This window comes from Lethenteron reissneri, chromosome 10 (assembly GCF_015708825.2).
Source record: "Lethenteron reissneri isolate LAM-NWPU_2019-01 chromosome 10, ASM1570882v1, whole genome shotgun sequence".
NCBI classification, from domain to species: domain Eukaryota; kingdom Metazoa; phylum Chordata; class Hyperoartia; order Petromyzontiformes; family Petromyzontidae; genus Lethenteron; species Lethenteron reissneri.
In genome coordinates, this window is record NC_083788.1 from 3,823,898 (window position 1) to 3,892,993 (window position 69,096).

The 69,096-nt window shown below is 51.6% G+C and overlaps 1 protein-coding gene across 2 annotated transcripts; it reads left to right on the forward strand.

Annotated features, from left to right (window-relative positions):
• The first annotated feature begins 8,242 nt into the window (after positions 1-8,242).
• Positions 8,243-56,327, forward strand: LOC133340519 (dnaJ homolog subfamily C member 5-like). Of its 2 annotated transcripts, XM_061548819.1 has the most exons (6): positions 8,243-8,446; positions 35,643-35,785; positions 36,367-36,580; positions 46,421-46,577; positions 49,891-49,971; positions 52,679-52,818. In XM_061548819.1, exons 2-5 carry the CDS (start codon positions 35,652-35,654, stop codon positions 49,956-49,958), a joined length of 573 nt encoding a protein of 190 aa, XP_061404803.1. In that variant the 5' UTR covers positions 8,243-8,446; positions 35,643-35,651; the 3' UTR covers positions 49,959-49,971; positions 52,679-52,818. The 2 variants fall into 2 exon arrangements, with proteins under 2 accessions (XP_061404803.1, XP_061404802.1); XM_061548818.1 differs by lacking the exon at positions 49,891-49,971 and having other exon boundaries at positions 52,679-56,327.
• Positions 56,328-69,096: the final 12,769 nt, after the last annotated feature.

Consider the following 69,096-nt stretch of genomic DNA (forward strand, 5'->3'; position numbering starts at 1 on the left):
TTGTGAGTGGTTGAGTGGATGAGTGAGCGAGGTGTGAGCGGGGTGAGTGGTTGAGTGAGCGAGGTTGTGAGTGGTTGAGTGGATGAGTGAGCGAGGTGTGAGCGGGGTGAGTGGTTGAGTGACCGGGGTGAGTGGTTGAGTGAGCGGGGTGAGTGGTTGAGTGAGCGAGGTGAGTGGTTGAGTGAGCGGGGTGAGTGGTTGAGTGACCGGGGTGAGTGGTTGAGTGAGCGGGGTGAGTGGTTGAGTGAGCGAGGTGAGTGGTTGAGTGAGCGAGGTGAGTGGTTGAGTGAGCGGGGTGAGTGGTTGAGTGAGCGAGGTTGTGAGTGGTTGAGTGGATGAGTGAGCGAGGTGTGAGCGGGGTGAGTGGTTGAGTGAGCGAGGTTGTGAGTGGTTGAGTGAGCGGGGTGAGTGGTTGAGCGAGGTTTGGAGTGGGTGAGTGGGTGAGTGAACGAGGTTGTGAGTAGATGAGTGAGTCACGCACCTAGTGGAGGAGGGGGGGGGGGCGGTCAGACATTTGGGGGTTTGAGAAATGTGACGTCACGTAAAAACGCGTAACTTTTAAATGAATATAGACAACACGTTCTACTTAATTAATAGACTTTGTAATAAATGTTTTCTCCTACAACATCAGAGTGCAGCGCCACATTAAATACGCACTACAATGACAACAGTTTCACGCGATTTGAAACACGTTTTATTTTCAAAATGGAAATATGGTTTTTTGGGGGGGGGGGGGCAGAGCTTTGTGACGTCATATTTGAGGGGGGGGGGTCTGACTTTTTGTGACGCCGTGTGACGAAGGGGGGGGGTCAAAAATCGGTGCAATGTTAGTCCGTGTTCAATGTAAGCACAGTAGCACCCCTCTGAACGACTAATACTGGTAGGAACCTCCTGGTTACACCAGCCCACAGGGGATTATTGTGTCCGTCCGTCGTGCATCCAAAAATGGGAGGGGTTGGGCTGGGTGGAGAGGGGAGGGTGGGGAGAGGCTGGGTGGGGAGGGTGGGGAGGGGCTGGGTGGGGAGGGGCTGGGAGGGGTGGGGCTGGCTGGAGAGGGGAGGGTGGGGAGGGGCTGGCTGGGGAGGGTGGGGAGGGGCTGGGTGGGGGGGTGGGAGGGGTGGGGCTGGGGTGGGGAGGGTGGTGCTAGGTGGGGAGGGGCTGGGTGGTGGGTGGGAGGGAGGGGCTGGGTGGGGAGGGGTGGGGCTGGATGGGGTGTGGGAGGGGTGGGGCTGGGTGGGGAGGGGCTGGTCACCCCGTGGTGCCCTTATAAAACTCAACGTTTCACCTACTCACGCCGGCTTGTGCCCGCCCTCACAGTCGGGCATGTTTGCGGAATACACCACGCCGCCGTTGACCCTGCAGGCCATTGACCGAGCAACCCAACGTTCCTACCAGCTCCCTCCGCAGCAGCAATGTGTTTGGTTCCACGAAACCGGTCGTTCAGTGATTTGGTCGTTAAGCGAGTATAATAAATGCACGTTAAAGGCTTAGTTGGTTCCGATAGCATCGAACGTGACCCCTTTTTCACCCAAAAAAAGGTACTTTACAATATTTATAAACAATAGATATGAATACATAAAGATACAATATTATGAACATAATATTCAAAGAAACACGGTTGATCAACGCATTACTGAATGTTTACCTACAACAGCCCGTCGAATGGTCGGTAAGTGAACACATTGGGCTCTATGGAGGCACTACACTACTTTAGACTACACTATACAGTGAGGGAAATAAGTATTTGATCCCCTGCTGATTTTGTACGTTTGCCCACTGACAAAGAAATGATCAGTCTATAATTTTAATGGTAGGTTTATTTGAACAGTGAGAGACAGAATAACAACAAAAAAATCCAGAAAAACGCATATCAAAAATGTTATAAATTGATTTGCATTTTAATGAGGGAAATAAGTATTTGACCCCTCTGCAAAACATGACTTAGTACTTGGTGGCAAAACCCTTGTTGGCAATCACAGAGGTCAGACGTTTCTTGTAGTTGGCTACCAGGTTTGCACACATCTCAGGAAGGATTTTGTCCCACTCCTCTTTGCAGATCTCTCCAAGTCATTAGTGTTTATGGGCAGTGTTAGTCTATGGGCAGTGTTAGTCTATGGGCAATGTTAGTCTATGGGCAGTGTTAGTCTATGGGCAATGTTAGTCTATGGGCAATGTTAGTCTATGGGCAGTGTTAGTCTATGGGCAATGTTAGTCTATGGGCAATGTTAGTCTATGGGCAGTGTTAGTCTATGGGCAATGTTAGTTTATGGGCAATGTTAGTCTATGGGCAGTGTTAGTCTATGGGTAGTGTTAGTTTATGGGCAGTGTGAGTCTATGGGCAGTGTTAGTCTATGGGCAGTGTTAGTCTATGGGCATTGTTAGTCTATGGGCAGTGTTGAGGCTATGGGCAGTGTTGAGTCTATGGGTAGTGTTGAGTCTATGGGCAGTGTTAGTCTATGGGCAGTGTTGAGTCTATGGGTAGTGTTAGTTTATGGGCAGTGTGAGTCTATGGGCAGTGTTAGTCTATGGGCAGTGCTAGTCTATGGGCAGTGTTAGTCTATGGGCAGTGTTAGTTTATGGGCAGTGTTAGTCTATGGGCAGTGTTAGTCTATGGGCAGTGTTAGTTTATGGGCAGTGTTGAGTCTATGGGCAGTGTTAGTCTATGGGCAGTGTTAGTCTATGGGCAATGTTAGTCTATGGGCAATGTTAGTCTATGGGCAATGTTAGTCTATGGGCAATGTTAGTCTATGAGCAGTGTTAGTCTATGAGCAGTGTTAGTCTATCAGCAGTGTTAGTCTATGGGCAATGTTAGTCTATGGGCAATGTTAGTCTATGAGCAATGTTAGTCTATGAGCAGTGTTAGTCTATGGGCAGTGTTAGTCTATGAGCAGTGTTAGTCTATGGGCAGTGTTAGTCTATGGGCAATGTTAGTCTATGGGCAATGTTAGTCTATGGGCAATGTTAGTCTATGGGCAATGTTAGTCTATGGGCAATGTTAGTCTATGAGCAGTGTTAGTCTATGGGCAGTGTTAGTTTATGGGCAGTGTTGAGTCTATGGGTAGTGTTAGTCTATGGGCAGTGTTGAGTCTATGGGCAGTGTTAGTCTATGGGCAGTGTTAGTCTATGGGCAGTGTTAGTTTATGGGCAGTGTTGAGTCTATGGGTAGTGTTAGTTTATGGGCAGTGTTGAGTCTATGGGCATTGTTAGTCTATGGGCAGTGTTAGTCTATGGGCAGTGTTAGTCTATGGGCAGTGTTAGTCTATGGGCAGTGTTAGTCTATGGGCAGTGTTAGTCTATGGGCAGTGTTGAGTCTATGGGCAGTGTTAATCTATGGGCAATGTTAGTCTATGGGCAGTGTTAGTCTATGGGCAGTGTTAGTCTATGGACAGTGTTAGTCTATGGGCAGTGTTAGTCTATGGGCAGTGTTAGTCAGTGGGCAGTGTTAGTCTATGGGCAGTGTTAGTCTATGGGCAGTGTTCGTAGCGAAGTTGAACACAAAAGCGGTGAACAGGTTCATGGGAGCCGGCACGCGGTGCTTTGCACCAACACAGCACGGGACGCACAACGGCCGATAAGGAGACACCAGACTGAAGTTCAACTCGCAGACTTCCACATTCCCCACCGTGACACGAACCGGGTCCTTTATGAGGAACTGCAGCGGCCAAGCAGGCTGGCGCCTGGCCAGTGGTTGGATGGGAGTCCACCATGCAAGTCGTTCTTCTATTGCGACTACGACTAACCGCTGCCATGGTTACTGGTTCGCGTGAACTTCACCCATCGATTCCTGCTTCTTTGCGTCCACACTGTTGGTCGCAACACAGCCCACTCGCTCACACCCGACTCACTCAACCACTCACCCCCTACTCACCCCGCTCACTCACCCACTCACCCACTCACACCCGACTCACCCACTCAACCACTCACACCCCGCTCACTCACCCACTCACCCACTCACACCCGACTCACTCACCCACTCAACCACTCACCCACTCACCCCGCTCACTCAACCACTCACCCACCCACATCCTACTCACTCAACCACTCACCCCCTACTCACCCCGCTCACTCACCCACTCACCCACTCACACCCGACTCACTCACCCACTCAACCACTCACACCCCACTCACTCAACCACTCACCCACTCACCCCGCTCACTCAACCACTCACCCACTCACAGCCGACTCACTCACCCACTCAACCACTCACAGCCGACTCACTCACCCACTCAACCACTCATTCACTCACCCCGCTCACTCAACCACTCCCTACTCACTCACCCACTCAACCACTCACCCACGCTCACTCAACCACTCACCCACCCACACCCTACTCACCCACTCAACCACTCACCCTGCTCACTCAACCACTCACCCACTCACACCCTACTCACTCACCCACTCACAACCTCGTTCACTCAACCACTCACCCACTCACACCCTACTCACCCACTCTCCCACCCCATACCTCGCTCACTCAACCACTCACCCACTCCAAACCTCGCTCACTCAACCACTCACCCACTCCAAACCTCGCTCGCTCAACCACTCACCCACTCCATACCTCGCTCACTCACCCACTGACCCACTCACCCCGCTCACTCAACCAGTCACCCACTCACACCCTACTCACTCACCCACTCACCCACTCACCCACTCACAACCTCGTTCACTCAACCACTTACCCACTCACACCCTACTCACTCACCCACTCAACCACTCACAACCTCGTTCACTCAACCACTCACCCACTCACACCCTACTCACCCACTCACCCACTCCATACCTCGCTCACTCAACCACTCACCCACTCCAAACCTCGCTCACTCAACCACTCACCCACTCCAAACCTCGCTCACTCAACCACTCACCCACTCCATACCTCGCTCACTCATCCACTCACCCACTCACCCCGCTCACTCAACCACTCACCCACTCACACCCTACTCACTCAACCACTCACATACTCCAAACCTCGCTCACTCAACCACTCACCCACTCACACCGCTCACTCAACCACTCACCCACTCACACCCTACTCACTCATCCACTCAACCACTCACAACCTCGTTCACTCAACCACTCACCCACTCACACCCTACTCACCCACTCACCCACTCCAAACCTCGCTCACTCAACCACTCACCCACTCCAAACCTCGCTCACTCAACCACTCACCCACTCCATACCTCGCTCACTCACCCACTCACCCACTCACCCCGCTCACTCAACCACTCACCCACTCACACCCTACTCACTCACCCACTCACCCACTCAACCACTCACACACTCACTCAACCACTCACCCACTCAACCACTCACCCACTCACACGCCACTCACCCACCACTCACCCACCCACTCAACCACTCACACACTCACCCACTTACCCACTCAACCACTCACCCACTCACACGCCACTCACCCACCACTCACCCACCCACTCAACCACTCAACCACTCAACCACCCATCCACTCAACCACTGACCCACCCACTCACACGCCACTCACCCACTCAACCACTCAACCACTCACACGCCACTCACACCCCGCTCACTGCGCATTCACTCACCCCGCTCACTCATCCACTCACCGTCCATGAATTCACCCCCCCCCCCCCCCCCCCCACTCGCTCACCCACTCAACTACTCACTCACCCACTCACCACACTGCCTGTCACCTCGCGTCTCTCTCTCACGTCTTCACTCGCACCGTCACACTCTGGAATCTCCTCCCAAATGTTACAACAACAACAACAATCACCTCGCTGCTCAATTCAAAACACGCGTCGCACCGACCCACACGTGACGACTTTGTTCGTGGTGCTGCTTGTTGCTGGCCGCTTGACGTGAGCAGCCGTGAACGTCACGGACCTGGTGGGGGGGGAGGGGGGGGGTCAGACATTTGTGACGATGTGTGACGAGGGGGCGGGTGGGGGGGAGAAATGTGACGTCACATCAAAATGCGCAACTTTACATGAATATAGACAACACGTTCTACTTGTATTCTTAGGTTTTTTCGGTAAAGTCACGTAGCTAAAACATTAAAATTAAAAAAAGTAAAATAAAATAAAAATCACGACGTTTCGGAGGCAACACAAGTCTCCGTCATCAGGTGGGACCGTCACAGCCAGATTAGCTGCATCAAGTGAGGCAATGATTCAAGATGTAATCCCTTAAAAGCGAGTTGAGGGGGGAGGAGAGGGGGGGGGAGCTCATCAGAATGTAGTAGCCAATGAATGGAACGTAGATTTGTAATAAATGTTTTCTCCTACAACATCAGAGTTGCAGCGCCACATTAAATACGCACTACAATGACAATAGTTTACAGCGATTTGAAGCATGTTTTATATTTTGGGGGGGGGGGGGGCAGAGCTTTGTGACGTCATATGTGAGGGGGGGGGTCTGATTTTTTGTGACGCCGTGTGACGAAGGGGGGGGGTCAAAAATCGTCCCAAATCGCGTGACGTCATTTATGGACGGCCCCTTATAGGCTCTGCCATGCATTTGTTGTGCGGAGGTCGTGCAGCAAAATAAACCGTTGTACTGCACCTCTATGCCCCCCTCAATTTCTGCCTTCGCCAGAATCTGCATATTTATACTCGAGAAGGGAATCCGATGATCTGCAAAGCTCTTTAACGCGGATGTCCTGTGGGGACACGGGGTCACGATGTTACGACAAACAGCGCACAAACACGATAGCAGTGCAAAGTATCGAGAGGAATTTCGATTTAAAGCTTCTTTCGTGACTGCAGGGATTCATCTTCTTGGTTCTTTCGCTAAAGTCACGTAGAAGGGAAGTAATAAAATAATAAAAGTAAAACATTTTTATGTTTCGATTTAAAGCTTTGGTGACTGCAGGGATTCATCTTCTTGGTTCTTTCGCTAAAGTTACGTAGAAGGGAAATAATAAAATAATAAAAATAACACATTTTTATGTTTCGATTGAAAGCTTTCGTGACTGCAGGGATTCATCTTCTTGGTTCTTTCGGTAAAGTCATCACGTAGAATTGAAATAATAAAATAATAAAAATAAAACACAATAAAATACAATTCTCACGACGTTTCGGCCACAACGCAAGCAGCCGTCCTCAGGTGGAGAGCAGATCTGTCGAGTAGACAGAGTCTGAATGACAAGCCCCAGGCTTGGAGCGACTATTTAAGCTGGGATGGAAGGGGGCAGAGCGCCTTAACAAAATAATTTGCATATCAAGAGGAATTTAGCATATTTATGGGAAATGCAGGTATGTGATTAGTGCTACTTGTGAAATGCGTAGGAGGTGGGCGGGGGGGTTTCAAAGTCATATTATGCCCGTGCATTATGCAGGATCAGCAGCATCAAAGGGAGGGGGAAGGGGGGTAGCATTAACAAAGGGAAGGAGTGTTAATAGTATGTAGCTGCAGTAACTAAACAACCACGTTTTATTTTATTATGTTTTATTTTTAATATTTTATTACTTCCCTTCTACGTGACTTTACCGAAAGAACCAAGAAGATATGTAGAGGAAGTTAAGCAAATCGCAAATAAATCGAAATAAAACTAACTTAATTTTACCTCCTAAATAAGTATTCCGATTCGTGTTCTGAGCTATTAGCTTTTTTTCCAGAAGCGATTTGGCCACAAATGACAGCTTAAGGGTCCGTCCATAAATGACGTCACGCGATTTTGGATGATTTTTGACCCCTCCCCTCTCTTCGTCACACGACGTCACAAAAAGTCAGACCCCCCCCTCACATATGACGTCACAAACCTCTGCCCCCCCCCCCCCCCAAAAAAAAAAAAAATTTCCATTTTAAAAATAAAACATGCTTCAAATCGCTTTAAACTGTTGCCATTGTAGTGCGTATTTATGATGTGCTATAACAATTATAAAGTTTCGATTTAAAGCTTTCGTGCCTATTTCTAGCGGCCATCTAATCTCGACCCGCAGACCGGCGTGGTGACGTATGGCCACGTTGCGCGATGACGTCACAATTACTTACGCGATGACGTCACAATTACTTACGCGATGACGTAGACACACGTGACGGTGACGTCAGGAACCGCCGAGTTAAGAATCCCGCCAAACCCACCCAACAACGCGGTGACGTCACCGCGCGCGAATTTGTTACGTGATTGCGTCACCACGCACGTCTACCGCCGCCGCGCGACACACCCCCCCACCCCACAACGCGTAGCACGCACTCTACGTGATGACGTCACGAGCCAACGGCGGCGTGCGTCGTGATGTCATCACGCCTAGCCCCGCCCACCTCGTCAAGAGCGAGAGGGCGAGTTGAGCCGGGGCCATCGCGTTCGCCGCAGCGCAGAGCAATGGCGAATCGAGCGGACTAACCGAGGCGAGGGAGAGGGGGAAACCCTCGGCGGCGAACGACGCAGACAGCCCGCGAGTGACCGCCGCACGCACGAGGGGAGGCCGCGGTCATCGCCGCTCGCTCGCCGCGTTCAGGGTGAGTCCGCGCGGGGTTGCGGCCTAGCGCGTTCGGTCGGGGTGGGAGTGCGACCGGTCCTCGGATAGCGGCGCGGGCCGGGTTCGAGGCGTCCTGGCCCGGCGGTGGACCCGGAAGAAGGCGGGCGGCCGGGGTGCGGTGTCCGGTAAAGTCAAAAAACAGTCAACGCGGTTTGTGTGTCTGCGTTGTCGCTTTTACTCCGTCCAGTGTCGTAACTCGCTCGGTTACCCCGCGTCTCGCTCAATCGGGCCTCTGTCCACCCACCCACCCCACCACCACCACCACCCCCGTGTGTCACTTTCACACACGGGGCTCTCTCCATCCGTGCGTCTCCCCTTCACCACCCGCGCCTCTTATCGTGCCAATCCACCGTCATTTACCGTGTCTCCCGCCCCATGTTTGTCCCTCAACCTTGAAGCCGTGTGCAGGTTTAATCCTCTTGGCTTTGCCTCGATAAGCCGCCTTATTATCCCGTCATTACGGGGCTTCAAGGCTAAATTTACCCCCCCCCCCTCTCCTCTCTCCCTCCTGGCCTCCATCTCTCTGTCTCTCTCTTCTTCACTCCTTCTTCACTCCTTCTTCACTCCTCTGCCTCTCTCCATCCCGAGCTCTCTCCCCACCTCCACTCTCTCATTCATTCCCAACGTCGCTCCATCCCCATGACATTTCCTGTTTCACTCGCTCTCCTCTCCCCACGATTCCCACCCTCACTCTGCCCCGGCGGGTCTTCACTGCAAGGCCCGCGGTCCACTGGCCTTTAGTGCGACTCCCGACAATACACACAGAGTGAAAACATCCCCCCCCTCCTCCTCCTCCTCCTCCCCATCGCGTTGTCTAACCTCTAACCCCAATGGTCTCGGGTGTATGGCGACACTCACACACTGATGTCTCTGCACCAGAGGTGTGGACTCGAGTCATGTGACTTGGACTCGAGTCAGACTCGAGTCATGAATTTGATGACTTCAGACTCGACTTGGACTTGCATAACAATGACTTTGTCCCACCTCTGAGGTGTGGACTCGAGTCATGTGACTTGGACTCGAGTCAGACTCGAGTCATGAATTTGATGACTTCAGACTCGACTTGGACTTGCATAACAATGACTTTGTCCCACCTCTGAGGTGTGGACTCGAGTCATGTGACTTGGACTCGAGTCAGACTCGAGTCATGAATTTGATGACTTCAGACTCGACTTGGACTTGCATAACAATGACTTTGTCCCACCTCTGAGGTGTGGACTCGAGTCATGTGACTTGGACTCGAGTCAGACTCGAGTCATGAATTTGATGACTTCAGACTCGACTTGGACTTGCATAACAATGACTTTGTCCCACCTCTGCTCTGCACCCCCCCTCTGAAAATTCGTGAAGAACACTGCTCTATTCCACTCTTCCTTACTCACATCCTCCAATCCATCTCGTGCCGTCACCCACTGCCTCCCCCCCCGCCCTCACTGCTCAGAGGAACTGAAAGCAGAACCCGGGTCGAACTTGTAAAACTATATATTTTTTTAGCCAGGTAAGACCAACTGAACTATGTAGGTTATTTTTCTGAAGCGAATTGGTCACAGGTGATAGCTCAACGCAGTGGCTAAGCACGTGGAAAAGTACAGCAGCTAAATGCTCTAAGCTAATTCTTTTAAATGTGGAGGGAAACCGGAGGACCTGGAGAAAATCCACGTGACCACGGAGAGAGAGACACACCTCGAACTCTATATAGCAGGCGTCATGGTCCGGATCGTACCCACGACCTCCTGTAGACCAGGCGAGGTAGTTAACATCTCCTAGCCACCGTGATGATGATGATGATGAGAGACACGCAAACTCCAAATACACAGCAGCAGGCGTCAGGGTCTGGATCGAACCCACGACCTCCTGTGTACCAGGCGAGGTAGTTAACATCTCCTAGCCACCGTGATGATGATGATGAGAGAGAGACACGCATACTTCAAATATACAGCAGGCGTCAGGTTCGTGATCGTACCCACGACCTCCTTGCATACCGGGCGAGGTAGTTAACATATCCTAGCCACCGTGGTGATGATGAGAGAGAGACACGCAAACTTAAAATATACAGCAGGCGTCAGGGTTGGGATCGTACCCACGACATCTTGTGTACCAGGCGAGGTAGTTAACATCTCCTAGTTACCGTGATGATGATGATGAGAGAGAGACACGCATACTTCAAATATACAGCAGGCGTCAGGTTCGTGATCGTACCCACGACCTCCTTGCATACCAGGCGAGGTAGTTAACGTCCCCTACCCACCTTGGTGCCCAAACTTTGGCCGAGGGCCAGCCAGGTGGGTGTCTGCCCCCCCCCCCAGCCACGTGAGGGCGACCCGAAAGGAGAAGTTGCGAAATCTCCGAGATGGTGATGGGGTCAGACGCGCGTGTCCACGTGTACCTGTGCGTACCGAAGCCCACAGTCACTTTACTTACCTACACAGACTTCCCCCCCACCTCTCCCCTCTCATCTCACTCCACTCCCCTCCACGCACTCTCCTGCCTCTCCCCTCTAATCTCACTCTACTCCCCTCCACGCACTCTCCTGCCTCTCCCCTCTAATCTCACTCTACTCCCATCCATGCACTCTCCTGCCTCTCCCCTCTCATCTCACTCTACTCCCCTCCACGCACTCTCCTACCTCTCCCCTCTCATCTCACTCTACTCCCATCCATGCACTCTCCTGCCTCTCTCCTCTCATCTCACTCTACTCCCCTCCACGCACTCTCCTGCCTCTCCCCTCTAATCTCACTCTACTCCCCTCCATACACTCTCCTACCCCTCTCATCTCACTCTACTCCCCTCCACGTACTCTCCTGCCTCTCCCCTCTCATCTCACTCTACTCCCCTCCATGCACTCTCCTACCTCTCCCCTCTCATCTCACTCTACTCCCATCCATGCACTCTCCTGCCTCTCCCCTCTCATCTCACTCTACTCCCCTCCACGCACTCTCCTACCTCTCCCCTCTCATCTCACTCTACTCCCATCCATGCACTCTCCTGCCTCTCTCCTCTCATCTCACTCTACTCCCCTCCACGCACTCTCCTGCCTCTCCCCTCTAATCTCACTCTACTCCCCTCCATACACTCTCCTACCCCTCTCATCTCACTCTACTCCCCTCCACGCACTCTCCTACCTCTCCCCTCTCATCTCACTCTACTCCCGTCCACGCACTCTCCTACCTCTCCCCTCTCATCTCACTCTACTCCCCTCCACGCACTCTCCTACCTCTCCCCTCTCATCTCACTCTACTCCCCTCCATACACTCTCCTACCCCTCTCATCTCACTCTACTCCCCTCCACGCACTCTCCTACCTCTCCCCTCATCTCACTCTACTCCCCTCCACGCACTCTCCTGCCTCTCCCCTCTCATCTCACTCTACTCCCCTCCATACACTCTCCTACCCCTCTCATCTCACTCTACTCCCCTCCACGCACTCTCCTACCTCTCCCCTCTCATCTCACTCTACTCCCCTCCATGCACTCTCCTACCTGCTTCTCATCTCACGCTACTCTCCACACCACACTCTCTTGCTCCAGCAACCAAGGCTTTGTCTCTAAACCCCCAGTCAACCAGCGCTCAGTGGGAAGTCCCTCTGGTCTGAAAATCCCTTACCCACTGTGTGTGCTATCGACTTTCCTAGTCTACTCTGCCCGTGACTGGCCACTTCCCTCTCCTATAGATAAAGATCCCCCGTATAGCCTTCAACAGGCTGTGAGGGCAAGTTTTTGTTAGCGAGCAGCACAGACGAAGGCCGGCACGGCACACGAGGGGGTGGGTGGCCAACATCACGCCCGGCCGCATTTGTCTCCCCAGTGGCGATGTTCTCATTTTTGTGTGTATGCATATTGAACTTCTTTCGCACCGTACTTAGCCGACCGTGCTCATCGGAGTTGTGGCTGACCCGACCTTGGGGAGGCCCAGGACCGGATCGGATAGTTAGAATCGTCACTGGTGTTTGGCCGTGAGCGGGAATCGAATTCGGGGTCGCTGTGTTCGTAGCGCAGTGTAGCGCTACACCGCCTGCGTCACGTAGAGACCTACACACCAGGGACGTGCGGTCAGGGGAGGCAGGTGAGGCAAGAGCCTCACCTGTCATACTCCAATGAAAATAGTTGTTACGAAAAGTAAAAAAAAGAACAATCAAATCAAATAAATATTACGATTTTTGCACTCATCTGTGTTTCAATGTCATTTCTGTACGATTCCAATAATTTTTTATCGTCAAAATCGCCAAATTTGCAGAGCTCCGCTGCAAATACAGGAAGAGACGAGAGGTGAGGCAGCGACGAGCTCAGCCTCCCCTCTGATTGCGCAACCCCTCAGTAACTGGATGGAGCGCGGGCAATAAGCGCGTGCCTGTTACTATCTCAGTATGTCACCAATGTAATGTTTGTAGACCCCTTCATCTCATGTCCTCGCCTTCCATACTCCAGGTAACTTTTGTCACGTGTGTGTATAAAGATATTGAGGCTCGCTGGTCTCGTCGTGAAACTGCAATGAAAAAGCACCAGGGGAGGCAGCTATCACATCTGCCTCACCTGAGGGGGATGTGTCTAACACGCCCCCCTCGGTGAGGACACGCCCCCCTCGGTGAGGACACGCCCCCCTCGGTGAGGATACGCCCCCCTCGGTGTGTAAATCTGGCTGTGATACCAGCTAATGCCTCCCCAGCCATTGACCTCACCACACGTCACTGGTAAATGAAACATGCCAGACAGTTACCAGTTCAGCACACCGATTGTGTTGGAGAGAAAACCCACTCCCAAGTGACCCCCATACCTACGACCCAATTGGTTCCTGGACAGACGGTCGCGGCTGTCCCAAGTTGAGCCCTTATTTCCCATCGGCGCAATGTTAAACATTGGGGGTCTGTTCCTGGAAACCCATTTGCATACCATAAAAATACCGTTATTGACCACGAAAATAAATGAAAATAACCCGAACAATTGTAACTTAACGTAACTCACTTGATGCAGCAAATCTGGCTGTGACGGTCCCACCTGATGACGGAGACTTGTGTTGCCTCGGAAACGTCGTGATTTTTATTTGATTTTTTATTAATTTCATTTATTACCTACGTGACTTTACCGAAAGAACTTAGAGTATGAATCCTTGCAGTCACGAAAGCTTCAAATCTAGAACTTAACGTAACATTTACAAACATTTATCAAGAAAAAACAAACACATTTGAAAATTCTTAAGCACTTTCCTGCACGCGCACCACATTTCCTCTTCTCAGACGCGGTAGCGAAAGGCGAAAACATTTCTAAATTTGAAGAAAAATGTACCAAAGAAGTGACGAGCGTTGCGCGAGAGAAGCTGCGTTCGTTCCCGGCGAAGCTTCAGCCTGTGGGGCGATGCTGTAAACACGCGCATGCCGCGGAAGAGCAAAGCTGAGTGTTCGCATGACGATGCGCAGATTCCGTCGCTAATCGACTCTGGGGTCGTAGACACAAGTTTTGGTCGTTACTGTGGGGGACTTATTTACTATAAGAAAGGTCGGAAAAGCGGGGGGTGCAAGTCGTAAGTCACGGGTCACCTGTACAACGTTCACAATTCCAGTACCGTGACATCTCGCCGGTAATTGCAGCGGTAACGGCAACTACCACCAGCATTGTCAGGCGACAGCCAGAGTTGTGGAGAAACCCTCTTCCTGTTTCGGTCTTAAATCGAGGGATGAATGTGACGTCGTCACCTGTGAGCTGATCAGATGCGAAGACCAGAGGGGGTTTGGTGTTATTGTATTCATATAAATTATAAGGGATTTCGATTATTGGTTTGGTTATTGACATAGTCTTCGGTGAAGTCACGTACGTCACCTTAACGAAAGAACCAAAGAGTATGGATCCTTGCAGTCACGAAAGCTTCAAATCTAGAATGTGTTATTGACAGTTAACAAACATTATGTATGTACATTCTGCCGTTTGAGTCCAAAACATCGCACGCACTACTTGTTTAATTTTTGCGTGTAAAGTTTGTTTTCCCCCCAGCACCGCACCTCCGATTCGTACGGTTGGCTACGTACGGTGCGAAAGAAGTTGAACATGCATACAACACGCCTTGTGATTTAAAGCTTTCGTGACTGCAGGGATTCATCTTATTGGTTCTTTCGGTAAAGTCACGTAGAAGGGAAGCAATAAAATAATAAAAATAAAACATAATAAAATAAAATAATTCTCACGACGTTTCGGCTACAACGCAAGCAGCCGTCTTCAGGTGAAGACGGCTGCTTGCGTTGTAGCCGAAACGTAGTGAGAATTATTTTATTTCATTATGTTTTATTTTTATTATTTTATTGCTTCCCTTCTACGTGACTTTACCGAAAGAACCTAGAAGATGAACGCCTTGTGATGTCGCCGTTCGCACTTGTATTTCCTGTTTAGCCTTGACACGTGTCGCCTGTGCGTACTCTGTTGAGTGCTGACTCACCAGTGTGCTTTGCTGTTGGCTCGGGGACTTTCAGGTGCGGTTTGTATTCGCAGACGTGTTCGTGTACGCACACAATCGGGGGGGAGGGTTGTGTGTCTGTATGCAGCGGTGGTACCTCGGTATGAGTCGTTAGTTCGTTCCGGATGGTAGGACTCGTACCGAAAATGATATTTTACATGCCATATTATACATTCATGGGGTTGTATAAAATAATTTAGACGCTATGAAAATGCATAAATAAATTAAAATAAATTGAAATTCAAAATTAAAATTTAACATCACCATACCTTGCTGAGAGGAGTTGAAATGACAAAAACACGTGAGAATTCACAGTTCTAGCAAGGGTCATGCACTGAACGAGATCTACAGGCAGACTGAGGAGCGTGACTTTGTTTCAGTCGTGAACGGGGGTCTACGCGGGTAAGCGGTGACTCGTCACCACCCACACAAGTTCTAGCAAGCGCATCGTATCCCTAGCAAGCGCGTCGTATCCCAAGCAAGATGTCGTATCCCAAGCAAGACGTCGTATCCCAAGCAAGGCGTCGTATCCCAAGCAAGACGTCGTATCCCAAGCAAGACGTCGTATCCCAAGACATTTTCTCTCTCGTCAAAACACGACGTGTACCTAATTCGTTGTATTCCAAAGCGGTCGTCTACTGAGGTGTGACTGTGTCGAACTTCTTTCGCGCCCTACGTAGCCAGCCGTGTTCATTGGAGGTGCGTGGGGGGGGGGGTGTGACAACAAACGGTAACACAAAAAGCTGTTCATTCTCGATTTGAAGTGTTCGTGACTGCAAGGATCCATATTCTTGGTTCTTTCGGTAAAGTCACGTAGGTAAAGAAAAAAAATTAAAGATAAAAAATAAAGTAAAATCACAATTCTTATTTATTTTTAAATCCTTTATATTAAGTTCACTTGCTTGCTTGCTTTCGGTCGTTTTTTAACCCACTTCCCGTGATCCAATCGAGCTGACATTTTGCACACAGACTCGTTGTGCGTATCAATTTATTTTCGTGAAATTTGTTTCCAAAATTTTACACTTTTAAGGAAAAAAAGAATTATATTTAATTACCAATATGCTTAATGGTGGCAGGCAATCATCTGACCCATTGGTGGCAGCCATCTCAAGCCAGAGGATGAGAGGACTCTAGCCGCCACGCATATAAAGGGTTTCTAGTGAAAAACTTTGTTTTTACGGGTTAATTTTTTAAATCTTTTTTCTTTCTACGTCACTTTACCGAAAGAACCAAGCATATGCAACAAGCAGTTCTCAATGAATGTGTTTTGTCAATCTCGATCAGTGGTTCTTGACCTGGGGTGCACTCGCCCTCTGGAGGGGCGAGATGCCCTTTCTGGGGAGTGCGAGACGCGGCCAGATTTGTTTTAGAAAGTAAATAAATAATCGAAGCACAGATTGAGCACGCGCACGTTAACTTCCAACTTTCCTCGTTTCAACAAACCCTCTGCGTTTATTACGATTGAGAACCAAAGGGGTGCAAGGCTGCGGCAAAGGCTAAGAACCACTGATGTAGATCGTTTAAAAGTCGTGCGGCTCCCAGCGGCTTCCGAATATCGGAATGAAGAACGTTCCAGACGGCCGCAGAAAGTGCGCGATGCAGTGGCCGTCTTTGTTCACGTACACGCGAGGAGTTAATAAAATAATAATAAGTATAATCAGTAAAAACAAAGTTTTTCACTCTAAATCCTTTATATGCATGGCGGCTAGAGTCATCTCGTCCTCTGGCTTGAGATGGCTGCCACCTATGGGTCAGATGATTGTCTGCCAGTATTAAGCAATTGGTGATTAAATATTTAATTTGTTTTCCCTAAACAGTAAATTTTTTTCACGAACATTAATTGTCTCGCACAATGAGTCTGTGTGCAAAATGTCAGCTGGATTGGATCACGGGAAGTGGGTTAAAAAACGACCGAAAGATTTGCACGGTCGTAAGCAAGCAAGCAAGCACGCAAGCAAGCAAGCGAACTTAATATAAAGGATTTAAAAATAAAACATAATGAAATAATTCTCACGACGTTTTGGCCACAACGCAAGCAGCCGTCCTCAGGTGAAGAACAGGGCTGTCGAGAAGACAGTCTTTCAGACTTTATGATGTTTTATTTTAATTATTTTCTTATTTCCATTCTACGTGACTTTACCGAAAGAACCAAGAAGATGAATCCCTGCAGTCACGAAAGCTTTTAATCGAAATTTAACGTGAGGAGTTGTTTTGTGGCGTGTGCGTGCCGTGTGTATGCACGCTTATTAGTATGTGCGCATGCGCGGGGTCTGTGCGGCCACGCGTGTTACGACGTGTGTGCGCGCGTGTGGTCCGTGTACACGTATTAGTACGTGTGCGCACTCGTGTGGTATGTGCCTACGCGTGTATTTCTACTTGCATATTATTATGGGTACGCGCGTATAGTACGTGTGCTCGCATGCGTATTGCTACGTGCTCGCACGCGTATTGGTACGCGCGCGCAACTGGTGTTTGCCCAAATTCCTCGTTCTCTTGGTGCCCTGGTACCATTTCCCGACTGACCTTCAGCCTCTGCTCAGTCAGAGTGCTCGCGCCAGGGCAATCCTTAACTCGTGACGGAGGGCCGGTCAAAGGGTTCACTTTCTTGCGTACGACCGCACAGGTGATATAATAATAGCTATTTCAACTTCTATCGCGCCTCCCGTTACACGGTATTCACTCGCTCTGGAAGAGGGAAACGGATTGGTGCCACCGATTGCCCAAACTCTGCGGTCCTATATGTATATAAAGGTGCGTTATTGGCCTTTTGAATGAGTGTTTTAAACCATTTTTTAAATTAGCTGTTTCAATTTCACTCGGTAAGGCCCACGGACCCGTGCCACAATTGACAGCTCAACTGGGGAAGTGGCTTGTCGCGTGGACATTTCTAGCCGCCACGTGCTCTTAAAACGCGCGTTGTTGATTCTGAAAAGCGGAGGTGGGAAAAACCGTAAGACCCGGAGAAAAATCCAGTCGGGGTGTTCGTACGTGGGGGTGTTCGTACGTGGGGGTGTTCGTAAGTGGGGGTGTTCGTAAGGCAAGGACTACCTGCATTCAGAGGGTCTCATGGTTCAGTGGGTGGGGCTGTCTAAGGAGGGAGGGGGTGGCTTGCGATATCACGACCACGTGTCCCTCATGGGCCTCCCAGAGATGTGCTGGCTCTTATGTGCAAGTGTGCTACATTCTGCATTCGAATGTTTGTACACGTGAATGTAAACTTGAGTGCGTGTGTGAGGGTGGTGAGCGGTAGTGTAGTGGTTAGTGCGCTGCGCTACGAACCCGGCAACCCGAGTTCGATTCCCGCTCAAGGCCAACACTAGTGACGATCATCTGAACCTGTCCTGGGCCTCCCCTAGGTCGACTCGACTCAAATGAGTACCTGGTGCGGTGTGTACACATCGCCACTGGGGAGACAAAGGCGGCCGGGCGATGTTGCTGGCCACCCACCCCCTCGTGTGCCGTGCCGGCAGCCTTCATAGGTGCTCGCTAACAGCACTTGCCCCTACAGTCTGTTAAGGCTATAATGGGGATATTTGTCTTTGCTTTGTTGCTAACGGCACTGGCCCCCCACAATCTGTTGTTGAAGGCAAATCTTTGTAATTGAGTGCGCACTTCTGTGTGTGTGTGTATATTAGAGTGTGTAAATGAGTGTGTGTGTGTGTGTGTATTAGAGTGTGTAAATGAGTGTGTGTGTGTGTGTATATTAGAGAGTGTAAATGAGTGTGTGTGTGTGTGTATATTAGAGTGCGTAAATGAGCGTGTGTGTGTATTAGAGTGCGTAAATGAGTGTGTGTATATTAGAGTGTGTAAATGAGTGTGTGTGTATTAGAGTGTGTAAATGAGTGTGTGTCTTTGTAGTTGACCGTGTACTCCTGAGTCTACAGTACCTAAGTGGGTACTTGAGAGGGCACGTATCTCCGTTTAAATTGGTCTAAATATTTACATGTACTGGAAAGGTGCACTTGTGTTTGTCAGTTTGATGAGCCGGGTCACTCATGTGAAATGGGACTAAGCTTAAACAATTTTTGTATTTGACCAGGTAAGCCTCCACTGAGCTCTTTCTCAGAAGTGACCTGGCCACAAATGATAGCTCAACGAAGTGGCTTGTCATCGTACAGCTGGAGCCAAGTACTCTAAGCGGGTGATCTTGACTCTCTACGAATGTGGAGGGGAAAACCAGAGGACCCGCAGAAAAATCCACGCCACCACGGGGAGAGAGAGAGATCGACACTGCAAACTACAAATACACAGCAGCAGGCGTCAGGGTCGGGATCGAACCCACGACCTCCTGTAGACCAGGCGAGGTAATTAACATCTCCTAGCCACTGGTGATGATGATGATGAGAGAGACACACAAACTCTAAATATACAGCAGTAGGCATCAGGGTTGGGGTCAGACCCACGACCTCCTGCATACCAGGCGAGGTAGTTAACATCTCCTAGCCACTGGTGATGATGATGATGAGAGAGACACAAACTCTAAATATACAGCAGCAGGCATCAGGGTTGGGGTCAGATCCATGACCTCCTGCATACCAGGCGAGGTAGTTAACATCTCCTAGCCACTGGTGATGATGATGATGAGAGAGACACACAAACACTAAATATACAGCAGCAGGCATCGGGATTGGGGTCAGACCCATGACCTCCTGCATACCAGGCGAGGTAGTTAACATCTCCTAGCCACTGGTGATGATGAGAGAGACACACAAACTCTAAATATACAGCAGTAGGCATCAGGGTTGGGGTCAGACCCATGACCTCCTGCATACCAGGCGAGGTAGTTAACATCTCCTCGCCACTGGTGATGATGAGAGAGACACACAAACTCTAACTATACAGCAGTAGGCATCAGGGTTGGGGTCAGACCCACGACCTCCTGCATACCAGGCGAGGTAGTTAACATCTCCTAGCCACTGGTGATGATGATGATGAGAGAGACACACAAACTCTAAATATACAGCAGCAGGCATCAGGGTTGGGGTCAGACCCATGACCTCCTGCATACCAGGCGAGGTAGTTAACATCTCCTAGCCACTGGTGATGATGATGATGAGAGAGACACACAAACACTAAATATACAGCAGCAGGCATCAGGATTGGGGTCAGACCCATGACCTCCTGCATACCAGGCGAGGTAGTTAACATCTCCTCACCACTGGTGATGATGAGAGAGACACACAAACTCTAACTATACAGCAGCAGGCATCAGGGTTGGGGTCAGACCCATGACCTCCTGCATACCAGGCGAGGTAGTTAACATCTCCTCGCCACTGGTGATGATGAGATAGACACACAAACTCTAAATATACAGCAGCAGGCATCAGGGTTGGGGTCAGACCCATGACCTCCTGCATACCAGGCGAGGTAGTTAACATCTCCTAGCCACTGGTGATGATGAGAGAGACACACAAACTCTAAATATACAGCAGCAGGCATCAGGGTTGGGGTCAGACCCATGACCTCCTGCATACCAGGCGAGGTAGTTAACATCTCCTCGCCACTGGTGATGATGAGAGAGACACACAAACTCTAAATATACAGCAGGCGTCAGGGTTGGGGTTAGACCCATGACCTCCTGCATACCAGGCGAGGTAGTTAACATCTCCTCGCCACTGGTGATGATGAGAGAGACACACAAACTCTAACTATACAGCAGTAGGCATCAGGGTTGGGGTCAGACCCACGACCTCCTGCATACCAGGCGAGGTAGTTAACATCTCCTAGCCACTGGTGATGATGATGATGATGAGAGAGACACACAAACTCTAAATATACAGCAGCAGGCATCAGGGTTGGGGTCAGACCCATGACCTCCTGCATACCAGGCGAGGTAGTTAACATCTCCTAGCCACTGGTGATGATGAGAGAGACACACAAACTCTAAATATACAGCAGTAGGCATCAGGGTTGGGGTCAGACCCATGACCTCCTGCATACCAGGCGAGGTAGTTAACATCTCCTCGCCACTGGTGATGATGAGAGAGACACACAAACTCTAACTATACAGCAGTAGGCATCAGGGTTGGGGTCAGACCCACGACCTCCTGCATACCAGGCGAGGTAGTTAACATCTCCTAGCCACTGGTGATGATGAGAGAGACACACAAACTCTAAATATACAGCAGCAGGCATCAGGATTGGGGTCAGACCCATGACCTCCTGCATACCAGGCGAGGTAGTTAACATCTCCTCACCACTAGTGATGATGAGAGAGACACACAAATTCTAACTATACAGCAGCAGGCATCAGGGTTGGGGTCAGACCCATGACCTCCTGCATACCAGGCGAGGTAGTTAACATCTCCTCGCCACTGGTGATGATGAGATAGACACACAAACTCTAAATATACAGCAGCAGGCATCAGGGTTGGGGTCAGACCCATGACCTCCTGCATACCAGGCGAGGTAGTTAACATCTCCTAGCCACTGGTGATGATGAGAGAGACACACAAACTCTAAATATACAGCAGCAGGCATCAGGGTTGGGGTCAGACCCATGACCTCCTGCATACCAGGCGAGGTAGTTAACATCTCCTCGCCACTGGTGATGATGAGAGAGACACACAAACTCTAAATATACAGCAGGCGTCAGGGTTGGGGTTAGACCCATGACCTCCTGCATACCAGGCGAGGTAGTTAACATCTCCTCGCCACTGGTGATGATGAGAGAGACACACAAACTCTAACTATACAGCAGTAGGCATCAGGGTTGGGGTCAGACCCACGACCTCCTGCATACCAGGCGAGGTAGTTAACATCTCCTAGCCACTGGTGATGATGATGATGATGAGAGAGACACACAAACTCTAAATATACAGCAGCAGGCATCAGGGTTGGGGTCAGACCCATGACCTCCTGCATACCAGGCGAGGTAGTTAACATCTCCTAGCCACTGGTGATGATGAGAGAGACACACAAACTCTAAATATACAGCAGTAGGCATCAGGGTTGGGGTCAGACCCATGACCTCCTGCATACCAGGCGAGGTAGTTAACATCTCCTCGCCACTGGTGATGATGAGAGAGACACACAAACTCTAACTATACAGCAGTAGGCATCAGGGTTGGGGTCAGACCCACGACCTCCTGCATACCAGGCGAGGTAGTTAACATCTCCTAGCCACTGGTGATGATGAGAGAGACACACAAACTCTAAATATACAGCAGCAGGCATCAGGATTGGGGTCAGACCCATGACCTCCTGCATACCAGGCGAGGTAGTTAACATCTCCTCACCACTGGTGATGATGAGAGAGACACACAAACTCTAACTATACAGCAGCAGGCATCAGGGTTGGGGTCAGACCCATGACCTCCTGCATACCAGGCGAGGTAGTTAACATCTCCTCGCCACTGGTGATGATGAGATAGACACACAAACTCTAAATATACAGCAGCAGGCATCAGGGTTGGGGTCAGACCCATGACCTCCTGCATACCAGGCGAGGTAGTTAACATCTCCTAGCCACTGGTGATGATGAGAGAGACACACAAACTCTAAATATACAGCAGCAGGCATCAGGGTTGGGGTCAGACCCATGACCTCCTGCATACCAGGCGAGGTAGTTAACATCTCCTCGCCACTGGTGATGATGAGAGAGACACACAAACTCTAAATATACAGCAGGCGTCAGGGTTGGGGTTAGACCCATGACCTCCTGTATACCAGGCGAGGTAGTTAACATCTCCTCGCCACTGGTGATGATGAGAGAGACACACAAACTCTAACTATACAGCAGTAGGCATCAGGGTTGGGGTCAGACCCACGACCTCCTGCATACCAGGCGAGGTAGTTAACATCTCCTAGCCACTGGTGATGATGATGATGATGAGAGACACACAAACTCTAAATATACAGCAGCAGGCATCAGGGTTGGGGTCAGACCCATGACCTCCTGCATACCAGGCGAGGTAGTTAACATCTCCTAGCCACTGGTGATGATGATGATGAGAGAGACACACAAACACTAAATATACAGCAGCAGGCATCAGGATTGGGGTCAGACCCATGACCTCCTGCATACCAGGCGAGGTAGTTAACATCTCCTAGCCACTGGTGATGATGATGATGATGAGAGAGACACACAAACTCTAAATATACAGCAGCAGGCATCAGGGTTGGGGTCAGACCCATGACCTCCTGCATACCAGGCGAGGTAGTTAACATCTCCTAGCCACTGGTGATGATGAGAGAGACACACAAACTCTAAATATACAGCAGCAGGCATCAGGGTTGGGGTCAGACCCATGACCTCCTGCATACCAGGCGAGGTAGTTAACATCTCCTCGCCACTGGTGATGATGAGAGAGACACACAAACTCTAAATATACAGCAGGCGTCAGGGTTGGGGTTAGACCCATGACCTCCTGCATACCAGGCGAGGTAGTTAACATCTCCTCGCCACTGGTGATGATGAGAGAGACACACAAACTCTAACTATACAGCAGTAGGCATCAGGGTTGGGGTCAGACCCACGACCTCCTGCATACCAGGCGAGGTAGTTAACATCTCCTAGCCACTGGTGATGATGATGATGATGAGAGAGACACACAAACTCTAAATATACAGCAGCAGGCATCAGGGTTGGGGTCAGACCCATGACCTCCTGCATACCAGGCGAGGTAGTTAACATCTCCTAGCCACTGGTGATGATGAGAGAGACACACAAACTCTAAATATACAGCAGTAGGCATCAGGGTTGGGGTCAGACCCATGACCTCCTGCATACCAGGCGAGGTAGTTAACATCTCCTCGCCACTGGTGATGATGAGAGAGACACACAAACTCTAACTATACAGCAGTAGGCATCAGGGTTGGGGTCAGACCCACGACCTCCTGCATACCAGGCGAGGTAGTTAACATCTCCTAGCCACTGGTGATGATGAGAGAGACACACAAACTCTAAATATACAGCAGCAGGCATCAGGATTGGGGTCAGACCCATGACCTCCTGCATACCAGGCGAGGTAGTTAACATCTCCTCACCACTGGTGATGATGAGAGAGACACACAAACTCTAACTATACAGCAGCAGGCATCAGGGTTGGGGTCAGACCCATGACCTCCTGCATACCAGGCGAGGTAGTTAACATCTCCTCGCCACTGGTGATGATGAGATAGACACACAAACTCTAAATATACAGCAGCAGGCATCAGGGTTGGGGTCAGACCCATGACCTCCTGCATACCAGGCGAGGTAGTTAACATCTCCTAGCCACTGGTGATGATGAGAGAGACACACAAACTCTAAATATACAGCAGCAGGCATCAGGGTTGGGGTCAGACCCATGACCTCCTGCATACCAGGCGAGGTAGTTAACATCTCCTCGCCACTGGTGATGATGAGAGAGACACACAAACTCTAAATATACAGCAGGCGTCAGGGTTGGGGTTAGACCCATGACCTCCTGTATACCAGGCGAGGTAGTTAACATCTCCTCGCCACTGGTGATGATGAGAGAGACACACAAACTCTAACTATACAGCAGTAGGCATCAGGGTTGGGGTCAGACCCACGACCTCCTGCATACCAGGCGAGGTAGTTAACATCTCCTAGCCACTGGTGATGATGATGATGATGAGAGAGACACACAAACTCTAAATATACAGCAGCAGGCATCAGGGTTGGGGTCAGACCCATGACCTCCTGCATACCAGGCGAGGTAGTTAACATCTCCTAGCCACTGGTGATGATGATGATGAGAGAGACACACAAACACTAAATATACAGCAGCAGGCATCAGGATTGGGGTCAGACCCATGACCTCCTGCATACCAGGCGAGGTAGTTAACATCTCCTAGCCACTGGTGATGATGATGATGATGAGAGAGACACACAAACTCTAAATATACAGCAGCAGGCATCAGGGTTGGGGTCAGACCCATGACCTCCTGCATACCAGGCGAGGTAGTTAACATCTCCTAGCCACTGGTGATGATGATGATGAGAGAGACACACAAACACTAAATATACAGCAGCAGGCATCAGGGTTGGGGTCAGACCCATGACCTCCTGCATACCAGGCGAGGTAGTTAACATCTCCTAGCCACTGGTGATGATGATGATGAGAGAGACACACAAACACTAAATATACAGCAGCAGGCATCAGGATTGGGGTCAGACCCATGACCTCCTGCATACCAGGCGAGGTAGTTAACATCTCCTAGCCACTGGTGATGATGATGATGATGAGAGAGACACACAAACTCTAAATATACAGCAGCAGGCATCAGGGTTGGGGTCAGACCCATGACCTCCTGCATACCAGGCGAGGTAGTTAACATCTCCTAGCCACTGGTGATGATGAGAGAGACACACAAACTCTAAATATACAGCAGCAGGCATCAGGGTTGGGGTCAGACCCATGACCTCCTGCATACCAGGCGAGGTAGTTAACATCTCCTCGCCACTGGTGATGATGAGAGAGACACACAAACTCTAAATATACAGCAGGCGTCAGGGTTGGGGTTAGACCCATGACCTCCTGCATACCAGGCGAGGTAGTTAACATCTCCTCGCCACTGGTGATGATGAGAGAGACACACAAACTCTAACTATACAGCAGTAGGCATCAGGGTTGGGGTCAGACCCACGACCTCCTGCATACCAGGCGAGGTAGTTAACATCTCCTAGCCACTGGTGATGATGATGATGATGAGAGAGACACACAAACTCTAAATATACAGCAGCAGGCATCAGGGTTGGGGTCAGACCCATGACCTCCTGCATACCAGGCGAGGTAGTTAACATCTCCTAGCCACTGGTGATGATGAGAGAGACACACAAACTCTAAATATACAGCAGTAGGCATCAGGGTTGGGGTCAGACCCATGACCTCCTGCATACCAGGCGAGGTAGTTAACATCTCCTCGCCACTGGTGATGATGAGAGAGACACACAAACTCTAACTATACAGCAGTAGGCATCAGGGTTGGGGTCAGACCCACGACCTCCTGCATACCAGGCGAGGTAGTTAACATCTCCTAGCCACTGGTGATGATGAGAGAGACACACAAACTCTAAATATACAGCAGCAGGCATCAGGATTGGGGTCAGACCCATGACCTCCTGCATACCAGGCGAGGTAGTTAACATCTCCTCACCACTGGTGATGATGAGAGAGACACACAAACTCTAACTATACAGCAGCAGGCATCAGGGTTGGGGTCAGACCCATGACCTCCTGCATACCAGGCGAGGTAGTTAACATCTCCTCGCCACTGGTGATGATGAGATAGACACACAAACTCTAAATATACAGCAGCAGGCATCAGGGTTGGGGTCAGACCCATGACCTCCTGCATACCAGGCGAGGTAGTTAACATCTCCTAGCCACTGGTGATGATGAGAGAGACACACAAACTCTAAATATACAGCAGCAGGCATCAGGGTTGGGGTCAGACCCATGACCTCCTGCATACCAGGCGAGGTAGTTAACATCTCCTCGCCACTGGTGATGATGAGAGAGACACACAAACTCTAAATATACAGCAGGCGTCAGGGTTGGGGTTAGACCCATGACCTCCTGTATACCAGGCGAGGTAGTTAACATCTCCTCGCCACTGGTGATGATGAGAGAGACACACAAACTCTAACTATACAGCAGTAGGCATCAGGGTTGGGGTCAGACCCACGACCTCCTGCATACCAGGCGAGGTAGTTAACATCTCCTAGCCACTGGTGATGATGATGATGATGAGAGAGACACACAAACTCTAAATATACAGCAGCAGGCATCAGGGTTGGGGTCAGACCCATGACCTCCTGCATACCAGGCGAGGTAGTTAACATCTCCTAGCCACTGGTGATGATGATGATGAGAGAGACACACAAACACTAAATATACAGCAGCAGGCATCAGGATTGGGGTCAGACCCATGACCTCCTGCATACCAGGCGAGGTAGTTAACATCTCCTAGCCACTGGTGATGATGATGATGATGAGAGACACACAAACTCTAAATATACAGCAGCAGGCATCAGGGTTGGGGTCAGACCCATGACCTCCTGCATACCAGGCGAGGTAGTTAACATCTCCTAGCCACTGGTGATGATGATGATGAGAGAGACACACAAACACTAAATATACAGCAGCAGGCATCAGGATTGGGGTCAGACCCATGACCTCCTGCATACCAGGCGAGGTAGTTAACATCTCCTAGCCACTGGCGATGATGATGATGATGAGAGAGACACACAAACTCTAAATATACAGCAGCATGCATCAGGGTTGGGGTCAGACCCATGACCTCCTGCATACCAGGCGAGGTAGTTAACATCTCCTAGCCACTGGTGATGATGATGATGAGAGAGACACACAAACACTAAATATACAGCAGCAGGCATCAGGATTGGGGTCAGACCCATGACCTCCTGCATACCAGGCGAGGTAGTTAACATCTCCTAGCCACTGGTGATGATGATGATGATGAGAGAGACACACAAACTCTAAATATACAGCAGCAGGCATCAGGGTTGGGGTCAGACCCATGACCTCCTGCATACCAGGCGAGGTAGTTAACATCTCCTAGCCACTGGTGATGATGAGAGAGACACACAAACTCTAAATATGCAGCAGCAGGCATCAGGGTTGGGGTCAGACCCATGACCTCCTGCATACCAGGCGAGGTAGTTAACATCTCCTCGCCACTGGTGATGATGAGAGAGACACACAAACTCTAAATATACAGCAGGCGTCAGGGTTGGGGTTAGACCCATGACCTCCTGCATACCAGGCGAGGTAGTTAACATCTCCTCGCCACTGGTGATGATGAGAGAGACACACAAACTCTAACTATACAGCAGTAGGCATCAGGGTTGGGGTCAGACCCACGACCTCCTGCATACCAGGCGAGGTAGTTAACATCTCCTAGCCACTGGTGATGATGATGATGATGAGAAAGACACACAAACTCTAAATATACAGCAGCAGGCATCAGGGTTGGGGTCAGACCCATGACCTCCTGCATACCAGGCGAGGTAGTTAACATCTCCTCGCCACTGGTGATGATGAGAGAGACACACAAACTCTAACTATACAGCAGTAGGCATCAGGGTTGGGGTCAGACCCACGACCTCCTGCATACCAGGCGAGGTAGTTAACATCTCCTAGCCACTGGTGATGATGAGAGAGACACACAAACTCTAAATATACAGCAGCAGGCATCAGGGTTGGGGTCAGACCCATGACCTCCTGCATACCAGGCGAGGTAGTTAACATCTCCTAGCCACTGGTGATGATGATGATGAGAGACACACAAACACTAAATATACAGCAGCAGGCATCAGGGTTGAGGTCAGACCCATGACCTCCTGCATACCAGGCGAGGTAGTTAACATCTCCACCACTGGTGATGATGAGAGAGACACACAAACTCTAACTATACAGCAGCAGGCATCAGGGTTGGGGTCAGACCCATGACCTCCTGCATACCAGGCGAGGTAGTTAACATCTCCTCGCCACTGGTGATGATGAGATAGACACACAAACTCTAAATATACAGCAGCAGGCATCAGGGTTGGGGTCAGACCCATGACCTCCTGCATACCAGGCGAGGTAGTTAACATCTCCTAGCCACTGGTGATGATGAGAGAGACACACAAACTCTAAATATACAGCAGCAGGCATCAGGGTTGGGGTCAGACCCATGACCTCCTGCATACCAGGCGAGGTAGTTAACATCTCCTCGCCACTGGTGATGATGAGAGAGACACACAAACTCTAAATATACAGCAGGCGTCAGGGTTGGGGTTAGACCCATGACCTCCTGCATACCAGGCGAGGTAGTTAACATCTCCTCGCCACTGGTGATGATGAGAGAGACACACAAACTCTAACTATACAGCAGTAGGCATCAGGGTTGGGGTCAGACCCACGACCTCCTGCATACCAGGCGAGGTAGTTAACATCTCCTAGCCACTGGTGATGATGATGATGATGAGAGAGACACACAAACTCTAAATATACAGCAGCAGGCATCAGGGTTGGGGTCAGACCCATGACCTCCTGCATACCAGGCGAGGTAGTTAACATCTCCTAGCCACTGGTGATGATGATGATGAGAGAGACACACAAACACTAAATATACAGCAGCAGGCATCAGGATTGGGGTCAGACCCATGACCTCCTGCATACCAGGCGAGGTAGTTAACATCTCCTAGCCACTGGTGATGATGATGATGAGAGAGACACACAAACTCTAAATATACAGCAGCAGGCATCAGGGTTGGGGTCAGACCCATGACCTCCTGCATACCAGGCGAGGTAGTTAACATCTCCTAGCCACTGGTGATGATGATGATGAGAGAGACACACAAACACTAAATATACAGCAGCAGGCATCAGGATTGGGGTCAGACCCATGACCTCCTGCATACCAGGCGAGGTAGTTAACATCTCCTAGCCACTGGCGATGATGATGATGATGAGAGAGACACACAAACTCTAAATATACAGCAGCAGGCATCAGGGTTGGGGTCAGACCCATGACCTCCTGCATACCAGGCGAGGTAGTTAACATCTCCTAGCCACTGGTGATGATGATGATGAGAGAGACACACAAACACTAAATATACAGCAGCAGGCATCAGGATTGGGGTCAGACCCATGACCTCCTGCATACCAGGCGAGGTAGTTAACATCTCCTAGCCACTGGTGATGATGATGATGATGAGAGAGACACACAAACTCTAAATATGCAGCAGCAGGCATCAGGGTTGGGGTCAGACCCATGACCCCCTGCATTCCAGGCGAGGTAGTTAACATCTCCTAGCCACTGGTGATGATGATGATGAGAGAGACACACAAACACTAAATATACAGCAGCAGGCATCAGGATTGGGGTCAGACCCATGACCTCCTGCATACCAGGCGAGGTAGTTAACATCTCCTAGCCACTGGTGATGATGAGAGAGACACACAAACTCTAAATATACAGCAGCAGGCATCAGGGTTGGGGTCAGACCCATGACCTCCTGCATACCAGGCGAGGTAGTTAACATCTCCTCGCCACTGGTGATGATGAGAGAGACACACAAACTCTAAATATACAGCAGGCGTCAGGGTTGGGGTTAGACCCATGACCTCCTGCATACCAGGCGAGGTAGTTAACATCTCCTCGCCACTGGTGATGATGAGAGAGACACACAAACTCTAACTATACAGCAGTAGGCATCAGGGTTGGGGTCAGACCCACGACCTCCTGCATACCAGGCGAGGTAGTTAACATCTCCTAGCCACTGGTGATGATGATGATGATGAGAGAGACACACAAACTCTAAATATACAGCAGCAGGCATCAGGGTTGGGGTCAGACCCATGACCTCCTGCATACCAGGCGAGGTAGTTAACATCTCCTAGCCACTGGTGATGATGATGATGAGAGAGACACACAAACACTAAATATACAGCAGCAGGCATCAGGATTGGGGTCAGACCCATGACCTCCTGCATACCAGGCGAGGTAGTTAACATCTCCTAGCCACTGGGATGATGATGATGAGAGAGACACACAAACTCTAAATATACAGCAGCAGGCATCAGGGTTGGGGTCAGACCCATGACCTCCTGCATACCAGGTGAGGTAGTTAACATCTCCTAGCCACTGGTGATGATGATGATGAGAGAGACACACAAACACTAAATATACAGCAGCAGGCATCAGGATTGGGGTCAGACCCATGACCTCCTGCATACCAGGCGAGGTAGTTAACATCTCCTAGCCACTGGCGATGATGATGATGATGAGAGAGACACACAAACTCTAAATATACAGCAGCAGGCATCAGGGTTGGGGTCAGACCCATGACCTCCTGCATACCAGGCGAGGTAGTTAACATCTCCTAGCCACTGGTGATGATGATGATGAGAGAGACACACAAACACTAAATATACAGCAGCAGGCATCAGGATTGGGGTCAGACCCATGACCTCCTGCATACCAGGCGAGGTAGTTAACATCTCCTAGCCACTGGTGATGATGATGATGATGAGAGAGACACACAAACTCTAAATATGCAGCAGCAGGCATCAGGGTTGGGGTCAGACCCATGACCCCCTGCATACCAGGCGAGGTAGTTAACATCTCCTCGCCACTGGTGATGATGAGAGAGACACACAAACTCTAAATATACAGCAGGCGTCAGGGTTGGGGTTAGACCCATGACCTCCTGCATACCAGGCGAGGTAGTTAACATCTCCTCGCCACTGGTGATGATGAGAGAGACACACAAACTCTAACTATACAGCAGTAGGCATCAGGGTTGGGGTCAGACCCACGACCTCCTGCATACCAGGCGAGGTAGTTAACATCTCCTAGCCACTGGTGATGATGATGATGATGAGAGAGACACACAAACTCTAAATATACAGCAGCAGGCATCAGGGTTGGGGTCAGACCCATGACCTCCTGCATACCAGGCGAGGTAGTTAACATCTCCTAGCCACTGGTGATGATGATGATGAGAGACACACAAACTCTAAATATACAGCAGCAGGCATCAGGGTTGGGGTCAGACCCATGACCTCCTGCATACCAGGCGAGGTAGTTAACATCTCCTAGCCACTGGTAATGATGAGAGAGACACACAAACTCTAAATATAGAGCAGCAGTAATCAGGGTTGGGGTCAGACCCATGACCTCCTGCATACCAGGCGAGGTAGTTAACATCTCCTAGCCACTGGTGATGATGAGAGAGACACAAACTCTAACTATACAGCAGTAGGCATCAGGGTTGGGGTCAAACCCATGACCTCCTGCATACCAGGCGAGGTAGTCAACATCTCCTAGCCACTGGTGATGATGAGAGAGACACACAAACTCTAAATATACAGCAGTAGGCATCAGGGTTGGGGCCAGACCCACGACCTCCTGCATACCAGGCGAGGTAGTTAACATCTCCTAGCCATCGCGATGATGATGATGAGAGAGACACACAAACTCTAAATATACAGCAGGTGTCAGGGTTGGGGTTAGACCCATGACCTCCTGCATACCAGGCGAGGTAGTTAACATCTCCTAGCCACCGTGATGATGATGAGAGAGAGAGAGACACGCAAACTCCAAATATACAGCAGCAGGCGTCAGGGTTGGGGTCAGACCCATGACCTCCTGCATACCAGGCGAGGTAGTTAACATCTCCTAGCCACTGGTGATGACGAGAGAGACACACAAACTCTAAATATACAGCAGTAGGCATCAGGGTTGGGGTCAGACCCATGACCTCCTGCATACCAGGCGAGGTAGTCAACATCTCCTAGCTACCCACCGTGACTCATCCTGGTCTCACTCTTGCGTTCTCTCACCTGGTTCAAGCACTCGTGACGAGTCTACGTGCAACATCATCCAGTTGTTGTTGTTGTTTACGGAACAGCAGCTTTGAGATTCAATTGTCGGGAGAACAGATGAAAGGCAAGTATAGTACACGCAGACGAATGCAAAATCTATGCAAAAAACTGAACACATCCTACAATAATACTTTACGTAAAAATCAAATATATTTCTTAAATTGATGTTAAAACGGGTGACGTTTCAGGCAATGGGCCTTCTTCATAGCCGAGCTATATATAGGGGACCCCACGGGGTTGTCGGCGGTTGTTGTTGTTGACATGCAGCGTGTCGGGGGTTGTTGTCGTTGTTTGTTTGTGCACCACTGGCAACGCAGCGTCGCCAAACGGAGAATGCAATTTGGTGCAATTCGGACGAGCCGCTTGGAAAAAAATAATTATGGTCAGAGTCGACCTAGGCGAGGCCCACCGTTACTGATGGTGAGCGGGAGACCACGCTCTGTATGTTGATGTATGTACGTTAATGTCTGTATGTGGAACTTCTTTTGTGCCGTACGTAGCCAAGCGTGCTAGTAGTATATGGGCAGTGTTGAGTCTATGGGCAGTGTTAGTGTATGGGTAGTGTTGAGTCTATGGGCAGTGTTAGTCTATGGGTAGTGTTAGTCTATGGGTAGTGTTGAGTCTATAGGCAGTGTTAGTCTATGGGTAGTGTTGAGTCTATGGGTAGTGTTGAGTCTATGGGTAGTGTTGAGTCTATGGGTAGTGTTAGTCTATGGGTAGTGTTGAGTCTATGGGTAGTGTTAGTCTATGGGTAGTGTTGAGTCTATGGGTAGTGTTAGTCTATGGGCAGTGTTGAGTCTATGGGTAGTGTTAGTCTATGGGTAGTGTTAGTCTATGGGTAGTGTTAGTCTATGGGCAGTGTTGAGTCTATGGGTAGTGTTAGTCTATGGGCAGTGTTGAGTCTATGGGCAGTGTTGAGTCTATGGGTAGTGTTAGTCTATGGGTAGTGTTAGTCTATGGGCAGTGTTGAGTCTATGGGTAGTGTTGAGTCTATGGGTAGTGTTAGTCTATGGGCAGTGTTGAGTCTATGGGCAGTGTTGAGTCTATGGGTAGTGTTAGTCTATGGGCAGTGTTGAGTCTATGGGTAGTGTTGAGTCTATGTGCAGTGTTGAGTCTATGGGCAGTGTTAGTCTATGGGTAGTGTTGAGTCTATGGGCAGTGTTGGGTCTATGGGCAGTGTTAGTCTATGGGCAGTGTTGAGTCTATGGGCAGTGTTGAGTCTATGGGTAGTGTTGAGTCTATGGGTAGTGTTGAGTCTATGGGCAGTGTTGAGTCTATGGGTAGTGTTAGTCTATGTGCAGTGTTGAGTCTATGGGCAGTGTTGAGTCTATGGGCAGTGTTAGTCTATGGGCAGTGTTAGTCTATGGGCAGTGTTAGTCTATGGGTAGTGTTAGTCTATGGGTAGTGTTGAGACTATGGGCAGTGTTAGTCTATGGGTAGTGTTAGTGTATGGGTAGTGTTAGTCTATGTGTAGTGTTAGTCTATGGGTAGTGTTGAGACTATGGGCAGTGTTAGTCTATGGGTAGTGTTAGTGTATGGGTAGTGTTAGTCTATGGGTAGTGTTGAGACTATGGGCAGTGTTAGTCTATGTGTAGTGTTAGTCTATAGGTAGTGTTGAGTCTATGGGCAGTGTTGAGTCTATGGGTAGTGTTAGTCTATGGGTAGTGTTGAGTCTATGGGCAGTGTTGAGTCTATGGGTAGTGTTAGTCTATGGGTAGTGTTGAGTCTATGGGTAGTGTTGAGTCTATGGGTAGTGTTGAGTCTATGGGTAGTGTTGAGTCTATGGGCAGTGTTGAGTCTATGGGTAGTGTTAGTCTATGGGTAGTGTTGAGTCTATGGGCAGTGTTGAGTCTATGGGCAGTGTTAGTGTATGGGCAGTGTTGAGTCTATGGGTAGTGTTGAGTCTATGTGCAGTGTTGAGTCTATGGGTAGTGTTAGTGTATGGGTAGTGTTGAGTCTATGGGCAGTGTTGAGTCTATGGGTAGTGTTGAGTCTATGGGCAGTGTTGAGTCTATGGGTAGTGTTGAGTCTATGGGCAGTGTTGAGTCTGTGGGCAGTGTTAGTCTATGGGCAGCGTTAGTCTATGGGTAGTGTTAGTCTATGGGCAGTGTTGAGTCTATGGGCAGTGTTAGTCTATGGGTAGTGTTGAGTCTATGGGCAGTGTTAGTCTATGGGCAGTGTTAGTCTATGGGTAGTGTTAGTCTATGGGCAGTGTTGAGTCTATGGGCAGTGTTGAGTCTATGGGTAGTGTTGAGTCTATGGGCAGTGTTAGTCTATGGGCAGTGTTAGTCTATGGGTAGTGTTAGTCTATGGGTAGTGTTAGTCTATGGGCAGTGTTAGTCTATGGGTAGTGTTGAGTCTATGGGTAGTGTTGAGTCTATGGGTAGTGTTGAGTCTATGGGCAGTGTTAGTCTATGGGCAGTGTTAGTCTATGGGCAGTGTTAGTCTATGGGCAGTGTTAGTCTATGGGTAGTGTTGAGTCTATGGGTAGTGTTGAGTCTATGGGTAGTGTTGAGTCTATGGGCAGTGTTAGTCTATGGGCAGTGTTAGTCTATGGGTAGTGTTAGTCTATGGGCAGTGTTGAGTCTATGGGCAGTGTTAGTCTATGGGGAGTGTTGAGTCTATGGGTAGTGTTGAGTCTATGGGCAGTGTTAGTCTATGGGTAGTGTTGAGTCTATGGGTAGTGTTGAGTCTATGGGCACTGTTGAGTCTATGGGCAGTGTTAGTCTATGGGTAGTGTTGAGTCTATGAGCAGTGTTAGTCTATGGGTAGTGTTGAGTCTATGGGTAGTGTTGAGTCTATGGGCAGTGTTAGTCTATGGGCAGTGTTGAGTCTATGGGCAGTGTTGAGTCTATGGGTAGTGTTAGTCTATGGGTAGTGTTGAGTCTATGGGCAGCGTTGAGTCTATGGGCAGTGTTGAGTCTATGGGTAGTGTTGAGTCTATAGGCAGTGTTAGTCTATGGGTAGTGTTGAGTCTATGGGTAGTGTTAGTCTATAGGTAGTGTTGAGTCTATGGGTAGTGTTAGTCTAGCGGCAGTGTTAGTCTATGGGTAGTGTTGAGTCTATGGGCAGTGTTAGTCTTTTTACCAGAGTGTGTGAGGATGAACGGTGGCGCTGTGGTTAGCGCGCCGCTCTCACGAACCCGACAGGGGTCGAGGTTCGAATCCCGCTCACGGCCAACGATCATCTGAACCGGTCCTGGTCCTCCCCTAGGTCCACTCGGCCTCAAAGTAATACCTTCCACGATGTGTAAACGTCGTCGCGAGGCAGACGAAGGCGGCCGGGCGACGTGCTGGCCGCCCACCCCGCCACCTCGTGCGCCGTGCCGGCCTTCGTAGGTGCTACTCGCTAACGGCGCTTGCCTCCGTGTGTGCGTGCGCCGCGCGTGCAGGCTGCGTGCATGGCGGCCCCGCGCGGGGGTCCCCCGGGGGCCGACGGGCGCCAGCGCTCCATGTCCACGTCCGGCGAGAGCCTCTACCTCATGCTGGGCCTGCGCAAGGGCGCCACTCCCGACGACATCAAGAAGGCGTACAGGTGCACGGGGGAGGGGCGGGGGGCCACACGCAACTTGGGGGGACGCGAGGGCAGACACGCCGGGGCACAGCGGGGCATCGGGACACACGGGGACACGGGGCAGGCGCGCGGGGAGACGGGTTACACCGGGACACGTGTATCCCAGCCCAGAGGTCGCAAACGGGTTTTGATTCCTTACCCGTACCCGGCCGCACCAGGGTCGCAATCGGGTACCCGTACCCTACCAGATACCCGGCTACCCGTACCCGGCCGGGTATCGGGTAGGGTACGGGTACCCGATTGCGACCTCTGGGATGAAGCCATGTTGCAGGCGCGGGTGGGTTGATTCTAGGAACTTGAATTGTGAGAAGAGACAAGACGTTGGGAAATGAGTGACAAACGGTGACTCACCAGTGACTCACGGCCTACCCGTACCCGGCCGCACCAGGGTAGCCGGGTATCGGGTAGGGTATAGGTATCGGGTACCCGGGTGCGACCTCTGACCCAGCCACAGCCGCAACCATCCGCCCTGACCGTGCGCCCCCACCCCCCCCTCCTCGCCTCCGACCTCCGCCACCCGACCCCCGCCCGCCCGTTTCCAGGAAGCTGGCGCTGAAGTACCACCCGGACAAGAATCCGGATGACCCCACCGCGTCGGAGAAGTTCCAGGAGATCAACAGCGCCAACTGCATCCTGTCGGACCCCACGAAGAGGAGCGTCTACGATCAATACGGCTCGCTGGGCCTCTACATCGCGGAGCAGTTTGGGGAGGAGAACGTCAACACGTACTTCGTGCTCTCCAGCCCCTGGGTCAAGGTGTGGGCACCGGGGGGGGCGGTGGGGGGGGGGGGGGCAGGGGGGCGGGGCGGGGGGTGGGGCGGCGAGGGGTGATGGCATGCTTGACGGGCGTCAGCGTTGTCCGTCGACCATACCTCGACCATACCTCGACCGCGCTGCTCAGTGGGTTGTCGTGGTCGAGGTGCGGTGGCGTAGGGATCGGCGTGCTGCTCAGGGGTCGGGGTCGGGGTGCGGTGGCGTAGGGATCGGCGTTCTGCTCTGGGGTCGGGGTCGGGGGTCGGGGTGCGGTGGCGTAGGGATCGGCGTGCTGCTCAGGGGTCGGGGGTCGGGGTGCGGTGGCGTAGGGATCGGCGTGCTGCTCAGTGGTCGGGGTCGGGGTGCGGTGGCGTAGGGATCGGCGTGCTGCTCAGGGGTCGGGGTCGGGGGTCGGGGTGCGGTGGCGTAGGGATCGGCGTGCTGCTCAGGGGTCGGGGTCGGGGTGCGGTGGCGTAGGGATCGGCGTGCTGCTCAGGGGTCGGGGTCGGGGTGCGGTGGCGTGCGTATCGGCTGCGCTGCGTTGCGAACCCTGCAGAGCCGGGTTCGATTCCCACTCGCGGCCAACGCCGGTGACGATTATCTGAAATGGTCCTGAGGCCTCCCCTAGGTCGACTCGGCCTCGGATGAGTAGCTGGTGCGGTGTGTCAACGTCGCCACTGAGGAGGCAAGTGCGGCCGGGCGTGGTGTTGGCCACCCACTCCCTCTTTGTTTGGCGAGGGTTTGTTTCGGCGTCTGCGTGATGGTGAGGTTTGACTCGGTGGTGTAAATGGGCCTGAACGCCCCGCAACGCCGTGTTGGGAGTGAACATTTGAACCCTGACTGTGTTCCAGAAGGAATCAAGGAAACGGCCTATTTAATTTCTTTATTGGACTGCCAGACAGACCCCTAGATTAGCAGAGACATGCACAGAGACACGCAGAGACCCAGAGACACGCAGAGACCTGCAGAGACCCAGAGACACGCAGAGACCCAGAGACACGCACAGAGACCTGCAGAGACTCTCAGAGAACCGCAGAGACCCGCAGAGACCCGCAGAGACACGCACAGAGACCTGCAGAGACACGCAGAGACCCATAGACTCAACACTGCCCATAGACTAACACTGCCCATAGACTCAACACTGCCCATAGACTCAACACTGCCCATAGACTAACACTGCCCATAGACTCAACACTGCCCATAGACTCAACACTGCCCATAGACTCAACACTGCCCATAGACTCAACACTGCCCATAGACTCAACACTGCCCATAGACTCAACACTGCCCATAGACTCAACACTGCCCATAGACTAACATTGCCCATAGACTCAACACTGCCCATAGACTCAACACTGCCCATAGACTAACACTACCCATAGACTCAGCACTTCCCATAGACTCAACACTGCCCATAGACTCAGCACTTCCCATAGACTAACACTACCCATAGACTCAACACTACCCATAGACTAACACTACCCATAGACTCAACACTTCCCATAGACTAACACTGCCCATAGACTCAACACTACCCATAGACTCAACACTGCCCATAGACTCAACACTGCCCATAGACTCAACACTACCCATAGACTCAACACTACCCATAGACTAACACTACCCATAGACTAACACTACCCATAGACTAACACTACCCATAGACTAACACTACCCATAGACTAACACTACCCATAGACTAACACTACCCATAGACTAACACTACCCATAGACTCAACACTTCCCATAGACTCAACACTACCCATAGACTAACACTGCCCATAGACTAACACTACCCATAGACTAACACTGCCCATAGACTAGCACTGCCCATAGACTAACACTACCCATAGACTAACACTGCCCATAGACTAACACTACCCATAGACTAACACTACCCATAGACTAACACTACCCATAGACTAACACTGCCCATAGACTAACACTACCCATAGACTAACACTGCCCATAGACTAGCACTGCCCATAGACTAACACTACCCATAGACTAACACTGCCCATAGACTAACACTACCCATAGACTAACACTACCCATAGACTAACACTACCCATAGACTAACACTACCCATAGACTAACACTGCCCATAGACTAACACTACCCATAGACTAACACTGCCCATAGACTAGCACTGCCCATAGACTAACACTACCCATAGACTAACACTGCCCATAGACTAACACTACCCATAGACTAACACTACCCGTAGACTAACACTACCCATAGACTCAACACTTCCCATAGACTCAACACTACCCATAGACTAACACTGCCCATAGACTCAACACTGCCCATAGACTCAACACTGCCCATAGACTCAACACTACCCATAGACTCAACACTACCCATAGACTAACACTACCCATAGACTAACACTACCCATAGACTAACACTACCCATAGACTAACACACTACCCATAGACTAACACTACCCATAGACTAACACTACCCATAGACTCAACACTTCCCATAGACTCAACACTACCCATAGACTAACACTGCCCATAGACTAACACTACCCATAGACTAACACTGCCCATAGACTAGCACTGCCCATAGACTAACACTACCCATAGACTAACACTGCCCATAGACTAACACTACCCATAGACTAACACTACCCATAGACTAACACTACCCATAGACTAACACTACCCATAGACTAACACTACCCATAGACTAACACTACCCATAGACTCAACACTTCCCATAGACTCAACACTGCCCATAGACTAACACTACCCATAGACTAACACTGCCCATAGACTAGCACTGCCCATAGACTAACACTACCCATAGACTAACACTGCCCATAGACTAACACTACCCATAGACTAACACTACCCATAGACTAACACTACCCATAGACTCAACACTTCCCATAGACTCAACACTACCCATAGACTAACACTGCCCATAGACTAACACTACCCATAGACTAACACTGCCCATAGACTAGCACTGCCCATAGACTAACACTACCCATAGACTAACACTGCCCATAGACTAACACTACCCATGGACTCAACACTACCCATAGACTAGCACTGCCCATAGACTAACACTACCCATAGACTAACACTGCCCATAGACTAACACTACCCATAGACTCAACACTGCCCATAGACTCAACACTACCCATAGACTAGCACTGCCCATAGACTAACACTACCCATAGACTAACACTGCCCATAGACTAGCACTGCCCATAGACTAACACTACCCATAGACTAACACTGCCCATAGACTAACACTACCCATAGACTCAACACTACCCATAGACTCAGCACTGCCCATAGACTAACACTACCCATAGACTAACACTGCCCATAGACTAACACTACCCATAGACTCAACACTGCCCATAGACTCAACACTACCCATAGACTAGCACTGCCCATAGACTAACACTACCCATAGACTAACACTGCCCATAGACTAACACTACCCATAGACTAACACTGCCCATAGACTAACACTGCCCATAGACTAACACTACCCATAGACTAACACTGCCCATAGACTCAACACTGCCCATAGACTAACACTGCCCATAGACTAACACTGCCCATAGACTAACACTACCCATAGACTAACACTACCCATAGACTCAACACTACCCATAGACTTAACACTGCCCATAGACTAACACTACCCATAGACTAACACTGCCCATAGACTAACACTGCCCATAGACTAACACTACCCATAGACTAACACTACCCATAGACTCAACACTGCCCATAGACTCAACACTACCCATAGACTAACACTGCCCATAGACTAACACTACCCATAGACTAACACTGCCCATAGACTAACACTGCCCATAGACTAACACTACCCATAGACTAACACTGCCCATAGACTAACACTACCCATAGACTAACACTACCCATAGACTCAACACTGCCCATAGACTCAACACTGCCCATAGACTCAACACTGCACATAGACTCAACACTTCCCATAGACAAACACTGCCCATAGACTCAACACTTCCCATAGACTAACACTGCCCATAGACTAACACTGCCCATAGACTAACACTGCCCATAGACTAACACTACCCATAGACTAACACTGCCCATAGACTAACACTACCCATAGACTCAACACTTCCCATAGACTAACACTGCCCATAGACTCAACACTTCCCATAGACTCAACACTTCCCATAGACTCAACACTTCCCATAGACTCAACACTTCCCATAGACTCAACACTACCCATAGACTCAACACTACCCATAGACTAACACTGTCCATAGACTCAACACTGTCCATAGACTCAACACTGTCCATAGACTCAACACTTCCCATAGACTCAACACTTCCCATAGACTCAACACTGTCCATAGACTCAACACTGTCCATAGACTCAACACTGTCCATAGACTCAACACTGTCCATAGACTAACACTGCCCATAGACTCAACACTGTCCATAGACTAACACTGTCCATAGACTAACACTGCCCATAGACTAACACTGCCCATAGACTAACACTGCCCATAGACTAACACTGCCCATAGACTAACACTGCCCATAAACTCAACACTACCCATAGACTAACACTGCCCATAGACTCAACACTACCCATAGACTAACACTGCCCATAAACTCAACACTACCCATAGACTAACACTGTCCATAGACTCAACACTGTCCATAGACTAACACTGCCCATAGACTAACACTGCCCATAGACTAACACTGCCCATAGACTCAACACTACCCATAGACTCAACACTATCCGTAGACTCAACACTGCCCGTAGACTAACACTGCCCGTAGACTCAACACTACCCATAGACTCAACACTGCCCATAGACTCAACACTTCCCATAGACTCAACACTTCCCATAGACTCAACACTTCCCATAGACTCAACACTTCCCATAGACTAACACTGCCCATAAACTCAACACTACCCATAGACTAACACTGTCCATAGACTCAACACTGTCCATAGACTCAACACTGTCCATAGACTCAACACTGTCCATAGACTCAACACTGTCCATAGACTAACACTGCCCATAGACTCAACACTGTCCATAGACTAACACTGTCCATAGACTAACACTGCCCATAGACTAACACTGCCCATAGACTAACACTGCCCATAGACTAACAAACACTGCCCATAAACTCAACACTACCCATAGACTAACACTGCCCATAGACTCAACACTACCCATAGACTAACACTGCCCATAAACTCAACACTACCCATAGACTAACACTGTCCATAGACTCAACACTGTCCATAGACTAACACTGCCCATAGACTAACACTGCCCATAGACTAACACTGCCCATAGACTCAACACTACCCATAGACTCAACACTGCCCATAGACTAACACTGCCCATAGACTAACACTGCCCATAGACTAACACTGCCCATAGACTAACACTGCCCATAGACTCAACACTACCCATAGACTCAACACTGTCCGTAGACTCAACACTGCCCGTAGACTAACACTGCCCGTAGACTCAACACTACCCATAGACTCAACACTGCCCATAGACTCAACACTTCCCATAGACTCAACACTTCCCATAGACTCAACACTTCCCATAGACTCAACACTTCCCATAGACTAACACTGCCCATAAACTCAACACTACCCATAGACTAACACTGTCCATAGACTCAACACTGTCCATAGACTCAACACTGTCCATAGACTCAACACTGTCCATAGACTCACACTGTCCATAGACTAACACTGCCCATAGACTCAACACTGTCCATAGACTAACACTGTCCATAGACTAACACTGCCCATAGACTAACACTGCCCATAGACTAACACTGCCCATAGACTAACAAACACTGCCCATAAACTCAACACTACCCATAGACTAACACTGCCCATAGACTCAACACTACCCATAGACTAACACTGCCCATAAACTCAACACTACCCATAGACTAAACACTGTCCATAGACTCAACACTGTCCTAGACTAACACTGCCATAGACTAACACTGCCCATAGACTAACACTGCCCATAGACTCAACACTACCCATAGACTCAACACTGCCCATAGACTACACTGCCCATAGACTAACACTGCCCATAGACTAACACTGCCCATAGACTAACACTGCCCATAGACTCAACACTACCCATAGACTAACACTGCCCATAAACTCAACACTACCCATAGACTAACACTGTCCATAGACTCAACACTGTCCATAGACTCAACACTGTCCATAGACTCAACACTGTCCATAGACTCACACTACCCATAGACTAACACTGCCCATAGACTCAACACTGCCCATAGACTAACACTGTCCATAGACTCAACACTGTCCATAGACTAACACTGTCCATAGACTAACACTACCCATAGACTCAACACTGTCCATAGACTCAACACTGTCCATAGACTCAACACTGTCCATAGACTAACACTGCCATAGACTCAACACTGTCCATAGACTCAACACACTGTCCATAGACTAACACTGTCCATAGACTCAACACTGTCCATAGACTAACACTGTCCATAGACTCAACACTGCCCATAGACTAACACTGTCCATAGACTCAACACTGTCCATAGACTAACACTGTCCATAGACTCAACACTGTCCATAGACTCAACACTACCCATAGACTCAACACTGCCCATAGACTCAACACTGTCCATAGACTAACACTGTCCATAGACTCAACACTGCCCATAGACTAACACTGTCCATAGACTCAACACTGTCCATAGACTCAACACTGTCCATAGACTAACACTACCCATAGACTCAACACTGTCCATAGACTAACACTACCCATAGACTAACACTGCCCATAGGCTCAACACTTCCCATAGACTAACACTGCCCATAGACTCAACGCTACCCATAGACTCACACTGCCATAGACTACACTGCCCCATAGACTCAACACTGCCCATAGACTCAACACTGCCCATAGACTAACACTGCCCATAGACTCAACACTGCCCATAGACTCAACACTGCCCATAGACTAACACTGCCCATAGACTCACACTGCCTATAGACTAACACTACCCATAGACTAACACTTCCCATAGACTCAACACTACCCATAGACTCAACACTACCCATAGACTAACACTGCTCATAGACTCAACAATCCCCATAGACTAACACTCCCCATAGACTAACACTGCCCATAGACTAACACTGCCCATAGACTAACATTACCCATAGACTAACACTGTCCATAGACTCAACACTGTCCATAGTCTAACACTACCCATAGACTCAACACTGTCCATAGACTAACACTGCCCATAGACTAACACTGTCCGTAGACTCAACACTGTCCATAGACTAACACTACCCATAGACTCAACACTGTCCATAGACTCAACACTGTCCATAGACTAACACTACCCATAGACTCAACACTGTCCATAGACTAACACTACCCATAGACTAACACTACCCATAGACTCAACACTACCCATAGACTAACACTGCCCATAGGCTCAACACTACCCATAGACTAACACTGCCCATAGACTCAACGCTACCCATAGACTCAACACTGCCCATAGACTAACACTGCCCATAGACTCAACACTGGCCATAGACTAACACTGCCCATAGACTCAACACTGTCCATAGACTCAACACTGCCCATAGACTAACACTCCCCATAGACTCAACACTGCCCATAGACTAACACTACCCATAGACTCAACACTACCCATAGACTCAACACTACCCATAGACTAACACTACCCATAGACTCAACACTACCCATAGACTCAACACTGCCCATAGACTCAACACTACCCATAGACTAACACTGCCCATAGACTAACACTACACATAGACTCAACACTACCCATAGACTCAACACTACCCATAGACTAACACTACCCATAGACTCAACACTACCCATAGACTCAACACTACCCATAGACTCAACACTACCATAGACTCAACACTACCCATAGACTCAACACTACCCATAGACTCAACACTACCCATAGACTCAACACTACCCATAGACTCAACACTACCCATAGACTAACACTGCTCATAGACTAACACTACCCATAGACTAACACTGCCCATAGACTAACACTACCCATAGACTAACACTTCCCATAGACTCAACACTACCCATAGACTCAACACTACCCATAGACTCAACACTACCCATAGACTAACACTGCCCATAGACTAACACTGCCCATAGACTAACACTGCCCATAGACTAGCACTGCCCATAGACTAACACTGCCCATAGACTAACACTGCCCATAGACTAACACTACCCATAAACTCAACACTACCCATAGACTCAACACTACCCATAGACTCAACACTACCCATAGACTCAACACTACCCATAGACTCAACACTACCCATAGACTCAACACTACCCATAGACTCAACACTGCCCATAGACTCAACACTACCCATAGACTCAACACTACCCATAGACTCAACACTGCCCATAGACTAACACTACCCATAAACTCAACACTACCCATAAACTCAACACTACCCATAGACTCAACACTACCCATAGACTCAACACTACCCATAGACTCAACACTACCCATAGACTCAACACTACCCATAGACTCAACACTACCCATAGACTCAACACTGCCCATAGACTCAACACTACCCATAGACTCAACACTACCCATAGACTCAACACTGCCCATAGACTCAACACTACCCATAGACTCAACACTACCCATAGACTAACACTGCCCATAGACTAACACTGCCCATAGACTCAACACTACCCATAGACTCAACACTACCCATAGACTCAACACTACCCATAGACTAACACTGCCCATAGACTAACACTGCCCATAGACTAACACTGCCCATAGACTAACACTGCCCATAGACTAACACTACCCATAAACTCAACACTACCCATAAACTCAGCACTGCCCATAGACTCAACACTACCCATAGACTAACACTACCCATAGACTCAACACTACCCATAGACTCAACACTACCCATAGACTAACACTACCCATAGACTAACACTACCCATAGACTAACACTGCCCATAGACTAACACTGCCCATAGACTAACACTGCCCATAGACTCAACACTGCCCATAGACTCAACACTACACCTCCGATTATCACGGTTGGCCACGTATGGTGCGAAAGAAGTTCAACACACGTACAACGATGCTTCGTATTGGTCAGGCTTAGGTCATGTGAGGGTTAAGCGCATAGCCCGTGCTCGTGTAAGGTCAGGAATTGGAATCGGTAATGTCATGGCAGGCAATGGGGTAAGCTGAGCTCGCTTGCTGCCGTCTTCCCTGCAGAACTTTAGACGCTGGCAACGACTTTGGGAAGCCTTCATCCAGCAGTGGATCGGCCATGGCTGATGATGACGCTTCCTATGACCCTAATCGTTTGGAATGCTCTCAACCCGTGTCTTGCGTTGGTGCTATGAATGTCCAAATGCTGGGCCACTTTTGGTGAGATAGCATTTGTGGCCAGGTTGCTTGTGAGTGGGCTTTGCCTGGAAGGATGGGGGGATGGTTTAGTTGATGTTGTTTTGTGTTTGGGTCATTTGTTTACCTTTTATTCTACTTTGTACTCCCATCGTGTTTGTGTCATTTTTGTTGTTGTTGACGTTCTTTTTCCGTGCCCCGGCTTACACGTCTGTGAAAGAGGTTTATAGCTCATTGGATTCCTCCAGTCGGGAATAAATATCCTGATTCTGTCTCCCACCGTGTCTCCCCTGTGACCCCCTCCGTGTCTCTCGCTCCCTCTATCTCTCCCCCCCCCCCCCGCGTCTCCCCCGCGTCTCCCCAGGCTTGCTTCGTGGTGTGTGGGATCCTCACCGGCTGCTACTGCTGCTGCTGCCTGTGCTGCTGCTGCAACTGCTGCTGCGGACACTGCAAGCCGGACCCCCCCCACGAGTTCACGGACGGTGGCGGCGTCCCACCCAGCGACGACCTCGATTCACACGGTACGCCCACGCGCGTGTACACACACGCACGTGTACACACACTCACGCACGTGTACACACACACACGCACGTGTACACACACGCACGTGTACACACACACACGCACGTGTACACACACACACGCGCGTGTACACACACGCACGTGTACACACACGCACGTGTACACACACTCACGCACGTGTACACACACGCACGTGTACACACACGCACGTGTACACACACGCACGTGTACACACACATGCGTGTACACACACTCGCATGCGTGTACACACACTCACACGGTGTGCACACGCGCGTGTACACATGCGTACACGCGCATACACACACACACGGTACGCACACGCGTGTACACCCACACACGCGTACACGCGCGTACACACGTATGCACACACGTATGCACACACGTATGCACACACGTGCACAAATGTACCTATGCAGATACATGCACAGCAACTGCCGTTCGCCACTGAGCGGTGCCGACATGACCACAGTGATTGTGCCAGGCAAGGTACACCATGAGGCCACGTGCAGGTGTGGAAAGCTTACCTGCAGGAGGTCATGTGACATGGGTTGACTGACTGAGATGACTGGCAGATCCACCACCTGTGCTCCTTACTGTGCCAACTCGCTGCGTTTTAGCCGCCCGGCGCTCCGCTCGTTGTTGTGAGCGTCGCTCCTCCGCCCTCCGTTGTTGCTGGAGGGCGACCGCCTCCAACTCCCCAGTAGCAGCAGCGTCGTTCACGAGCCTCCTCCACAGAGGCCGATCTTGACACCACTGGTACCGGTCATCGCCAAGTCCCCACTCATGTACCGCAGCAGTCCATCTCGTCTCTAGCCCGTGCCACGCTCATTTAGCCCCCTCTATCCGAACAGACAAGCTGCATGGGCATGTGGTGGCTGGGCAAGCAGGGACACGCGTCTTTACACACACACACATGCACACTCGCATGCAAGTGGTGCATGTGCATACACATGTACACGTGCTTTCACATTCACGGACGCGCGGGTAAACATCCTTATACACGTGCAATCAAACAACAACAACAACCGGCGTTCGCGACTAAACTGCGGTGGCGTCACCACGGTGCTAGTGCCAGGCTAGGTGCACCGTTAGACCGAGGTACCATGATAGGTTGGCTGACTGAGATGGCTGGCAGATGCACCACCTGTGCCACCCCCCCCCCCCTGCACTGCCAACTCACTGCGTTTTAGCTGCCCTGCCCGCCGCTCCGACACTCGGTTTTTTGTGAGCGTTGCTAACTGACTGACGAACAAAAGCAAAGGTCCCCCTTGTAGCCTTCACTGTTGGGGCAAGTGCTGCTAGCGAGTAGCACCTACGAAGGCCTGGCACGGCATCACGAGGGGGTGGGTGGCCAGCACCACGCCCCAGACCTGACTACACGAATGGCAGGCATGCGCGTGCAAACCATCGCACGGCCACACGTCCACACGTGTACATGTGTACGCACGCATGCACCACTTCAGAATATGCATTCGTACGGAGGGAATGCAGTGGGCTATAAAGTTCGTGTATACTCAGATGTCCAGTATGGGTCACGTGCTCACAATGTTACAACGCAAAACGGTACACAAGCACGATTGGAGTGCAAAGTATAGGGGAGGTGAACAAAGCACTTAAACAAAAATGTTTTCAAATATGCACGCATGCCATTCACGCACGCACCATGGAACGGTCAATATCAGTCGCTGGTGCGAAGAAATTCCAGCCGGATGAATCTTGAACCTCGCCTTGATTCCGTCTTCCACACAGCCGGCACTCCGAATCCCCCCCCCTACCCCCCACCATTCTATCCACCCCGTGTATTCTCTCCCTCATCCTCTCCCGAACTTTCCACGACTCTCCACCAGAGGTCGCAACCGGGTACCCGATACCCGTACCCTACCCGATACCCGGCTACCCGTACCCGGCCGGGTACGGGTGCGGGTACCCGTTTGCGACCCTGGTGCGGCCGGGTACGGGTACGGGTAGGCCGTGAGTCGCTGGTGAGTAACCGTTTGTCACTCATTTCCCAACGTCTTGTCTCTCTCACAATTCAAGTTCCTAGAATCAACCCATCCGCGCCTGCAACATGGCTTCATCCCAGAGGTCGCAATCGGGTACCCGTTCCCTACCCGATACCCGGCCGGGTACAGGTAGCCGGGTATCGGGTACCCGTTTGCGATCCTGGTGCGGCTGGGTACGGGTAAGGAATCAAAACCCGTTTGCGACCTCTGCACTCCACCAACCCCCCTCTTCGGTTCCCCCCCCCCCCCTTCCCACCGCCCCGTCTCCGTTTAGTTTTTCCCATCGACCAATCCGATTTTGAACTGCGCTCCACGCTCAAATCCGATTGGGCGCCCTGCCCCGCGTCCGCTCCTGCCCCCCCCGCCCCCCACCCATGAGACCCGAGCGTGTGCTGTTCCAACTCTCGAGGAAGTCGCTAGGGACCCGGTGAGTGTGGATATTTACGTGTTCATCTATTTATTTCCGAATAGGGTCCTCATCTCGGGACATCCCTTATTACACACGCGCCGGTGTGATCAGGGCGAATGGGGTGGCTGGCCCTGGAACATCGTTATTTGAGCGTGCGTGTGTGTGTGTTTGGGTTTGTGTCCGGCCCTGTGTATGTGTACCACCGTGTGCGTGTGTGTGCCTGTGTGGGTGCGTGCATGAGTTGTGTACCTGGGCCTGTGTGTATATACGTGTCCTACTGTGTGCATGCGTGCGTGCGTGTGTGTGTACCTGTGCGTGCATGTGCTTACATGAGTGTGTGTGTACTACTGTGCGCGCATAAGGGGGGTGTACCTTTGTTGGTGCGTGCGTGAGTGGGGGTGTGTATCCTGAACATGCTTGCCTGTGTATAAACGTGTTCATGTGTGGTGTCCCTGTGTGTACATGTGCATCTGTGTGTGTGCATGTGCATCTGTGTGTATGTGTCTGTGTGCGTCTGTCAATGAGTCTAGCGAGGAGCGGTGGCGCAGCGGTTAGCGCGCCCCACAACCCGAGTTCAGTTCCCACTCTCCACGATCGTCAGCGATGAGAATCTGAAACTGGTTCCTGGACCCGCCTCCCCTAGGTCGGCTCGGCCTCAAATGAGTACCTGGTGCCGTGTTTGCGTAAAACATTTCGAGCATTAGCATTGGGGAGACAAAGGCGGCCGGGCGTCGTGCTGGCCACGTCGCCCACACAGAGGTGGGGCGCCGTGCCGGCCTTCGTAGGTGCTTCTCGCTAAGGGCACCGGGCCCACATGTCAGTAAGAAGGCGATTTGGGGGATCTTCTGTTTGTGTCTCTGTTGTCTGTGTCCTCCTCAGGAGAGCGGCCGCCTGTAGTCACGCAGCCCGTGTGTTTACCCCCACCACAGTCATCCGCAGGCTCCTAACCATAGCCAGCAAGTAAGCAGTGTGCGTGTGTGTGTGTGAGATTGAGCAGTGTGCGTGTGTGTGTGTGGCACGGTGCATGTGTGTGTGGCACAGTGAGCGGGGTGTGTGTGTGTGTGTGACACTGTGTGTGTGTGACACAGTGAGCAGGGTGTGTGTGTGTGACACAGGGTGTGTGTGTGACACAGGGGTGTGTGTGTGACACTGAGCAAATTTTCTGATGCCAGGGTTCGATTGTCAGTCACACGCGACACTGATGACAACTTTGTTCGTTGTGTGACCCAGGATGGTGTGTGTGAGCGAGCGTGTGTGAGTCTGCGTGTGTGAGCCTGCGTGTGTGTGAGCCTGCGTATGTGAGCCTGCGTGTGTGTGAGCGAGCGTGTGTGAGCCTGCGTGTGTTGGAGCCTGCGTGTGTGAGTCTGCGTGTGTGAGCCTGCGTGTGTTGGAGCGAGCGTGTGTGAGCCTGCGTGTGTTGGAGCGAGCGTGTGTGAGCCTGCGTGTGTGAGCCTGCGTGTGTTGGAGCGAGCGTGTGTTGGAGCCTGCGTGTGTGAGCCTGCGTGTGTGAGCCTGCGTGTGTGAGCCTGCGTGTGTGAGCCTGCGTGTGTTGGAGCGAGCGTGTGTTGGAGCGAGCGTGTGTGAGCCTGCGTGTGTGAGCCTGCGTGTGTGAGCCTGCGTGTGTTGGAGCGAGCGTGTGTGAGCCTGCATGTGTGAGCCTGCGTGTGTGAGCCTGCGTGAGTGCGCGCGAGCACACATCAGCAAAGTTCACCTAGACGCACTCTTCTTATCTCTGCGATCGATTGATCGTTATCTCTTTGATATATTGATGATGATATATTTATCTGTATCTCTGTTATAATGATCATCTCTCTGTGATATTGATCATTATTTATCCGATATATTTATCGATATCCCTCCGATACTTCGATCGTAACCTCTGTTATTTTGCTCGTAACGACCTCTCATGCAGTGGCTTGGCAATCATTAAATTTCTACTGCGGTCTGAGAAAATCCACAGCTGGCTTATCACACGTGTGTGTGTGGGCGCGCGCACGCGTACATGTATGTATGTTGAACTTCTTTCGCACCATACATAGCCAACCGTGCTAATTGGAGGTGCGGGGGAAGGGTGTGTCGTGTGTGTGTGTGCACGGTGTGTGAAAGTATATCTATAGAGCATTTTAAACAAAGCCGCTCTATAAATATAAAATAATAAAACGTGTACAGTCGAAACTCCTCTTAACGACCACCCCTGTTCACGACTAATCCCTTAACGCCAGGCCTCCATAGAGCCCAATGTGTTTGTAGTGTATAGTGTAGTGTATACTGTGTAGTGTATACTGTGTAGTGTGTAGTGTAGTGTATAATGTATAGTGTAGTGTATACTGTGTAGTGTATACTGTGTAGTGTAGTGTATACTGTGTAGCATATAGTGGTGTAGTAGCCTCCATAGAGCCCAATGTGTGTGTAGTGTATAGTATAGTGTATACTGTGTAGCATATCGTGGTGTAGTAGCCTCCATAGAGCCCAATGTGTGTGTAGTGTATAGTGTAGTGTATACTGTGTAGCATATAGTGGTGTAGTAGCCTCCATAGAGCCCAATGTGTTTGCTTACCGACCATTCCCCTGTTAACGATGGTAAATGTTAATGCATTGATCAACCATGTCTATTTGAATGTTACGTGTTTATGTTGTTTCAATATGATTTTGGGTGTAAAAGGGTCACTTTCGATGCCACCGTAACGGATGAAGCCCTTCGCGTGTCTTTTCTCTCCTCGCTTGACGACCAAATCACTTAACTGCAGGTCTCGCGTGGAACCAATTACTGCTCTTTGGGTTGAGATTCAAAGCTTTGGTGACTTCAGGGATTCATCTTCTTGGTTCTTTCGGTAAAGTCACGTAGAAGGGAAATAATATTAAAAAAATACAAATAAAACGATACGAACCAATCGCCGCTCTTTGGGTCTTTCGGTAAAGTCGCGTGGATAGAATAAAAATAATTACAATAATAAAAAATCACGACGTTTCGATCGCAACACGAGCAATCGTCTTCAGGTGACAAAATACAGCAGGCGGACTGCTGAGGCAGGATCAATATAGCTCGATCCCCGCTCACGGCCAACGACACCAGCGGCGATTATCTGAACAGGTTCTGAGCCTCTTCAAATGGGTGCCCGGAGCGGTGTGTCTATTTTGTCACTGGGGAGACAAAGGCGGCCGGGCGTGGTGCTGGCCACCCACCCCCTCGAGTGCCACAGTGCCGGCCTTCACAGGTGCTGCTCGCTAACAGCACTTGCCCCAACAGTCTGTTGAGACTACACGGGGGATCTTTGTCTGATGTATTATGTGCTCGTGCCTTTATTTTCGTCCACGTGTGCGTGTGTCCTTGTGCGTGCTGGCCACCCACCCCCTCGTGTACCGTTCCGGCCTTCATAGGTGCTCGCTAACAGCACTTGCCCCTACAGTCTGTTAAGGCTACACGGGGGATCTTTGTCCCTGTGCGTGCACACGCACACACGTATGTTGAACTTCTATCGCGCCGTACGTAGCCAACCATGCTAATGGAAGGTGCATGCGTTACTGTGCGTCTCGACACCCATGTGTGTATGTGTTTATGCATCCGTGTATGTGTACATGCACACCCACGTACCTGTGTACATGTGTACCTGTGCAGAAGGTGATGTCGGCGGCGACGGTGACACCCTGTGTGTGTGCACGTGTGCAGAAGGTGACGATGGTGGCGGCGGCGGTGGTGACGACACGGTGCCGATAATTTCGCAGCAACCTCGGCCCGCCACGGAGAGCTCCCAACTCCACGTAGACCCGCCCAGCCCTGGCTACAGCTCCATGGCCTCTCCCACCGATAACTGAGCTCGCTACGGATACGGAGACACACCTGCCCAGGATACACACACGCACGCGCACGCACGCCACGGATACACACACACACACACGCCACGGATACACACACACGCACACCACGGATACACACACACACACACCACGGACACACACACACCATGGATACACACACACACACACCACACACACACGGATACACACACACACGGATACACACACCACGGATACACACACACACCCCACGGACACACACACACACGCCATGGATACACACACACCACGGATACACACACACACCCCACGGACACACACACACCCCATGGATACACACACATACGCACACACACGCCAAGGATAAATGCCCGCCACGGATACACACACAGATTTTGCCGCCATGGCTAACCGAAACCCGGCATGGCTGATTGATTGTGCCAAGATCAACTGACCCCACCAATGCCGATCGACCTCGGCACGGCTCACCGAACCCCCTGTCCACGGCTCACCGTACCCCCTGTCCACGACTCGCCATACCCCCTGTCCACGACTCACCGTACCCCCTGTCCACGACTCGCCATACCCCCTGTCCACGACTCACCGTACCCCCTGTCCACGACTCACCGTACCCCCTGTCCACGACTCGCCGTACCCCCTGTCCACGACTCACCGTACCCCCTGTCCACGGCTCACCGTACCCCCTGCCCACGACTCGCCGTACCCCCTGCCCACGACTCGCCGAACCCCCTGTCCACGACTCACCGTACCCCCTGCCCACGACTCACCGTACCCCCTGTCCACGGCTCACCGTACCCCCTGCCCACGACTCACCGAACCCCCTGTCCACGACTCACCGTACCCCCTGCCCACGACTCACCGTACCCCCTGTCCACGACTCACCGTACCCCCTGCCCACGACTCACCGAACCCCCTGCCCACGACTCGCCGTACCCCCTGCCCACGGCTCACCGTACCCCCTGTCCACGGCTCACCGTACCCCCTGTCCACGACTCACCGTACCCCCTGTCCACGACTCACCGTACCCCCTGTCCACGACTCACCGTACCCCCTGCCCACGACTCACCGAACCCCCTGCCCACGACTCGCCGTACCCCCTGCCCACGACTCACCGTACCCCCTGCCCACGACTCACCGTACCCCCTGTCCACGACTCACCGTACCCCCTGTCCACGACTCACCGTACCCCCTGTCCACGACTCACCGTACCCCCTGTCCACGACTCACCGTACCCCCTGTCCACGACTCGCCGTACCCCCTGTCCACGACTCGCCGTACCCCCTGTCCACGACTCACCGTACCCCCTGCCCACGACTCGCCGAACCCCCTGTCCACGACTCACCGTACCCCCTGTCCACGACTCACCGAACCCCCTGTCCACGACTCACCGTACCCCCTGTCCACGACTCGCCGTACCCCCTGTCCACAGCTCACCGATCCCACCATAACTCACCAATCCCACCACAACTCACCGATCCCATCACAACTCACCAATCCCACTACAACTCACCGGACCCACCACAACTCACCGATCCCACCACAACTCACTGATCCCACCACAACTCACCGATCCCACCACAACTCACCGATCCCACCACAACTCACCGATCCCACCACAACTCACCGGACCCACCACAACTCACCGATCCCACCACAACTCACCAGACCCACCACAACTCACCGGACCCACCACAACTCACCGGACCCACCATAACTGACCAATCCCACCACAACTCACCGATCCCACCACAACTCACCGATCCCACCACAACTCACCAGACCCACCACAACTCACCGGACCCACCACAACTCACCGGACCCACCATAACTGACCAATCCCACCACAACTCACCGATCCCACCACAACTCACCGATCCCACCACAACTCACCGGACCCACCGCTGCTCACCAGACCCACCACAACTCACCGGACCCACCATAACTGACCAATCCCACCACAACTCACCGATCCCACCACAACTCACCGATCCCACCATAACTGACCGATCCCACCACAACTCACCGATCCCACCACAACTCACCAATCCCACCACAACTCACCGGACCCACCACAACTCACCGATCCCACCACAACTCACCGATCCCACCACAACTCACCAATCCCACGACAAGTCACCGATCCCACCACAACTCACCGATCCCACCACAACTCACCGGACCCACCACAACTCACCGATCCCACTACAACTCACCGATCCCACCACAACTCACCGATCCCACGACAAGTCACCGATCCCACCACAACTCACCAGAGGTGGGACAAAGTCATTGTTATGCAAGTCCAAGTCGAGTCTGAAGTCATCAAATTCATGACTCGAGTCTGACTCGAGTCCAAGTCACATGACTCGAGTCCACACCTCTGCAACTCACCAATCCCACCACAACTCACCGATCCCACCGCTGCTCACCGGACCCACCACAACTCACCGGACCCGCCATAGCTTACCAAACCTGCCGTCCACGATCGCCACTGTGGCTCAAAATGTTCCACAGCAGCAGCAGCAGCAGCAACAGGCAGTGGAACTTATAAACAGCCAACCTGGGCCAGCAGACACAGCCAGAAGCGGCTGCCTGACACTCAACAGTCGGTAGCATGAGATACAGATCGCCAAGCCCAGCTACAGCCATGCTTACAAGCAACCACGGGCAACACTACAAGCAACTACAGCCAACGTACAAGCCGCTAACGGCCAAAACCACAAGCTGCTACAGCCAAACTACAACCAACTACAAACAAACTAAAGTAAAAATACAACTAAATTCCAACAAACAGCCAAACTGATGCCAAACTACAGCCAAACTACAGCCAAACTACAGCCAAACTCAACAAATTATTATAAACTTCAGCCAAAACTCCAAGCAGCCACAGGCGAACCACAGAAAACTACAGCCAAACTATAAACAACTACAGCCGCACTACAACAAACTACAGCCAAACTATAGCCGTCGGTGACGCTGTCGCTAGGCGACACAGCAAGTCGGTCCACACACCCCCGCGGGCTGGTTGACAGCAGCGCGCAGGCAGCTTGCTGTGATTGGGTGAGCTCTCCCCTGTGACCCCGTGACCCCCGTGACCCCTCTGTGATTTCCCCCGTGACCCCCGGTGTGTTGTCGAGAGACTGGGCGGGGGCGCTTGCTTGCGATGGGGATGGTGCCAGGCGGGTTGGTGGTGGTGGTTGTGGCTTGCTAAGTGATGGTGCCCTCTTAGTATTGGTGCTATATTTGGTGATGCTGCTCGGCTGGCGATGATCTCCGTTGGCGAGGGCGCCGGCTTGGCTGTGTGGTTCATGTCCGTGCTCTGCTCGTGGGTGATGGTTGTGGTGGTGGCGGGTGTGTTTGGTGATGAATGTTACGGGGGTTGGTGATGGGGCCGATGTTGAAGTCTGGTACCTGTTGTTAATTGATCCGAATCAAACTCCGCGGCTGTTGGGGTCTCTCGCCCCCTACACTACGACAACATTAATCGCTCTACTGCTGAAGGATTCCGCACACTGTGGGTTATTTGACCATACATCACCGCGCCGGTCAGTACAGGGTGAAATTCGGGGTGTGGGAAGGGGGCAGGCAGGGAGGGAGGTTGGTGCCAACCTTCGCCAATGATATCGGTGGCCGTGGCCAGGAATCGAACTCGTGTCCGTAGCACACTGCGCTAACCACTGCGCCACCGCTCCACCCACCGTGAACACCAGTGCAACATTAACGTCACGATATTCAATATCAGGGAGCTGCCAGGGCCCACGTGACGGTCAGCTGCTCCCTGTCGCGGCAGTGCGACACCGACGCTGGATTCTTAAACTCACCGTCAACTTTGCCCACCCAGCGGCATTAGATGGGTGACGCCTCGGTTAGCCGACCGGCAGGTGGCATGTGGCGGTGCGAAAGTGTGGTGGTGACTCCTCCCACCTCTTGACGACGTCTGTTCCGCGTGGAAGAGTAGGCCAAATACACGTGCAGGGCTGCGCCTTTATAGTGTTTTTGTTGGGACTGCGTCGCTGCACGCGGCGGTCCACGGCTTTGTCGCCGCCAAGCGACGGGTACGACGAGGGAGATCGCGCGAGTCGTGGTCGCGGTGGCGGTGGTCGAGGTGTCGTTCGTAGCGGGGTACCTACGGGGTCTGTTTTCGTCATAGTGGCGTTGTTGGGGAACCACCGCTTTTATGAAAACATCGCACTGATGGTCAATAATATGTAGTCGAGGGGGTAAAGCCCAGTCGGCGATAATGCGCGCGATGCGTAACGCAGGCCAAGCACAGGCTGAGGGCGCTTGGGGAGCATCCCACGCCGTTCCAGCAGCATCCCACGCCGATCCGGCAGCATCCCACGCCGATCCGGCAGCATCCCACGCCGATCCGGCAGCATCCCACGCCGATCCGGCAGCATCCCACACCGATCCGGCAGCATCCCACGCCGATCCGGCAGCATCCCACGCCGATCCGGCAGCATCCCACGCCGATCCGGCAGCATCCCACACCGATCCGGCAGCATCCCACGCCGATCCGGCAGCATCCCACACCGATCCAGTAGCATCCCACGCCGATCCGGCAGCATCCCACGCCGATCCGGCAGCATCCCCCTCCGATCCAGTAGCATCCTCCGATCCGGCAGCATCCCACACCGATCCGGCAGCATCTCACACCGATCCGGTAGCATCCCACACCGATCCGGCAGCATCCCCCACCGATCCGGCAGCATCCCACACCGATCCGGCAGCATCCCACACCGATCCGGCAGCATCCCACACCGATCCGGCAGCATCCCACACCGATCCGGCAGCATCTCACACCGATCCGGTAGCATCCCACACCGATCCGGCAGCATCCCACACCGATCCGGCAGCATCCCACACCGATCCGGCAGCATCCCACACCGATCCGGCAGCATCCCACACCGATCCGGCAGCATCCCACGCCGATCCGGCAGCATCCCACGCCGATCCGGCAGCATCCCACACCGATCCGGCAGCATCCCACGCCGATCCGGCAGCATCCCACACCGATCCAGTAGCATCCCACGCCGATCCGGCAGCATCCCACGCCGATCCGGCAGCATCCCCCTCCGATCCAGTAGCATCCTCCGATCCGGCAGCATCCCACACCGATCCGGCAGCATCTCACACCGATCCGGTAGCATCCCACACCGATCCGGCAGCATCCCACACCGATCCGGCAGCATCCCACACCGATCCGGCAGCATCCCACACCGATCCGGCAGCATCCCACACCGATCCGGCAGCATCCCACACCGATCCGGCAGCATCTCACACCGATCCGGTAGCATCCCACACCGATCCGGCAGCATCCCACACCGATCCGGCAGCATCCCACACCGATCCGGCAGCATCCCACACCGATCCGGCAGCATCCCACACCGATCCGGCGTGCGCTATGCTGCGGCGAGGCAGTCGTGCGGCCGCTTGCTCCGACTCCTCTCGCGGTCACGTGATCGCGTTGCATCTAACTGGCGTTCGCGTTATAACAAAAAACTGCGTTCCCTCGTAACGTTCATCATCGCGTTGTCGCCAATTCACGTTGATGAGAACAACGCGCGGCGTTGTCGGAGAGAACGGGCCGATTATTGCGGCGGGGGTTGATGGAGGTGGGTGGGGGGGGGCAGGCTGATTTGACCTCCCTCCCTCCCCCCACCCCCCACCCAACACGAGCGCACGCTCTGAAAGTCCCGCGACACCGGTGACGATTTATCTGAACCGGTCCTCGCCTCGGTCGACTCATCCTCGAATGGTCACCTCGTGCGCGCTCTCAACATCGCCACTCGGGGAGACAAAGGCGGCCGGGCGTGGTGCTGGCCACCCCCCTCCCCCTCGTCTGCCGCTCCGGCCTTCATAGGTGCTGCTCGCTCACAGCACTTGCCCCAACAGTCTGTTTAAGGCTACACGGGGGGATCTGACGGGACGCTATGCAAGTCCATAGGTCTCCGTGCGAGTCCGTGGGTCTCTATGCGAGTTTGTGGATCTCTATGCGAGTTTGTGGGTCTCTATGCGAGTCTGTGGGTCTCTATGCGAGTCTGTGGGTCTCTAGGCCAGTCCGTGGCTCTCTATGCGAGTCTGTGGGTCTCTATGGGAGTCTGTGGGTCTCCACTCAAGTCTCTAGGCCAGTCTGTGGGTCTCTATACGAGTCTGTGGGTCTCTATGCGAGTCTGTGGGTCTCTATACGAGTCTGTGGGTCTCTATGCGAGTCTGTGGGTCTCTATACGAGTCTGTGGGTCTCTATACGAGTCTGTGGGTCTCTATGCGAGTCTGTGGGTCTCTATGCGAGTCTGTGGGTCTCTATACGAGTCTGTGGGTCTCTATGCGAGTCTGTGGGTCTCTATACGAGTCTGTGGGTCTCTATACGAGTCTGTGGGTCTCTATACGAGTCTGTGGGTCTCTATGCGAGTCTGTGGGTCTCTATGCGAGTCTGTGGGTCTCCACTCAAGTCTCTCGGCCAGTCTGTGGGTCTCTATGCCAGTTTGTGGGTTTCTATGCGAGTCTGTGGGTCTCTATGCGAGTCTGTGGGTCTCTATGCGAGTCTGTGGGTCTCTATGCAAGTCTGTGCAGTTGCAGCGGAGTGCGGATTAACAAAGTGCCGACTAAAAGCCACCGCATCTCTTAGACGCTGCACAGAAAACCGTGGGCGCATTTACTATGTAGAGAGAATCAGCCAAGTCGGGTCTCCGTGCGGGTTTTTGTTGTGAGTTTATGGGTCTCTATCCGACTCTATTGGTCTCTAACTCTGCGGGGCTCCGTGTGAGTCTGTGGGTCTCTATGCGAGTCTATGAGTCTCTGTGTGAGTCTATTGGTTTGTGTGTGAGTGCATGGGTATGCATCTCTGTGGAGTCTCCGACTCTATTGGTCTCTAACTCTGTGGGGCTCTATGCGAGTCTGTGAGTCTCTGTGTGAGTCTATTGGTTTGTGTTTGAGTGCATGGGTATGTATCTCTGGAGTCTCCGACTCTATTGGTCTCTAACTCTGTGGGGCTCCGTGTGAGTCTGTGGGTCTCTGTGTGAGTCTATTGGTTTGTGTGTGAGTGCATGGGTATGTATCTCTGGAGTCTCCGACTCTATTGGTCTCTAACTCTGTGGGGCTACGTGTGAGTCTGTGGGTCTCTGCGAGTCTGTGAGTCTCTGTGTGAGTCTATTGGTCTCTGTGTCTCTGTGAAGTCCCTGTGAATATGTGGGCCTCTCAGAGAGAGAGAGGGAGGGAGGCAGTCGGTCAGTCATAGGCAGAGCAGAAGAGGGAGTTCTCGAGCCTGGACTTGAACAGGAACACAGAGTCGACAGCATGGGTGGCTGGGGCGAAGGGAGTTCCAGGCAGTGGGTGCAGCAGAAGAGAAAAAGTGACCTCCCCGTGTGAGTAAAGATTGACTGTGAAAGCAGACCATGAGGCCCGGAGCGGATGTGCAGCTGTTCGGCATCCCCATAGGTGGTAGATCTTCACCGGTTGCAGTTTCTCTGTGTGGCCAATACGCAGTGAATATCGCGATGCCCATGTGAAATGAGTGGGGGTCCAATAGTAATCATTGAAATGTATAATGCGCATTCCATCCTAAGATCCAAATGCGAAATGCATGACGAGCGGTAAACTAAATGAGAGGGAAGGCCACTATAGAGATGGGTTTTCAAAGCAGACTTAATTATATCTACCGACTCCGATTGCCTGATGTTAAGTGGCACGGCGTTCCATAGCTTTCGGTGCCACGCTAACAAAATGTGAACGGCGCACTCGTATTTGCTTTATCGATAATTCTGTGCGACCTCAAGTTTAGTTTTACCACCTTAGGTGGTGCTCACCGATGGGTTTGCTGTGTTGGCATGGACTGAGCGTTTCAAGTGCTCCGCTCGACTGACAACGCAGAACTCGCGGTGGAAATTCCACATTGCCATGTCGGGTTTTGTGACGGACTCAACAATTGAGTTCCCTTAACTGGCGCCTGCATCTTAGACGCTTTGGAGAGATGATGGGCTGAGTCGACACCCTCATCAGCTCGGACTTTTGAACTATCTTGGACGCGTTCTTACCCCCACCGTGCCACGCGAATGTGTCACATTTACTGTGGCTGTCACGCCTGATGATGGTGCTTGTTGTAATTACCGGCGAAACGTCACACTCGTCCAATTGTAAACGTTCTCGCGGCTTGACTCTCCCAACACACAGCCGGTGTGCTGAACTAGTCACTAAATTGACGCACTGTTTACGTGATTAACCCCAACTAATTGTCTGCGTCGTGTGGTGGCGGCTTTAGCGAGACATTTATATTTACGCGATCTACCCCCCCCCCCCCCCCCAAAAAAAAAACCCTCTTGTGGGCGAATTATTTATGATAATTGTTGCAGCTCTTGGTCCGTCCAATTCTGGATGGGGGGGCTCTCCACTTTGCGTCATCATTGGGGGGGGGGGGGGGGAAAGGGGCGGCGTCGGGCGTGGGGGGGGGGGGTGTTTAACCATACTTTACCGTGTGGGTCGGTGAAGGATCCCACTCCCCACTGATGTTGGGCTCAGGTGAACCGGCTTCAGGAGCGGCGGTGCCGCTCCGCGCGTCTCGTTCGTTAACGCGTCGGCGTCCTCGCGGGAAGCGGAAGCGGACCCCTCGTGACGTGCGTGTGCTTTGTGACGTCACCTAGGTGCGAGGGTGGGGGGGGGGGTGTCGCGTCGAGGACGCGGTCCCACGTGCGTGCGTGCATCGATGCTGTGCAATAATAACTTAGCCAAACTCTCGTTGAGTAAAAAGTGTCAATATTGCTTTTTTTTAATTACCTCTGCCAATTAGCACCGCGGTGACGTCACGGCGAGCTCGCAATGGTGGTGGTAACGGTGGTGGCGGTGGTGTTGTTGGTGGTGTTGTTGTTGGTGGTGGTGTTGTTGGTGGTGGTGTTGTTGGTGGTGGTGTTGTTGGTGGTGGTGTTGTTGGTGGTGGTGTTGTTGGTGGTGTTGTTGGTGGTGGTGGTGGTGGAACTTCCCACGTGCGAGTTCGTTAGGCCCAAGAGGTTTGTGACGAATCCTCCTCGTGGCGTTTGCACCTCCTGGCCCTGTACCGTCCCCTCGGGCCCGTGTCTACCGTCTGGTTTGTATTGTCTCCTGTCTCTCTCTCTCACTTTCTCCTTGGCGTTGTCTGCATCTCTGTCCCTCTGACTCTCTGACTCTCTACACTCTCTGTCTCTCTGTCCCTCTCTGTCCCTCTGTCCCTCTGTCTCTCTGACTCTCTGTCTCTCTACCCTCTCTGTCTCTCTGTCTCTGTCCCTCTGTCTCTATACCCTCTCTGTCTCTCTGTCTCTATGTCCCTCTGTCTCTCTGTTTCTCTGTATCTCTGTCCCTCTGTTTCTCTGTCTCTCTGTCTCACTTTCTCCTTGGCGTTGCCTGCATCTCTTCCGTTCCGTCTGTCCCAGTGTTCCTCACCGCAAGGCCACCCCGGGGCCCACTGGCGGGCCCCGGGGTGGCCTTTAGTGCGGCCCTCCCTGACACGACACCAGCGGCGAATTCGCCTCCCACCGCCACTGTCATCGTCACGCTGCTGTCAAAACCCCCACCCACCGATTTAAAATGTGGCAGCCCTCACTCACGCACTGGTGATGTCGTATCGGCGAAAGTGGGTCCACCCCCAGAGGTCGCAAACGGGTTTTGATTCCTTACCCGTACCTGGCCGCACCAGGGTCGCAAATGGGTAGTCATTCCCTACCCGTACCCTACCCGAAATGAGTGACAAACGGGGCTACTCACCAGTGACTCACGGCCTACCCGTACCCGGCCGCACCAGGGTTGCAAATGGGTAGCCGTTCCCTACCTGTACCCTACCCGAAATGAGTGACAAACGGTTACTCTCCAGTGACTCACGGCCTACCCGTACCCGGCCGCACCAGGGTCGCAAATGGGTAGCCGTTCCCTACCCGTACCCTACCCGAAATGAGTGACAAACGGGGCTACTCACCAGTGACTCACGGCCTACCCGTACCCGGCCGCACCAGGGTCGCAAACGGCTACCCGTACCCGGCCGGGTATCGGGTAGGGTACGGGTATCGGGTACCCGGTTGTGACCTCTGGTCCACCCCGTCTCTGAGAATTAGTGAAGAACACTGCTCTTGTTCATGTCTCTTTGTGTCCATCTGAAAATCACTTTTTTTTAAACCTTCACGATGCAAACCCTGTAATCGGTTTGATCCCGGGCCCAATTTCTCACTCGATCTTCTCATCGGAACGCTGCTCGGGCCTGTCTGGAATAGTGATTATATCGGCGTAAGGCACTACCACTAGACTGCACATTACGCCTCTCCATAACCCGACCAGTGTTGTGTACCCTGCGTTCCTATGTTCCTATACGAACAAGTTTTGAGACGAGGCCGGCGCCTAGACCCCGTGGCTACGCGTCGCCACGGCGAGGGGGAGTCGGGTCGAGGGGTGTCGTGAATGGACACGGGGAGAGAGGAACGGGGGAATGAAGGTAGAAGAATGGGAAATTAAAGGAAAGGGTGGAACGGAGAGGCGAGGAGAGGGAGGGAGAGGCTGTATCGGGGGCTCGACGCTGCTTCCATCGGCATCTTGTTCTCACAGTGGGCGGGGTTCAGAGGGGTGGGATAGCCACGCGGGAAGTCACGTGGTGTATGGGAGGCTTGGGCTGATACGAGATGGAGAGCGAACAAACGGTATGGGACGGATGTGTCGTGCCAAAAATGATGAGTTGGAAACTGCGTTCCGAAAACCGTTGAACGGCTGAAAAAAATCGAGCCCTGGTGATGTAACGGACGCTCGCACGCACACACGCACGCACACACGCACACACATACACACGCGCGCACACACGCGCGCACACACACACGCGCGCGCACACATGCACGCACACGCGCGCACACACACGCGCGCACACGCTCACACACGCACACACACGCGCACACACGCACACACGCACACGCGCGCACACACACGCACACACACGCGCGCACACGCACGCACACACGCGCACACACACACGCGCGCACACACGCACGCACACACACACGCACACACGCACACACACGCGCGCACACACACGCACACGCGCACACACGCACACACACGCACGCGCGCACACGCGCGCGCACACACACACGCACACACATATACACGCACACACACACGCACACACGCGCGCACACACACACGCGCGCAGACACACGCGCGCACACACGCACACACACACACGCGCGCACACACGCACACACACACGCGCGCACGCACACACACACACGCGCACGCACACACACACGCGCGCACACACGCACACACACACGCGCGCACACACGCACACGCGCACACACACACACACGCGCACACACACGCACAGACGCACACACACACACACGCACGCACACGCACAAACCCGTGCGCATTTCGCGATCTCCAGAGTTGATTTCACTCCGAGGAGGAGGAGGCAGACGCCGGTGCGGCACGAGGTGACGCACTGACGTCGTCTGCCGAGACCTCTCCCCGGACCCCCCCCACCTCACCCCACCTCTCCCCACCTCATCACCCCTTCCCCACCTCACCTCACCCCCCCTTCCCCACCTCTCCCCACCTCTCCCCACCTCACCCCACCTCTCCCCACCTCACCCCCCCTTCCCCACCTCTCCCCACCCCACCTCTCCCCACCTCACCCCCCCTTCCCCACCTCTCCCCACCTCTCCCCACCTCACCCCCTCCTTCCCCACCTCTCCCCACCTCTCCCCACCCCACCTCTCCCCACCTCACCCCACCTCTCCCCACCTCACCCCCCCTTCCCCACCTCTCCCCACCTCTCACCCCCCCCTTCCCCACCTCTCCCCACCTCTCCCCACCCCACCTCTCCCCCCTTCCCCCACCTCTCCCCACCTCTCCCCACCTCTCCCCCCCTTCCCCACCTCTCCCCACCTCTCCCCACCAACTCGATGTGAAACGTGAGTCGTCTCGGCCAAGCTGCCGCGGTCGCTGTTGAAAGGACGCGGCGTCTTTTTTTGTACAAAAAAAACACACACCGAGAGGAAGCCACTTGACTGGTAAAAAATAATATATATTTTATTGGAGTCAATTTCCTCTCCCTACGGTATTGCAGTCGTTATGTGTTTTAATGGTCGATGCATTGTAGTTGTAGACGCGGTGATTAGCTTGGGGGGTGTGGGGGGGGGGTGGTTCTTATTTTAAGACAGAGATTGCTTCGTTCTCCCCTCGCCTCCCTCCTCGTGGTTAAAATCCGGCTCCGCGCCCGGAGCGATCTCGGCTCGCGCAACCAAAGTTGATACGCGCGGCTCCATCGATCCGTCACCCGCTCGACTGAGCGAGCCGGTTGCGCGGCGAGAGAGAGAGCGAGAGGTCGACCTCGCGAGAGCCCTCGAGCAGCAGCCGATTGTAGAGACCCCCCCCCCCCCCATCCAGATGTCCACGGAGGGATATTAAGACTCTTGCGTCGTAGCTCGGCTGGTGTTGACGTGGCTTGCGAGGGGGCCCATGGGCGCATGAATACAGGCAACTCGAGTTACTGTGTGTGTGTGCGCGGGGTGCATACCGACGGGTTCCGATCAACCGCTGGCACTTGTGAAAGCAAACTAATAAAAGCTGTCGTACTATTAACAACATGGGGACATCTGTACGGCGTGGGCGGGTGGGGAACGGCACCCACCCCCCTTCCTGAAACGATCAGCTGGTGTGCTCGTCACTATACGAGGTGTCGGCCCATGCAGTGACCACTGTGGATGTCCGCGGAACATGTCGGGGAATGTGTAGACACAACAACAACAACAACCACAACAACAACCACAACAACAACCACAACAAAACCCCGCCCCGCAACGATTCTGTTGAGAAGCAATAAATAAATGTGAGGCGCGCACGGACACGCCCAAGTCCTCGCGTCTTCATTGTCCATGATGCATGGCTGAATTCGTTTCGGGATCCGTCCAGTGTTGACGTTATAAAAAAAAACTAGAAAAAGTAAAAAAAAAACACTTTAATTCTAGATTTGAAGCTTTCGCGACCGCACGTATTTATACTCTGGTTTTTTTTCGGTCAAAAAACCTGTACTCTCTGGTTCTTTCGGTAAAGTCGCGTAGACGAAAAACAAATATCTACGTGACTTTACGAAAGCTTCGAATCCAAATTTAAAGTAAAGATGTGTAACTTTACCAGGTAAGAACGGACCACGTCAGCGACTATCGCGAACGACAGCTCAACGAATTGGCCCGACGCGTGGACATTTCTCGCAGGAGCCAGGCGCTCTAAACGCGCGTGGCATGCAGACTTGCGCGGCCGATATCACGGACCCCTCTGACAATCGAGTCGTTTGATGGAGATGGCCGAGTAAGTGAACACACACAATGTGTGTGTGTCGTACACCCCTCCTTCACCCACCCGACACGGCCGATGTAATACAATTTGCCGCGTGAGCAAACGTGATGTAAAAAAAAGGAATAGGCTTTAAACTAAACCCAAACTTTTTATTTTACCAGGTAAGGCTTCGCTCGGCTAGGTAGCTCTAGTTTTTAAATCCTTTATATTAAGTTCACTTGCTTGCGCGCTTACGACCGTGCAAATCTTTCCGTCGTTTTTAACCCACTTCCCGTGATCCAATCGAGCTGACATTTTGCACACAGACTCGTTGTGCGTGACGATGTATTTTCGTGAAAAAATTTTTTCCAAAATTTTACACTTTTTAGGAATTTTCTTTTATATTTTATTACCAGTTGCTTAATGGTGGCAGGCAATCATCTGACCCATAGGTGGCAGCCATCTCAAGCCAGAGGACGAGATGACTCTAGCCGCCACGCATATAAAGGATTTATAGTGAAAAACTTTGTTTTTACGGGTTAACTTTTTCAGCAGCTCACTGGCCATCACAAACGGAAGTGGCTTCTCGTCACGAGGACATTTCTAGCAGCCAAATTACTGTGAACGCGCGTGGCATGCAGACTTGCGCGACCGATATATCACGATCACTGACAATAATCGATTGAATTTCGATTTAAAGCTTCCGTGACTGCAGGGATTCATCTGCTTGGTTCTTTCGGTAAAGTCACGTAGAAGGGAAGTAATAAAATAATAAAAATAAAATAATTCTCACGACGTTTCGGCCACAACGCAAGCAGCCGTCCTCAGGTGAGGTCATTCTTCACCTGAGGACGGCTGCTTGCGTTGTGGCCGAAACGTCGTGAGAATTATTTTATTATGTTTTATTTTTATTATTTTATTACTTCCCTTCTACGTGACTTTACCGAAAGAGCCAAGAAGAATTATCGATTGGTTTCGGTGAAATCGGCGAGGAAAATGAAAATGTGTGTACGTGTTGATAATTGGTTCTTTACCCTTCTATCTGGCAACAAAACTGACACCTTTTTACAAGGAGTCATGTTTGCATAGACCGCAATACCTGCAGTCATAATACAAACAAAAGAACATAACTCTGATAATGTGCACTGTCCTTGAAGTTGATTGGTCCACACCCGAGACAGCTTTCCTTCGAGCCTAGTCTCATATGGGTTGGACCAGATGACGCCTTTTGTTTGTATTATGACTGCAGGTATTGCGGTCTATGCAAACATGACTCCTTGCAAAAAGGTGTCAGTTTTGTTGCCAGATAGAAGGGTAAAGAACCAATTATCATATTTTTACTGGCAAATGAGGTCCCCATAGTGTGTACGTGTTGTACAGGTTGTTCTGAATGCAGCCTGCGACGCGAGTGTGAATTCGGGATGAATTCCTGTAAACAAAAACAACAAAATTCTGATTTAATTGAGCAATTTGGAGTTTTGTTTCGGAGACAATTTTTGATCGTTGCCACCATCGCGTGTGCCTATTGGACACGACATCGTGCTCAACAAAGTGACGTCACCTAACGCCACGTGACCACTTGTGGGGGAGGGACGGGGGGGGGACGGAAGTGACGTGTGGCACGCATTACATCATATCCCGTGGCGTCACATTTCGGATCATTCCGAAATTTTGGGTTGAGGTGTGAATTCCGCACCCCCCCCCCACTGGGCCCACGTGCGTGTGTGTGCATCAGCCAATCCTCTCAGTCATCTCAGTCAGTCGACCCGTGGCACCTGCTGGGTCTGCCCCGTGACCTCCTGTCAGCGGGCTTTTGACACTTCACCTGGCCTCAAGGTGCACATAGCCTGGCACAAGCATCGTGGTGACGTCACCGCCACTTAGTGGCGAGTGGCGGTTGTTGTGGTAGTGTAGTGGTTAGCGCGCTGCGCTACGAACCAGTTCGATTCCTGCTCACGGCCAACACCTGTGACGATTACCTGAATCTGTTCAGGGCCTCCCCTAGGTCGACTCAACCTGAAATGAGTACCTGGTGTGGTGTGTAAACATCAGCACTTGGGGGGACAAAGGCGGCCGGGCGTGGTGCTGGCCACCCACCCTCTCGGGTGCTGGCTGGCCTTCATAGGTGCTTGCTGACAGCACTTGCCCCAACGCTGTTTTGCGCTATACAGGTGCTCTTTGATGGTGCATTGTCTTTGAGTTGTGCGCCTTTCGGCGTCATCTGGTCCAACACCATGTGAGACTAGGCGCTAAGGAAAGCTGTCTCGGGTGTGGACCAATCAACTTCAAGGACAGTGCATATATTATCAGAGTTATGTTTTTTGTTTGCATTATGACTGCAGGTATTGTGGTCTACGCAAACATGACTCCTTGTAAAAAGGTGCTGTCTCGGGTGTGGACCAATCAACTTCAAGGACAGTGCATACATTATCAGAGTTGTGTTTTTTGTTTGCATTATGACTGCAGGTATTGTGGTCTATGCAAACATGACTCCTTGTAAAAAGGTGCTGTCTCGGGTGTGGACCAATCAACTTCAAGGACAATGCATATATTATCAGAGTTATGTTTTTTTTTGCATTATGACTGCAGCTATTGTGTTCTACGCAAACATGACTCCTTGTAAAAAGGTGCTGTCTCGGGTGTGGACCAATCAACTTCAAGGACAGTGCATATATTATCAGAGTTATGTTTTTGTTTGCATTATGACTGCAGGTATTGTGGTCTACGCAAACATGACTCCTTGTAAAAAGGTGCTGTCTCTGGTGTGGACCAATCAACTTCAAGGACAGTGCATACATTATCAGAGTTGTGTTTTTTGTTTGCATTATGACTGCAGGTATTGTGGTCTATGCAAACATGACTCCTTGTAAAAAGGTGCTGTCTCGGGTGTGGACCAATCAACTTCAAGGACAATGCATATATTATCAGAGTTATGTTTTTTTTTGCATTATGACTGCAGCTATTGTGTTCTACGCAAACATGACTCCTTGT

Coding starts and splice junctions, on each gene's coding strand:
- LOC133340519 (XM_061548818.1), top strand. CDS start 35,652: ATGGCGGCCCCGCGCGGGGGTCCCCCGGGGGCCGACGGGCGCCAGCGC. Junction 35,786..36,366: donor GACATCAAGAAGGCGTACAG/GTGCACGGGGGA, acceptor GCCCGTTTCCAG/GAAGCTGGCGCTGAAGTACC. Junction 36,581..46,420: donor TCTCCAGCCCCTGGGTCAAG/GTGTGGGCACCG, acceptor GCGTCTCCCCAG/GCTTGCTTCGTGGTGTGTGG.